Source organism: Zeugodacus cucurbitae, chromosome 5, assembly GCF_028554725.1.
Source record: "Zeugodacus cucurbitae isolate PBARC_wt_2022May chromosome 5, idZeuCucr1.2, whole genome shotgun sequence".
In the NCBI taxonomy this organism is placed as follows: Eukaryota; Metazoa; Arthropoda; class Insecta; order Diptera; family Tephritidae; genus Zeugodacus; species Zeugodacus cucurbitae.
The window spans coordinates 49,319,209-49,391,297 of NC_071670.1; the positions used below are offsets into that span (position 1 = coordinate 49,319,209).

Here is a 72,089-nt window from a genome sequence, read left to right on the forward strand (position 1 = left end):
TCAGAGTCCTTCAGAAAATTCGCATACAGAACGTTTTTTGGCAAATACGCATTTCGTGATCTTTCACTTGACTGAACTCGGCTGGGCTTCTTTACGAATAAGTATTTTTCGAAAATCGTTTGATCTTCGTCGACTTGCATTCATAAGTTGTAAAAATATTCGCGTTTTACTGGTATAAGTTCAGATCTATTAGATAAATTACGTTGTTAAAAGTTTTATTGATTTGGTTACCCAAAGACTTTAAATTATAGAAAATATCACGTAACAATGAAACATATTATTCTTAAGGGGTTAGGTAGGATTCAGAGGCTAAAAACTAGGGTATTTTTAAATAATTTTTCTAAATATATATATAATCATATATTTAATTTAAAAATTTCAGCATATCAAATATACATATCTCAGGAAAATTGATATTTGTGTACTGATATTTTTCTCAATTTTTATTCAACCATTGCATCTTTTACAGTACTAAAACGTTTATCTTCGCGCATTCCTCCTCAATAGCTTGTTTTAGCTGTCATACTGCTTTGTTCAGCTAAAAAATGTTCCGGAAAGTATGTCTCATAAATCCTCTATTGAATACAAATCTAGACTTAATTACGGACACCAAAGCTAGGGAATATTACGCGACTCAAAAAAGGCTTTAGTATACCCTGCGACGTAGATAAGCGCGTTATCTTGATGGAACACCCAGTTGTCGCCATGATATGCCTCAGCAAATATTCAGTGTCCAGCAATTCCATATATATTTTGCTTTCATACGACTCGAAACAAGGCAAATGTGAGACTTCTCTTTGGCGCTAAGAGCAGCCCACATCATTAGAGATCCACCGCCATATTTGCGCTTATTGTAAGTATGGCGAGGGTGTCGTAGATCCCTCCAATACTTATTATCCATCTAAATTTAATGTTTTCTCATCACAAAATATCAAATTTTGAAACTTTACTTCTTAGAATTTGTATTTTTCGAAAAAGCATGCATGCGTTTTTGTGGAGATTATAAACGTGGGTTTAGACACTTTGCATTCATGTTTAAAACTTAAGTCTCCTTTCAAAATTTGTTGTAGACGTTCTCTTGGCACTTATAGACCAAATCGCTTTAATTTGGAGCAACTCATCATGTCCTGCGTAGCCAACTTGCGAATATGCCATTTGGAACGTTCATTTATCGAAGATTTTGGTTCAGGTCGCTTATGTTTCTCGGGGTTTCTAAAAAGTTTCGTATGGTTTTTCGATGCCACATTACTTCAGCAGTAATTACATAATTTTTTTAAACATCTTTGTTCATAATCTGAATCTTGATCTGTTCCTCAGACGATATTCCGTTTCAAGTGGCTCAAATGAAAGTTAGTTGTTGTTTTTATACTCTCGCAACATGTTGCACAGAGTACAATAGTTTTGTTCACATAATGGTTGTTTGTGTCACCAAGAAATTAAAGAGCTAGATATGGGGTTATATATATATAAATGATCAGGATGACGAGTAGATTTGAAATCCGGATGTCTGTCCGTCCGTCTGTCCGTCTGTCCAGCGATAACTTAAGTAAAAATTAAGATATCTTAATGAAACTTGGAACACATATTCCTTGGCACCCTGAAATGGGCAAATCGGTCCACTGACACGCCCACAAAATGGCGGAAACCAAAAACACTAAAGTGCCATAACTAAGCCATAAATAAAGTTATGAAAATAAAATTCGGAACATAGGATCACATTAGAAAGGGGCACATTTGGGTGTAATTGTTTTTGAAATGTGGGCGTGACCCCGCCCCCAAATAGATTTTTTGTATATAACTCGCAAACCAATAAAGCTATATAAACCAAACCTGCAGTCGTTTCTTTTAGCCATTTCCTTATACAGTCCAAAAACGAAACAAATCGGATAATAACCACGCCCACCTCCCATTCGAAAGTTAGGTTGAAAATTTCTAAAAGTGGGTTAACTCACTAGCGAAAAACGTCAGATACACTAAATTTTACAGAAGAAATAGCAGAAGGAAGCTTGACTCAATTTTTTTTACAAAATGAAAAATGGTCGTGGCATCGCCCACTTATGGGTCAAAAACCATATCTCAAGAACTACTCCACCGATTCGAATGAAATTCGGTATATAATATTTTCTTGACACCCTGACAACACGGTTGAAAAATGAGCGAAATCGGTTTACAACCACGACCACTTTCCTTATAACTCAATTTTGAATTCCATCTGATTCGTTCACTTTATAATACATACATTAGGAACCTATGATGAAATGCGAAATAAAACTTTACACAAATACTGATATGATACTTGTGAAAAAATTGTCGAAAACGGACTATAACTTTTCAAGGCCCCAGATATCGAACATGTTGAACTCAGCGCCTAAGGTTAAATTTTAACCGAAAATATGGGTAAATCTCTCAGATAATTTAATGCAATTCAGAGGAAATTGTTTTCTTCCAATAGTGTGTCTCTATTCCAAAGATTATTAAAATCGGGTCACAACATCTCCTAGCTCCCATATACATCATTATAGGTTTTTCAAAAATATCATCCCCTAGCTCCCATATACCTAATTATAGGGTTTTCAAAAATTCGGTGGGCTTTATTCCACATATATGTATTGGTTAATATGTGATATATCTTAGCAAAATAAAGTGAGCGTATAGTATTGGATATAGTGTACCTTGCTGGTAAAATTGAATGAAATCGGTTAAGGAATTACCTCAGCCCTCATATACTATATATGACGATTTTCATACGGTATTCTATTCAACTTTATGCCGAATTTATGGGTAAATTTGTGCGTTATCTTAATAAAATTTCTTCAATAAATTGCGAGAGTATAAAATGTTCGGTTACACCCGAACTTAGCCTTTCCTTACTTGTTATATACATGGAATTATTTTTCAATTATTCCTCGTTAGTTGTTTTTATAATTCCAATAGTCGATATTTTGACACCGCAACAGCCAAAACACAATTAAATCATTTTGCATATATACCTATTTGCTATGAAGCGACCCGATTTGCATAGTGGACTTATACTAACGGTAATATGAGCAAAGTGTTGTCGTCGATTTTTTGTGCGGCAAACAAAAATAAACCATTAATAAGCATAACTGCATACTCAGACTACTATGTTTTTTCTTTTGAGAATTTTAAAAAAATATTTGCACAAATATCATTTTTACTGAGGTAGTAAAGGTCAAGCCTTAAATGATCTATTAGTCATTATTATTAGTCAATTATTAAACACTTTTTAAACAGTATTAGAGTGTTGAGCAGAAGTCTTGTCTTCCCCCGCGTATAAATCCAGAACCATTGTGGTTCCCGACTTCGATGGAACGTGGTTCCATTATTTTGACGGTTTTCACTTTAGGTTTTCGTTAGAAAAGCCCACATAGTACAATCTTATATGACCGCGCATTTTAAAACCGATAAACTATTAGTTTCCGAGCACGTGTTGTATTACCTCTTTAGGACCCTGTATTATTGTAATTCAATCATTTACGTTTTAAAGATCCTTATGAGTAAAACCTTTATAATATCTTCCCGAATAATAATTCACTTATATATATGTACTTCAAAAGATTTCTTATACAATCCAACTAATATTGATCCATGAGAACATTCATGGTATATGCCACCATCTTACTGATTTCTGGAAAAATTAATCTACATTTAGTTTTATTTTACCCACTTATCTTTTATAAGTATAGTAAAGTCCTCTCTCGACGAACCAAAATCAAACTCTATAAGTCGCTCATTATTCCCGTCCTGATGTATGGCGCTGAAGCGTGGACGATGACAACATCCGATGAGACGACTCTTGGGGTTTTCGAGAGAAAGGTTTTGCGCAAGATTTATGGTCCTCTAAACATTGGCAACGGCGAATACCGCAGACGATGGAACGATGAGCTGTATGATTTATACGACGACATTGACATAGTTCAGCGAATAAAAAGACAGCGGCTACGCTGGCTAGGTCATGTTGTACGGATGGAAGAAAACACTCCAGCTCTGAAAGTATTCTATGCAGTACCCGCTGGAGGAAGCCGCGGAAGAGGACGACCTCCACTCCGGTGGAAAGACCAAGTGCAAAGTGACCTGGCTTCACTTGGTGTTTCCAGTTGGCGCCAAAAAGCAAAAAGAAGGAATGAGTGGCGCGCTCTGGTGGATTCGGCTATAATCGCTTAAAGCGGTTCCTACGCCAAATATATATATATATATATATATACTTATCTTTTATTATCGTCTGACCATATGGGAGCAGCCCATAGCAAAAAAAACTGCACAAACAAAACCTTCCTGGCCGTCAATCCCAGCTTGGCCACTGTTTGGGACGATTCACCGGCCTTCGACCACGACTGTTTTCGCTTGATATTGTCGTATGTGATCCATTTTTCGTCGCCAGTCAGCATTCGCTTCAAAAATGGGCCGAGTTCGTTCCGTTTCAGCAGCATATCGCAGGCGTTGATTCGGTCCAGAAGGATTTTTTTGCGTCAAACATCAAGCCTTTTTGTGTATCCAGCCTTCTGCAGATGGTTAAAAATGGTTTGGTGACTAACTCCCATCTCCTGGGCGATGTCACGAGATGCCACATGCCGGTCCATGATTTGATCGGTCTTTTGGTGATATCATTTAGTAAAAGATTAATTGAATGAAAGATGAATGTAGTTGAAATGATTAACAGAACTCACAAAGAATGTCATGACCGATATTAGGGAAGTCTCAATTGTCCTCGCTAATGAGGAGAGGATATCGGGCATTTTAGTTTTCCTCAGGGACCAACTCATTACTTGTTATATTAAAGCTTCGCAGTAATATTTCTGACCAATTATCTTATATTTATTTACATAACCTTTAGCTTTTATTGTAAAAACATGTTTATATATTGTGGCTGAAGCCGCTTACTGTATGCAAATCGTAGCGCATGCGTGCAGACATAAATCTAAACAAATAACAAAATTAATGATCGAGTTAATTACATTTAATCTGTGACAAGATTGAAAAAAGCCAGCTAAATTATCCTGTTTCACTGACTGATACCGCAAGTTATCCTTTCGGTATACAAACAGACAAACAGATATGTGGCAGATTGTGTGTGTGTGTTATATGGTGAGAACCAAACCCACCGGCAGTCATTAAGCGCACAGGACATAAAGTAGCTACTAACAGTAATGTCCCAAATACGAAAATTTATGTAGGAAAATATTTACATGGAAGCCTATATATGTGTGTTTATATGTCTACCGCCAACGGTTTTCAAATAATTCCTTTTTTCCACTCACTCGCTACTTCCCTTGCTGTCTTCTGATCATTATAATCTTCGTATGCGTCCAAGCATGTAAAGCATATGGCGATGGCCAAAGCACTAGAGGAGGGGACACACATAGTACACCATACATAGCATAGCTTAGCACAACACAACACAGTGTGCCATATGACGGTGTTGTCTTTGCGCCGTGTCTTCGCGCAATAACTGCTAAGTAATGTCGTGGAGATTGCTTCGTTTTCCCTGCGACAAAAATGTGTAGTGAAATATTCAAATGAGACGCTCCGCGCCGGCGCAATGACAGAGACCCATCAGAGTGATGAGTAAAATGCTCTGCGCTGTCTTTCTTTCATAAAGGCGAAAGGTATTTCTCACAGCGGTAATTAAACACACGGACACACACACACACATATATATGTATGTATCTAAATATTATTACCTCGAGCGCATAAAAATATGGAATTTATGGGAAATCTTGCGTAATCATCGAAAATTTTTCGTATATCCTGCCATGTCCTGTAGCATCATGATGATGATTCTGTTATATTTACGCTTGAAGAGGCCATTACTGTATAGTTTATTACAACAACAACAGCATGGGTAAATAAGCCGACGTAGAGGTAGTTAAAAACAGTTATGCGTAAACATATTTACATTAACGGTATGCGAGTCTATTTGATCCTCAACGATGCTTGAAGCCGACGAGCTCGCTTTAGTTTGGCAAATGCAAAAAGAATCGCTTTATTAAGCCCCAGAAGTGCCTCGAGTGCATGACTGCCACAAATGTTTAGCGCAAGGACTGTTTCAGTGATAGACTGATGGACTGAAAGACTCACTGACTGACAGACTGATTCAGTTTCACTGACTATTTGTTCGATCAGCCAATGTGCGGTCTTTCCGTAACATTGCACATCGCTTTTTTTGGGTATTGTCAAGGATCAGCGCGCATACAACAACAACTATCTGCCATAGTGTCCTCCAACAACAACAAGGCAACACGTCCAACAATCTCGCTACATCGATCGCGCTTATTTTCGTACAGGGAGCGCGCCGAACGTGGGAATTTGGCGGGCTGTGCGTTCAGTGTTTACCTTTAATGTATGCGTTCGTGTGTGTGACTGTAGTCGCCAAGTGTCCTTTTCCCAGGAGTTGGGTGTTCTAACTTCACATAACCTTTTTTCAATTATTTTTGTTGTTTTTACTTTTTTTTGCTTTTTGTAGATTTTCAGTGTTTTCATCGCGCTGTGGTTATTTGTTGTGCTTATGGTTTTTGATCGGCTTTTAAAGCGTCCTTCCGCGCTGACAGGCTTATTTATTTAGGCGCTGCATCAAACATCTCTCTCATTTCGAAAGTAAATTTGTTTAAAAATCTGTATTATAAAATTTTTGCGGCAAATTTCTCAGCGTAATGCGATAGTTGGAAGGTCTTGAAAGACTACAAAATGCAAAAAAAAGTAAAAAACAAGTAAGGAAAGGCTAAATTCGGGTGCAACCGAACATTTTATGCTCTCGCATTTTCACATATTAACCGATTTATAATCTATTAAGCTCATCGTATTTTTGAAAATCCTATAATTAGGTATTCTCATATATTCATATATAAGGGAAGTTATGACCCGATTTTAACCTTTTCTGGTACAGAGACACACTATTAGAAGAAAAATATTTCCTCTGAATTAAATTAAGATACCTGAGAGATTTACCGAAATTTTCGGTGAAAAGTTACCATGGGGCACTGAGTTTTTCATATTCGATATCCGGGGATTGAAAAGTTATAGTCCGATTTCGACAAATTTTTCACAAGTGATACCACAGATCATATACCGTATTTGTAAAGTTTTATTATGCTATCTTCATTGGTTCCTTATGTATATATTATAAAGTGAAGGAATAAGATGGAATTCGAAAATGAGTTGTATGGGAAGTTGTCGTGGTTGTGAACCGACTTCGTCCATTTTTCACACGTGTCATCAGGGTGTCAAGAAAATATTATATACCGATTTTCATTGAAATCTGTCGAGTAGTTCCTGAGATATGGTTTTTGACCCATAAGTGGGAGATGCCACGTCCATTTTGTAAAAAAAATCTCAGTGCAGCTTGCTTCTGCTATTATTTATGTGAAATTTAGTGTTTCTGACGTTTTTCGTTAGTGAGTCAACCCACTTTTAGTAGTTTTCAACCTAACCTTTGTATGGGAGGTGGGCGTGGTTATTATCCGATTTCAACTATTTTCATGGTGTGTGGTGGGGTACTTAAGAAACCCGACTGCAGAAAGTTTGGTTTATATAGCTTTATTGGTGTTTAGTCCAAACAAATACTCCTCTGCATTACTCTCCAAAAAGTAATAGATAGGTAATGCTGAGGAGGTAAACCGCCCCAACTTCGCTTATCACACATTACGAGTACAACAACATAGAAAGAAAGAAGAAAGTGAACAACACAACCCGCGCTTAAACAAAGTGAATAACAGGAACACAGAAACCCGCGCAATTTAAAGTGTGATAAAACCCCAAACACAATCCCAAATTCATATAAAACACATAACTTACAGTGAGAACTAATAACACAAATCCGAACACAACATTCAATTTAAAGTGAGGAACAGAAATACACCAAACCCAATTCAACACAAGAAGAAGGAATCTACACAGAACACAGATGAAGTAACAGAGAGGAGTAAAACACTATTCAACACACAAAAGGGAATAACTCAAACATAATACAGGTCAATATTTTAAATATTCACTAACACTAAATCATAACTAATTATACATAAAACAATTAACCCAAATTGTTAACACACACCCATATCTACATACATAATATTGTACAAATCAACTCAATATACAAATTTCTAATACACATTAAATATTATAACGTGAAAACTCAACCAACAATCTTTTCTTCAAACGGATCGGCCTCATCGTCGATCTAACTCGACATTTTTTGGTCCTATCGAGCCGCGATAGTTTGAAGGAAACCAACAACAACATCGTTGGAATCTAGCCTCACCCCGCAACAATAACAACATCGTTGGAATACACCGACGCCCATCAACAACAATATCATCGTTTACCTCAGTGCACCCAACTATTATTTATATTAATTATCAACAGTGCATAGCAAAATTGTTAAGAGTAAAATATCAAATTGTGTACTTAAGCGCACTTAAGTTCAATTTATTTGTTGTTAGTAAGTTTGACAAATTTTGCTTGCACTATTCAATTATATATTTACATATTATACTCAAGAGAAGAAGTGCAATAATAAAACGTATAATTGCATGCTGCGGCTAGTGCACTCTTCTTGCTCAAAAGTAATTAATATAAATATATACAAACACCCGTACTCATTTACATACATACGAACTAGCGATCTAGTTCGTATAAGAATTGTTGCTGGCAAACGCCAATAGCGGACAGAACATAAGAAAGCAAAGACCCAATAGGAAATTCGAAAAGAGACCCAATAGGAAAAATTGCAAAAATCCTGCAAAATTTTATTTTCCGAATTTATTCCCAAAATTCGCCCGTACGTTACAAAAATAAATAGTTTTTCTCACAAATAATAACCCGTACCCTATAAAAAGTCAAAAACGAAATTTTTTAAAATAAAGAAAGTTTTTGATAAAAACAATTTTCTACCCGAATTATCACAGTTTTACTCACTCAAATAATATTATTTATTAAAAACACTCACCCAATTGCGAAATGGAGGATTTCAAATTCACAACCAGCGATTTAATAGAATTCGTGGAAGATCATTTCCATACCCAAGCTGAAGAAGAAACAGTTTACACCCTAGAAATTAAAAGAGTTACACTAAATTCGCTTTACGAGAAAGCAGAAAGGGCATATGATGCTATTCGGAGAATTTCTAGTGATACCCGCGAAACCATCGACTTTAATAAAGTCAAGGATAGATACAAGAAATCCTATAATATGTACCTATCCTGCTTAGCCTCAATTAATAAAAATATAGACACACGCAAAACCCAGATGTCATGCCAACCCATTAAGGAAAGAGCCTCAGAAGACTCTACAATAGATTTCGGTCCCAAGATTGAGCTACCACCATGTGACACCGACATCTTTTACGGAGATTACACGGCTTGGCCCACATTTCGAGATATGTTTACGGCCTTGTATATCCGTAACTCCAGAATAAGTAATGTTGAAAAACTCTTTCACCTTACCCAGAAGACCCGAGGCGAAGCAAGAGAAGCTATTAAAAACACACCCCTTACGAATGATGGTTTCATACTGGCTTGGAAAAATCTGGTTGAGCAGTATGAAAACAAAAGAATTCAGGTCAACACCCAATTAAAAACCCTTCTCAACTTACCCGATGTCACTCAAGAAACAGGCTGCGCCATAAAAGGCCTGCAACGAGCGGTTAATAACGTCTTAACCAATTTAACCCATCTTGAGATTGACACAAAAAGTTGGGACCCGATACTGATATATCTTTGTAGTTCGAAACTACCGAAACAAACACTAGAAGCATTCGAATCTACCCTAGAAGATATTACTTCTATACCCACATGGTCAAATTTCGACTCTTTCTTGACCCATAAATATAAAACCCTCGAATCCGTATCAAATTTCAAGGATTCAGTAACAAAACCCCACTCACCCCACCTTGGCTCAGTAAAAAAGACAGACGGAAAGAAATATAACACATTTCATGCCAATGTCTCAGAAAACCCAATAGCTGGACCCTCAAATTATCAACACAGATACACTTCTTCTCAACCCCACCCGGAAGCAGAAAGTTGCAAACTTTGCAATAAGCATCACCCGATTCGTGAATGCCCCAAATTCTTAAAAATGAACGTTGAGACCCGTATTGCCACAATCAAAAAATATAGCTATTGCGACAACTGCCTAGCTATATCACACAGCTCCAAGAACTGCATGAGTAAATATTCTTGTCGAAAATGTCATAAAAGACACAATACCCTGATCCATAGAGAATATAGCCCCAGATCTGAATCCACCACAACTCCAGAAGCGGCCAGTTCGACTTCTGATACCGCTACAAGTACCGCAATACCCACCCACAACACAATTCAGCAAGCCTACACCACCACACTACAGTCCACTCAAATATCAACTCAAGACCCACTCAACCCCAGTAGGAAGCAAACATTATTGGGTACTGCAATGGTTCAGATAGAACATAATGGCCAACTATATTTTGCAAGAGCACTCATAGATTCAGGATCGGAAGCCACATTTATATCTGAAAGACTTCAAGGAAGTCTGGATATACCAACTCACTCTGTATCAGCCCAAGTGACAGGAATAACCAACACGGTTTTAGCAACCCCCACCACAATGTGTAGTATTACCCTTAACTCTCCCGTAAATACAAATTTTAAATTATCGACTAGAGCTTTCATTATGAACAACCTTGCCGATAATATACCCACATACCCAATAAACCCAAATCTGGTTCTTAAGAATCTTGGCTTTACACTAGCGGATACCCAATTCTACAAACCGAGACCCGTGGATATATTAATTGGTAGTGATATCTATCCAAATATCCTACTAGGCGGAGTAAAACGAAACATTCTAGACTCACTCCTAGCCCAAGAGACAGTATTCGGATGGATTCTGTCCGGACCCATTACACAACCCTCCAAAAACTCATCAATAGCATCGTTTCATAACACTATTAACCCGAAGTATCAACTCACTCGCTTTGGGGAGGTGGAAGAAATCCCTAAGGATCCCGTAAGTCCCAAATCACATGGAATATGTGAAGGAAAATTTCAAAAAACTACCCGAAGTAAATCATATGGGCACTATATAAGAACCCTACCCACTACCCAAAAGAAGAAAAATCAAAGCGATGATCATCACAACTCGACCCGAAAAACTCACCGACGAACTCATCGTCATGTTGCATGCGGATTATGCAAAGATGACCACCGGTTAGCCACATGTACCAAATACTTGTCGGCTAACTTACACAAAAAATTTGAAGCAGTCATCAAACACCGCTATTGCGTTAACTGTTTAGCCAGGTCACACAAAACAGAAGGATGCACAAGTAGAAATCGATGTTCTACATGCAATGGGAAGCACCATTCCTCTCTACATGGTCACCCAAGACTACACCCAGCCAACAAGAAAGAAGTTTTTGAGAAACCCAGATCTCAAACCCTATCAACAGAAACCCGGCTATCATTCTTACTGGCTAAATAGACCCTTATACACTCTCATAAACCCGACCCTTAAGACACTCAGTGACGTTGTTCAAAAACTCTTTGACAACATTGTCCTATCCGACCCTCATACTCACACCAAAGCAGAGCTAAAGCTGGAGAATGGAGCGGATATATACCCACACATTACCCGTATTGTTCAACCCAGACAATGGCACTGCGGTAACCCAGAGCACAGCATTCAACTGGACCCTAACTTGCACCCTAAAAATAGATAAGTATACTCCAGAAATTTACTCATACCCCACTAATACTTATTTATTTCGCAGATATTGCAAGGCGGCCGGGATGTTTAGTCCAAACAAATACTCCTCTGCATTACTCTCCAAAAAGTAATAGATAGGTAATGCTGAGGAGGTAAACCGCCCCAACTTCGCTTATCACACATTACGAGTACAACAACATAGAAAGAAAGAAGAAAGTGAACAACACAACCCGCGCTTAAACAAAGTGAATAACAGGAACACAGAAACCCGCGCAATTTAAAGTGTGATAAAACCCCAAACACAATCCCAAATTCATATAAAACACATAACTTACAGTGAGAACTAATAACACAAATCCGAACACAACATTCAATTTAAAGTGAGGAACAGAAATACACCAAACCCAATTCAACACAAGAAGAAGGAATCTACACAGAACACAGATGAAGTAACAGAGAGGAGTAAAACACTATTCAACACACAAAAGGGAATAACTCAAACATAATACAGGTCAATATTTTAAATATTCACTAACACTAAATCATAACTAATTATACATAAAACAATTAACCCAAATTGTTAACACACACCCATATCTACATACATAATATTGTACAAATCAACTCAATATACAAATTTCTAATACACATTAAATATTATAACGTGAAAACTCAACCAACAATCTTTTCTTCAAACGGATCGGCCTCATCGTCGATCTAACTCGACAATTGGTTTGCGAGATACATACAAATAACCGATTTTTGGGGCGGGGCCACGCCCACTTCCCTAAAAAAATTACATCCAAATATGCCCCTTCCTCGTGCGATTCTTTATTCCAAATTTTATTTTTATAACTTTATTTATGGCTTAGTTATAACACTTTATAGGTTTTTGGTTTTCGCCATTTTGTGGGCGTGGCAATGGTCCGATTTTTCTTTCGAAAGCAACCTCCTCAGAGTGCCAAGGAATACGTGTTCCAAGTTTCATTAAGATATTTCAATTTTTACTCAAGTTATCCGTTGCACGGACAGACGGACGGACGGACGGACAGACAGACATTCGGATTTTGACTCGTCTCGTCAGCCTGATCATTTTGATATATATAACCCTATATCTAACTCGTTTAGTTTTATGACTTACAAACAACCGTTATGTGAACAAAACTATAATACTCTCTTAGCAACTTTTTTGCGAGAGTATAATTATTAGAAAAATATTTTTATATATTTTCTTAAGCTCTTACATTTTCTTCCACCATCCAACCTACGAAAGTACAAAATTGTAAACAACAACAACAACAAAAATTATTCATAAACCTTATCCCATAAGTCGTTTATGCTGCGGCGCCTTTGCAACCATTCTTCAACAGCGTTGCCCCGCAAGTAATACCCTTTAATATATCACCGTGTAATTTACATATTCATGCACTTAATATTAATTTCTCGTGCAGTAAATTTATGCTAATTTATAAGTAACCTTAATCACATTTTTTTCCACGACACGTCCTTGCTTGCTCTACTTCTTTTTTTATTTTTCTTTGATGGGAGAATGCACACTAGCCCTGTTTATGGGTGCGATTTTCCAAACTTCTGGGTGACATTCAGCGCCTTTCAAGTTTCACATAGCTCGGTTGTTTTTTTTCTTCTTTTTCTTCTCACAACACTTTCACTAATTTCACGCCTCACTTTGTATGCGCCTTAAAACTGCATACGATTACCATATACCATATAGACGCTTACTTGTGTAATGCTAATTTTCTTGAATGACTGATGTAAGGTGTTATGCCATGTCAAATGAACTTGAAATTAATTCCTTTCAAGATTTAGAACAAAATATTTGTGTGATAAATTAGGTGCATAGCGAATGTGTGTAAATTTGCATGTGACAAAGGGGTTGGTTGCTTCATGCATTCCGATTTCGGTTCATACATTTGTACATATTATATAAAATTGCATTTTTTCTTTCCGCTTTCGAGATGACAGATATGTAGCATTAAGAATTAATCGTAAACGTTACAAATGATCGCCGAACAATGCGCATAAAATGTGCGCTTACTTAATCATACTGTCAGAAAATCGGTCGTTTCTCGGCCATTGTTGTAAATATTCGTAAGACAGACAGTTAGATAAATGTCGAAGGATTTGATTTTTATTGTTTGTTTAGTTTCGTAGTATTTTTGTCGTATCGCTTTTTCTAAATGGGATCGTATTATGTTTCTAATTCTCGACATTAATTTTAGTGTTCCTGACGCCATTTCATTTACTTACCTCAGTTTAATTTTTAGAAAAAATCTTAAACGCCGTTACCTGATGATCGATTGCTGCCAAAGTTGGGGTAGATTGGACTAACTTAAAGTTAGAAACGGTTGAAGCTCAATTTAAGCCGACATCTTAAGTTAGAACAGCAGTCATCCATAATGTTTAATATATGTTATGACACGAGTCTTATATGATATTAGCCCTATCAACCCTATTGGGTTTTAGCTTGACGTAATAACGCCTTCCAGGCGCCACTGCTTCAAAGCGCGCCTTTTCCGGCCTCGCACACCAAGTTTCGTCAATGTTTCGTCCATTTCGTTTTTCCACCGGAGACGAGGTCTACCTCTACGCCTTTAACACTGACTTGCGCATCGAATACTTTTTTCGCTGGAGCGTCATCAACCATTCTCACAACATGACCAAGCCAACCCTGCCGCTGGAGGTGTATTCTCTGGATAATGTCAATGTGGCTGCAAAACTTATACAGCTCCTCTTTTTTCGGATGCGTTAGTCGTCGCCAGTACGTAAAGAACCAAAAATCTTGCGAAAAACTTTTCTTAAGAACCCTCTACAAGCCAGCTCTTTACTTTTTGACAACGTCTATACTTCTGCGCCATAAAGAAGCACAGGTACTATTAGCGACATGTAGAGTGTTAGTTTAGTGTGTCGAGAGAGGCTCCAGCCTACTGATTTAGCGATTTGCCATTGAAATTTTTCGAAGCGTTTTTCTTATCTTTCATTGGTTTATTTTGTTTTTACATGGTGGTTACCAAGCCCTACCACCACCCAAATTTAATGTCCAAGTATATCTACAAACCTTAGATCTTCAATGATGTGATTAGTAATTAAAGATTTGATTGTCTCATATTAAACTTTGAACTTTTTTAGTATATTATCTAAATTTTAGTGTTTAAATGTTTTCTATGATGAAGTGTATGGATTACAAAGGAAATCCATACTCTCTTTGTCTCAATTTTAGTTGATTCGTTTCATAAATTTTAATCAAAAAAAGGTTTCATTCTCTTTCATTTTACTATAGTTCATATAAGAAATCGCAGTACAGTTCGAGTTCTAAAGGCCGCATATTGGCCCTTCTCTCGTCATCTTGATCACGTCTGATGTTTATTTTTAAATCTTGAATAAACTCCTGAGTATCCTATAAATATAAAGTTTATTTGAAACGCTCAACACTCTAAAGACTTGCATATGAATCCTTACATCCTCTTCATTCTCGAAGATCTACGTCGTCTTCCGATCCGAGTTCTTTCAATCTAGAAGTACGATTGCCGGATTAATTGGTAGCATCTATCTATCTTCTAGCTTCTTCGGATATCAGTCTCTTCAGGACGATCTAATGGCACTACCGACATGAATAGCCATCCTAGAGTCACAAGGTGCGCGATAATCCCATGCGTTCCAAATATCGATGGAAACTCAATGACGCAACTTTGGTGGTCACTGGCGGACGGATCGGCTGCACTAGGTGAATGCATCCTATTTATATCCATATGTTGGTGCTCGATAGTATCCACCATCACTACACGATTACCGGGAGCGCGACAAACTGCATATACCGATTTTTTTTCATTTTGACGGGATAGAGTGGATCGGATGCGTCCGAGGGATGACATCATCAATAATTTGTTGCGAAGCGAGCCAACAAAGTAAAACGTAGGCCTTCGAAGGATCTGCATTGCATGCCAGTAATGAGATCGTCTTATTTACCATTAGTCTGCTCCAGACTTCAGATTGCTTCACTTATTACTATCCACCTACATTAGAACCTTAAGATACAATTAACGGTAATTTGGTTACGCGCATCCATAGCAAACAGACATACCTATTGCAAGCAATTTTTGTAACCAGAGTACTCGAGACCTTTAACTGTAAATGCACCAGAATGCAACGCCCGCAGCATGTGTTTCGCTCAAAGCTGCACCGCTGTGCACACACGTGGCAATTATAATTTTTGCAGACGCAGAGCACAGCACCTGGCCCAGCAAGCACCGCGCCCACATTACAAACGGAAATTACATATCAAAACGACGATCGCTCTGCTATATACAAACGTTGCCGCCGCGCAATTTATGAATATTCATTTGAAATTTGAAAAATATAAAGCAGAAATTATAATTGCACGTTGCATTGCAGTGCATAGTACCGCTATTAACATGTTGAGCGCAAAAAATCATTAATATACAACAACAAAGTGGATTAGCACCCTTCTGCTCACAAATAACCAGCGAACACGCAGCGTCAAGTTGCCATGAGGGTGCACGAACATTGTTCTGTATGGAAACTGCAGCATAGTTCGCGGCGCAAAAAGGATTGTAATTAAATCCCTCGCAAACATTGGTAGTAGGGCTCACCTTCAGCCGACGCTGGCTGCGTTAATCCAGCAGCGCAAATCAAAATTATGTGCTGAGGCTGAATGATGTTTGCTTTGCTCGGAGTATGAGCGGCGAAAGTAGAGCGATAGTAGAGCAGCAACGGTAAATCCGTAAGGCAAATGGAAAGGAAAAATAAATAAATAATTGAAATAAATGAGTGATCTCTGCTATAAGCCGCAGCACCGTTCGTTCGATTGTTCGTAAAATAAATTGGCATTTGACAATTGCACGTGAAATGAAATATAAAACTCGAACAATATTTTTTTGTTGTGTTTTTGCAATTATTTTTTGTTGTTACTTTTTTCATTAATTTTTTTTCACTTCTATTTCGCCATTTCTTTTTTTTTTGCCATTTCTTTTTTCTTTGTCTCTTTCATTTACTTTGCTTTCGGCTTCGATTTTCAATATTTTTGGGGCGTGTTGAATTACAATTTTCCATAAATAATAAGCATAACGGCATTCCGCAGCATAAAGCTGAGATTTTCACTCGATTTTGCGCCCCTCAAGATATTAGCAAGCAACAAGATCGGCAAACTGGAGCATGTGATAGAAAGCAGAAAGAAAGCAGCGAGTGAGTGCCTTTTGTTAGCTAACGGCATTAAATAAATAACCGTATATTACGAAAGCAGACAGTTAGGCTCAAGCCAAATTGGAAAGGTGCTAGCAGACAGCTAGGCAGAGAGACAGACAGCTAGACAGACCGTCAGACTGTCATGCAGTTATTGGCACATGCGCCGTGGCAGCAAGGAGTGGCGCATGCGTAGCGCCCACAATAATGTAGAAATAAAAATGCAATCAAGGTGGAAAACTCTGATTTTTTCTGCTTTAATTTTTTTCTGCGTGCAGCTGAAAGAAATACTACTGTGTCACACACATCTACAGATTATATCTAGCGCAGAACGAATGCTCCTTCCAGTCAGCATCGGTTTCTTTGTGTGGATACACAAGTCTCTTCTGTCTGTCTGGCTGCCTTGTCGAAACTGAGTTGCGTGCCAAGGGAGGTTCTTCCGTTTTTTGATTTTTGCTTTTTTTTTTGCCAACGATCACACACACATTTGGCGATCAGCTGACATTTGCAATGTCCTGCGCTGCCTTGATGCCACAATTCTTATACTTTCTCTATTTTTCTTTGGTGAAAAATTACCATTTTTGTATTTAGGCTGTGTGGCGCAGAGGATACTTAAGATTTCTTATACTATGTCCTGCGACGGACAACCCCCTGTGGGACTTTTAGAAATTACTTTGCATTCATGCCGTATTTGTGTGTCTTCCACTTTTCTGCAATATTTATTGAGTTTGCTACTGCTTACGCTTCAAGATGTTATACCGTTACTGCCCGTTGTTGATTGGTTTTATTCGTAGCATTCATTGAATATGCGTGTAATGGAAATCTTTTCATTTCGGCAGCTGTATTTTCCCTCGTAGCTGATGCAATCTTATGTCTGTTTGTATTGTGTTCCGCTGGCCATTGTTCGTTGTTTTTAGCACTTTTGGCTTCTGGCGCAAGGCAGTTGGGCCAGCAGCCTGCGCTGCGTACTTGTGTCTTGCAAGACTTTGGGTCGCCGCCGCCAACGCCGCAGCCACCATTTCATTTCTATTGAGTTTGAATTTGATGCCATCGTAAAGGTACTATTGTTCATTGCAGTTGGCGGCTGCGCACGTGGTAATAACGGTGGCGGTAGCAGTTGGTCATAAATTAAATTTTAGATCCGTCTGATTGCCGGATTTTTAAGATTTTTATAGGTGATAAATAAGAGTGTACTGCGTCGACTCTTGCAAATTGTAATCAAAGCATGTGTCTGTTGTGCGTTGGGGTGGCAGTGGCAATGCATTTGGTGTGGGGGGTTGCGAAGACGACACCCGATTTTTGTGTACTTCATTGAAGAAGAGCAGATGTTTGCTTGCAGTTTGTTTTTCCATTTAAAGCTATCAAATGATAATATCCAAAATAAAAGTGTGAACTTAATTCGGTTATAAACATTATCGTTTGTTGAAATCAGAGAATATGAAAATATTTGTAAAATATGAACAATTGCCACCGGAGATTCATTCAAAAATACGTTAATCTATACATTCTATCTGTAAGCAAAACAATCATGGACTTCGACGAATTCCTTGCCTCTTTGCGAAATCATTAACTTTGACTTTCCTGTTTTAGCGCTATATGAAAGAAAATTTCATTCGTTTGGGGACGTAGAGTTGGAGCTCAAACTTTTACACAAGCATAAATACGTTAGGTTAGTTTAGATTAATGGGCCGATCCAATGAATCCCACTTAGATTAGTAGCTAAAATCACCAGTCCTCTGTTATGCTGCGGGCTCCTAAATACGGATACCAACACACTTCAGGCGTCGACAAAACGCTTTGTGTCTGTTACAATTTTTTTAAGATGGGTAATATCTAAACGAGCCAGTACATCTAGTTCGCCGAAACTAGTGCTGCCGAGATGTTTCAGCCTCAGTCTAACAAAAGCTGTACAGTGAAGGAGAAAGTGTCTAAATGTTTCAATTCCTTCCTCCATACAACAAGGGTAACTTGGATCCTGAAGAATGTTTAGCCTCACAGCATGTAAACTTAGTGGACAGTGTTCAGGAAGGACCCATACCATTGCGGTCAGTTGAACTTAGAAAATAAGTTTCCTAAGGCCTTGATGAAACTGATATTTATGTAACATCTCCTCATTGCTTAGAAATTCCAATTCCCCAAGTCAATTGATAACATTTTTGAATGCTAAACGATACAGAAATCAATTCATCGAAAATTGTTTCGGATGATCAGTGCCTCAAAAATGAATTTCTATATATTCTATTCTATTCTATTCTATTTCTATATTCTATGAATTTCTGAAGAAAAAAGACGTCTACCATAAATCTAGTTAAATAAAACAGATGTTGGTTTATTATCAAAATCTCTATTGAAATATTTTATTTAATATTTGTTCCTTGCTTGTTTTTAGACCAGTTGAATTGATTTTAGGTTAGGTTGGGTTAAGGTTAGATCTCCACAACTGCAGAGAGTCTTACTCAGACAGCTCTCTGGCACCCAAATAATCCTAACGGATCGCCAAGACCCTCATGATTCCGTTACAGAATTCTTAAGTCGGCTAATGTCGACTCCAGTCTCTTCGCGGGTTTCGTGTGTGTTTTTCATACGTTGAAACATAGACCACATAATTATAGGACTACATCAATTTTAACCTGAATTTTAGATTCTATTATTTTTGACAAATCAAATGTATGTCTATTATTATTCGACACGTCATACTATAATGGTAGGGAGAGTAAGATCAATACCTATATTAGTATCATATGCATTTTCTAAATACCTTACTCTCTGAAAATACATGAATCAACCATGATTTAGCTAATGCTCGCTGTAAAAAAAGTCAATTTACGAGGGCTGCTATATATATTTCTGGCCTAATAATGAAAATGGGAATATTTATCAACGAAAATGGTTTTATTGTTTTTCAAAATCTTCTCCATCAAGATTTATACACTTTTGCATGCGCTCAAACCAATTCTCGAAGCACTTTTTTTGAGCCTTTTTTTGAGCGATTGTCAAATTGTGCGGGATCCAACGAGAACAAACCTTTTTTACGGCCAGGTGTTCATGCAATATCGAATGTATGCTGGTGGGAGAAATGCATAGGCATGTCTCTATCTGAAGGTATGTTTTCTGGCACAACGGCTGTTTTTGGACGACTTTCACGGAATTCGTCTTTGAGCGAGCGACGGCCACATTCGAATTCGTTGTACCAGTTTTTCACAGTGCTATAGGATGGTGCTTCATAGCCATACAAAGATTTTAGTTCATCGATGCACTCTTGTCGCGATAATCCACGTCGAAAGTTGTGAAAAATGATCGCACGAAAATGTTCACGAGTTAATTCCATTTTTTGGCCGAGATGAATTTTTTAATTCCCTGTAAATAAAACAATTCACGATTAAATGACAAAACGTTCTGAGTGATGTTATGCTAAAAAATGTCAAACTTTCCAATGGAAATGTCAGATTGCACCTGGCAACACTTAGTGTCGCCTAGGCCAGAAATATATATAGCAGCCCTCGTATCAGTTCCAGAGCAAAAAAAAAAAATTAAATTTATCTTATCATCGGTAAAATCGCTGGAAATACTTCTATAAATTAAGTTAGGCGAATATTAATCATTTTAATTACTTTGTCTAATACTGGTATCTCATCCATACTGAGCTGAAACTCATACCAGTGTCATAGTTTATAGTGTAGTAAGTGATTTGGGGCTAAGGAAAATTCTATCTATGAAGAAAGGATCATTTTTAGTAGAATGAAACGATTCGGTGAAATAACAGAAATAAGAGAAATTCCTACAACTCGTTGAAAATTCCCAGTTAAGAAGAATTTTAAAAAGAAAGACATTATTGGAACACCAAAAAGTAAAATGGAAAAGTTGAAAATCCATTTCTCAGCTTGAGCAAATTTTGGATGGAGTCGCTATTATCATGAGAAAATCTGATTGAAATTTCGTTAAAAGTAGAAAAGTACATTGGATTTATCATTAGAAATGAAATTAGAGGATATCACATGCATATCGTTTATATGACTTTACCTAAAACTGGTTGCACTACTACTCTATCCTTGGAATGAATAAATGACACAGTTTCTCCTTAAATCCTATTGGAGCTCAGTTCATGTTAATAATTGTTTCAGTGCTAAGTTGAAACAGCTTAGAACTCTTCACCAAATATTGTAATTTTGAAATTAGAAAAGAAAATTTTCAAAATTCAGCCTTGCGTTGCCAGCAAACCAATATCCGGTTGTAATCAGTTACAAATCCACTTTTCTGGTATTTCTGCAACGCTCAATAAGACTAATCCGCTAATCGTTTAAACCGCAAGCTAAGCGAAAAGCGGATTCTGACAATAATGCCACAGCTAAATATTCTTTAAATCAGAGCAACCACAAAGATTTCAATTCATAAACACTTAAGAAATAGAGCGAAATCTTAAGTAGCTCACGGCTAAGACGAAAATAAGGCAACTACTTGTGGCTCAAGTGCAAAAGAATGCCTGGACACTTTAATGCGACAAAGGAACTGCGCATTGTCGCTTAGTGTAGAGCGAAGTGGACTAGAGTAGGAAATAAAAGTGCATTTAAATTCTTGACAATTTTTAACTAAAATAGTAGAGAATTAACTGTTGCATACCTGCATATTAACTCTTAAACCACTTATGAGTGTCTATATGTAAATTTTGAAGCCTGTAGTATATATGTAATTAGTTTTCGAATTGTCAATCTGTTGCATTGTGTGGCAAATTAGCAAACGAGTTCTGCTTGAATGCTTAAAGTAATTTAGAATTTTTTTCTTTTTCAAATGAAAATTACTAAATTTTGCTTCATATTTTGCCTATCGGCAGCTCAAGCAATAGGTGCTCTATTATTTGCTTACCAGTCATTCAACTCGAAATAATTATCTCCATTTTTTTATGTGCTACAATTTCAATATTACCCATATATTCTGCTTAGTCATGCACGGCCTGTCAGTGTCAGTACCGCTGTCTTATTTGAATATTCTTAAATGACTACTACTCGATGACTGCACTCATATGTGTATATCCTTTACATACATAGATCTATATGTGTGCCTCATATGTGTTTCGTTTACTTGTGGCATGCGTACTGTTGCATATGTTTTTGCTTGTGTAAGCATATGTAGGACATCTTGATCATCGTATTCGTAGAAGCAGAAAGGAGTAGTCCAATTTCATGCTCCAAAGCATTTGGGTATAGACATATGTGTGTGTTTATATGTATCTATGTATATTGCATAAGCTAAAAAACGGCTAAGAATAAATTCAACAACAAGATCTATACGATAAGTATGTGTGTTCGAGAGTAGATCAATAGATTGCCAGCTTAGCCAAGGCACAAATGCAAATTTCTGCTAACTCTTATCGAGTATATAATCAATTCTAAGGTTGCTGATGTAGACTATGTGACATATGGTGAAACCTTCATATATACTTCCTACTATATACTATGTATTTATATTCAATTAGTTTGAATGTTTGTAAGTATCCATTATGATCATATCACCACATGCGCCTTGCATTAGCTCGATCCCGATCGCACTTCTATGCGGCCCCACCGCTACTTATCTACACACACATACTTACATATTGTAGTGTGTAAAGCACTCACGTGTCCTCCATATGTCGTCGATTAGCGTGTTCACTTGCTCTCCTTTCGTTTTGTACTCTTAATGCATGTGACATTAGTTTACTTGTGGGCTGTCAACAAACTGTCCTTCTATTGCATGCAACGAAACTTATTTGAAATGCACATGTTGTCATATAAAACCAATTCGAAAACGTCATGTGCTCTAATTAGATACGTGGTATCTGAAGAATTTAAAACTGTGTATAACTGTCTATAAGTGTAAGATATGTGTTGACGAGTAAAGGGGTTAGGATTCTCGTATGTCGTTAGACATGTCCCATATGAGGATGGAAAGTACATGATATATGTTGAAATTTATTTCATAGAATTCTACAGCCACTTTTTAAGATGTGATCACAGTACATTCTTGTCAATAATGTCCTTGATTGAGACATGTTATATAACTTCCACTAAGAAATAAAATATTCAGGCAACAGTCGAAGGAAGTACCAAATAAAATATAGAGGCGCACTGTATAGTATTTGGTTGGCAAATACCCTCCCGCTTTCAATTAATAATAAAAAGTGTTACAGTGATCGGATTTAGTTTAAATATGTGCCGTTTCGTTCGATAATCTGTTTCCATCTAGATGGAAACTTCATAATACCCTCCTTATTAGCGAAGAACTCGGTCAACCACTTTTCACAAGCCTCTTTTGAGTTCAACTTTACAGCACCAAGGGCGTTCGCCTCGGACAGGAACAGGTGGTAATCACTTGGCCGGGCTATATGGTGGATGTGATAAAACCTGCCATCCGAGTTCCCGTACCTTCTGACGAGTCATCAACGAAGTGTGTGGTCTGGCGTTGGCCTGGTGGAACACTACACCCTTCCTGTTGGTCAATTCTGGACGTTTCTGGTCGATCGCCTGATTCAAGCGATCCAGTTGTTCGCAGTAGATGGTAGAATTAAACGTCTGGCCATATGGGAGCAGCTCATAGTGGATGATTCCCTTTCAATCCCACCAAACACACAGCAAAACCTTCCTGGTCTTCAATCCTGGCTTGGCCACTGTTTGGTCCAGTCACCATCGCTTCAAAAATGGGTTGAGTTCTTTTCGTTTCAGCAGCATATCGCAGGCGTTGATTCGGTCCAGAAGTTTTTTTTGTGTCAAATCATGCGGTACCCAAACATCAGGCTTTTTTGTGTATCCAGCCTTTTGCAGATGGTTTAAAATGGTTTGGTGACTAACTCACAACTCCTGGGCGAGGTCACGAGATGCCACATGCCGGTCTACCTCGAAATTATCCATGATTTGATCAGTATTCGTCGTCATAGGTCTTCCGCCGGCTGGGCTATCCATCATGTCGTTTTCACGCGCTCTGAATCGTCGAAACCATTCCTCCACAGTTCGAGTTGATAGATTACCATCCCCCAAAACACCATTAATCTCACGGAACGTTTCTCTAGCGGATTTGCCTTTAACGAAGGAAAACTTTAAAATAGCACGGATTTCGGGGTTAGTGAACTCCATGTTTACACGTCTATAACTGTTGAACGCAATATCCAGACTACCTATACATGCATAGCATCGTTTTTTTGGTTATGTCAAGACCTTTCAATATATATCCTATTGCCAGATACGCGCTCTGTAGCGCTTTATACTTAGCCGCGAAATTTAAAAGGCAAAAAGGCAGAAGGGAGATATTGCCAACCTCATATTAATTTATTTCAAACTTATGCCAAAGCTTCTTTCATTTCTTACGCCACTTTTTGAAATATTCCTCAATTCTTTCAATCATATTTGGATTTTTTTATTAATAGAGAATAATAATTGTCTATGCTGGAACACTTTCGTCCATTCGAACAACAAGTACTAGCCAGCGTAGCCGCAGTCTTTTTATTTGCTGAACTATATCTATGTCGTCGAATAACACATACAGCTCATCATTCCATCGTCAGGAATGGGTCTATTAATTGATGGAAATAAGATAACAACCATAAGGAAGTAAACTAAAGAGTTGTTTCTTTGCTTAATACCAGCTCAAAAGAAAATCATCGGAGGTTAAAATACGGTTTCTGAAAGGAATTCATTATCTAAAATTTTCCATTGATAGTTTCACTATGTTTTTTATACGCTATTAACAAGCTTGGTCTACTTGAAAGTACATGTACAGTAGTTTTCCGAAATAACGAACACATTAATCGACAGGCCTCTTCGTTACATCGAATTCGAGTAAAGTTACTTGTTTTAAGTGGTGTCTATACTTGGAAAAAGAGGCATAACTCCAAGCCTCAATGCTACCAGAAGGGCTCTTTCGATACATTGAATCTATGAAAACTTGTCAAGAATGTTGACTTTGATAGTGTTGGAACTATATTTTTTTAATCTGAATGCTTGATTCTGCAATTTTATTGTTAAAAGAGAGAATTAAACTATTAAAATGGACTTAGTGTTTTGCTGCATAATTTATTTATAACCAGTGATTCTATTGATTACTATGGACCCATTTTCTTCACAAACAGGTGTATTCTTGCAAAACTTCATTTGCGAAAACTCTCCAGTTTAGTAGTAAGAATCCCACGCATTTACTGATGGTCCTGTTTTTCTCTCTATATAACTATTTCTGTCCGTAAGAGAGTGATTCTCTTACATGTCGTTTTCTGTTAAAGAATTCTATTGGCCTAAGGGTCAAGGGAGTCGAAATGGTCGACAGCTTTTAATCCTAAACATATACTATTTTCTACAGCTAGTAAAATATATCTTACATATGTATGCCTTCACGCGACCCCAATTCCAATTCTTTTTTATGAAACTAGGGAGATGCGCACAACTTCATTAAATGCTTGATTGAATAACTTTAACATGGGAAGGCATCTCTTATATAACAGTTAATCCTCAGTATATACCAAAGATAATAACTTGAGTACAAACATTTGCTTAAGACTCTTTGAAGAAACAGCTACTGTTTGTTTGTGAAATGTTATGCCGCGTGGACCTACCGCACGAGTCCTCTGGCAAAACAACTCAGTTAATTCTAAGCATTTTCAAGCATTTCTCTGTAAATAAATCGATATTTTCTTTCCATTTCGCACTTGAATGATTTTGCGAAAATAAAATGGACTTTGTTAAAAATAAAGAAAAACATTGAAGTGCAGCCAACCGACGCAGTCTATCAAACTGTAATAATCATAAAGAGAATAACAGGTTCCGACACTTCACAGAATGCGACTGCATTAACTATACATATGAATATGGATATACCGAAGAAGCTCAGTTGCAAATCTTTGACGCATTTACAAATCGCCGAACAAAAGTCTAAGCGGGATAATCGGTGTGAAAAAGAAGTGCTGAATGTCACACGCTATGACTGTCATATGTGCACACATACATATGTATATCTGGTACCATATTCACACTTCACATTGCAACAACACTAACAACAATGTCACCTTAAGTGAATGGCCAAAACAGCAAGACTTCGGCTGCGCTGGTTGCACAAAGCCAAATGTTGTTGCAACTTACGGTTAAGATGCTGTGAGAGCTCACACTTTTACAACGAAATAAATTACTATACTGTTATTATTCCGCTCTGCCTTTATTATATTGAAACCGTTTATTTTTCCCCAGTCATCCGCAATTGGCAAATCAATGCGAAATCATGCAACAGTAATGCGTTTTTGTGTGTTGCATGTGGCATGAATTTCATTTTATTGAATTCATATTGAATCTTGAATCTAGCGTCATATTGAATCTTGAATCTAGCGCTCTAAGAGAACACCCAGTGCGCTTAGTTGTGACAGTTTCTGAAAGAGCACCAGCTATGTCTTTATTAACACACTGAGTCATTCACAGCACAGTCACAACAACAAATTTGCACTACATCTTTCGTTGGAACACACTACTCGCATCGCATCGATATTTGGTGCATAAGACATCATAATCAGCAGTCAGTCGGACGGCGCGTTGCGTGAGTCCTTTGCAATGCTTAAACGTCTACCGCTGTGGCTTTCTTTGCGAAATTTTTGCATTCATTATTTGAAGATTTCCCTTTTCTGCAATCTAATGTTGGCAATGTACTCAAAAATCATTTGTTTATCAGCATAAAAAAGTATTTAAAATAGAAAAAGCGTTATTGTTGTCATTGTATTGGGTTTTCTTTTTTGTTTTTTTTTTGAAAAATTTCTTACAAAGCGTTTTGACGACTCAATCGCAAGACCACCGGCATATTTTTGAGAAATTGACAGACACTCATGGGAAAAGTAGAGTAGCTGGGTATTTTTCTACGGGTAAGATATTGGAACTGCACCAGATTATAAATGTAGTCAACATTGCCTTCAAGAGAAGTATTTCAAAATTATCAGCTTCAGAAGTCATTAAAATGTTTATTAAAGGTTTCAAACGAAATTTGTCTAGAGGAGTCTTTCCATATTTCGTACTCGAATAAATGAAACCAAAAGAAGCTAACTTGAAGCTTTGGGCTTATGCAGGAATTAATCCGCAGCTGTGGCCTTTTCCATCTTATCTTTCACTAATTTCATTCCAAGTTATAATTATGATCACGTAGCGGGAACATCTTGTTGATCATTTTATATATTATTTCGAATAAAGGTCTAAGCATCATGGGCTTTGTAGAATACTTCTATAAAATAGTTATTAATCCAGTTAATTCATAGAATAAGCCATATTCTTCTGAGAACTAAGATATTCTATAGTGTTTGATCTTACTAGAAATCTTACTGATATTATTAATATACCGAAGATCCGATGTGGCACCCCATCTCACTTCAAGCACCTAGAGTTATTTTTTAGCTTTTTAATCTAACATTAATGACTGGACCGACAAAGATCTTTCATTTAGTAATCACTGGACTCCAAACGACATCACAAGGTCGCGTGCCCGTCTATAAAGCTGGTAAAATAGTTTCGTGGATCTTTTTAGTGAAATCCCACCATTATAAAGTTTTCTGAGGCTAATGAATTTAATCATCGAGAAAAGAGGAGCACTACGACAAAGTGTCTGTGGGCCGCAACCAGGTAACAGACACCTTAATCGTAGTCGTTTATGAACACATCTCTTATTTACAATTGACTCGAAGGTAGGCCTCGATATAGACCCATTTTTTTCCTATCTAAGGTATTTTAGGACTAGTGGCATATGTTATTAAAGAAAAGTATGCTCCAGAACATGTTAGTACCCTAATTAATTAAGATAACTTCACAATTCGACATATTTCATCCATTTTTGCCACCAAACGTTTATCCAAGATAATATGTACGATTGGCTTAGGTTAGGTCAAGAGTTAAATCTCCCCAACTGTAGAGAGTCTCTGACGAATACGAGACATTAGAAGAGGAAGTGCTTGGATGGTTTCTCTTCGCCTTCCTCCAAGTAACTTTGGCAGCTAGCGTCTGGCTTGATCCCCAATCTCACCGCATGAGTGCCTATGGAGCAGTGGTCAGTAAGCACACCAATGATTACGGCGAAAGGAACCTTCCTAAGCGACAGCAGTTGAAAGCGGACCAGAAGTACCTCACTACTGGTGCTGGTTATTGTCCAGGGTTTGGCGAGCTCACTCGAAGTCAGTGTGTCCAGCGCTTTAATCCAAGTTTACCACGGGCTACTCGCTTCCACTTCGACGTCAATCTTGCGGGGGTAACCTCTCTTGCAAGCTGGTTCACTTTGTAGTTGCCAGCGATTACGCCGTGACCGGGTACCTACACAAATTTCATTGGAAAGTAGCTCGAAGCTACTGATAAAGATGTTAGACACTCCCTAACTAACTTAGAGCGTACTGTCATCGAATCAAAAGTCCAGTATTGCCGCTCTGCTGTCGGACATTATTATCTCTATAAGTTATCCACAGATTTTCATTGAGTTATCTTACAAATTTACTTTCCATTTGCCTTTTTTACACTTTCCGGTAGTCATTCACTGGGTTATGACACCAAGGCTCTGCTGCAGAACCTTGATTTTGTAAAATATAATAATAAACTAGCATTCCATATACGAGTATATTGTACATATGTATATATTTATGGATTTATGGAGTATATGTATGTATATCTTTATGTACACAAATCGATTAACTGAATTTCGAATATCTAAAAACTCAACAACAACAAAACAACACATAAAGAGTAGAAGCACTTCATTAAAATATTGTAAATTCATAAATTGATTTGCACAGTTTGACATTATTCCTGCATAAATATGCCGCAGCGACAATCATAAATTACTGTCAACAACTTGTTGTTGTCAACACATAAAAAAAAAACTTTAAATAAAAAAATTCGCATGCGCAACGAATTTTCCGAAATGCAAGTAACGACACAACCCTCTCTCTAACTGCAACAGTGACGAAATCGTCATCGTACCCCCTGCGCATGCGACAGCGATGCGCCCAAAGCGGCTGACACCTTTTTCTTTTCTGCGCGCATGCGTCACATTACATTTGATAAACTGTCACTGCGCTGGGGTGACAAGGTAGTAGCGATTGGGTTAAAAAAGAATTTATGCAATTCTAAGTGTCATGTCACACTTGAAACTTTTCACAAATTGCAAATTTAATGTGAATTGTAAAGAGAAAAATTAATCAAGTAGAAATGTGAGGAACAATGAATGAAGAAAGATTGTTGCAGGGGAAAGGATTGATTTGATTTTTTTATTTTTCTATTGGAAATCGCTTGACGAAAGGCATCATTAGGCAGATTAATGATGTGAGTGTATTTGAAAAAAAAAAGAAATTTTAATGTATTTTTTATGAGTGAGATTGAAAAAGAATGCAAAAATATGAATACTTTTATTTTTTTGTTTTGCAAAAGCACATCACAGCTCAAAGCATTTTGAAACCAATTTCCTTGCCAAAAGTATGCATATAAGCACTTAAGTTGCTGGAGATTTTTATTTTATTTCAATTTTTTCTGCAAAGCCACCGCCATTTCCACACAATAGCATTAGCATTTTTCAGTTGCTTAAGTACACAGCACTTAATAGTGTTGTTGCAGCACTTCTGCACTTACACCCGCCGATCGGGCGATAAATGAAGTGTCAACTTAAGTTAGTGAAAGGCAGCCAGCCACACATGCCAACTTAATGCCGACGAATTAATGCGCTGATATTGATCAGTGATTGTTTTGTTGTTATTGTGCATTCCATAATGCAAACTTATCGATTCGATGGTAGCAAGTTGCAAGTGGCACTTGTGTAATGAGCAGCGATTGAGCCGCAGTTTGTGGCATGTAAATATTTTGACAACAGCACGGCTTTATTGTTGGGTCAATTGGGCATTTCAGTTGGTTAAGATATTGATTTTTTACTTTTTATCCTTGAAGGAATTTCTACTGCTCAAATGAGGTGGCGAATCAGCACTCTCTGATAATATCTTACCAACGGAAACAGTGTAAGATCTGCAATGTTCATGCTAATTTTGGTGATTTCATTGATAAATTTAAGATACCTCTTTATTATCGACAGCAGTGATCTTTAGTTATTAGTTGAAGTGAAATTTTAGGTTATTTCTTACACAGTAGAGTATGTTTTTCTCAGTTTTCCATAACCAATATAACTTCACTAGCTCAACCGTATTTTTTATTTATTTTTTATTTTTTATCCACCAAATACTGTAGGTCAAGAGGTCTACAACATATAGAGGTACCACATTTAAATTTCTTACATTTGGCATAAGCTTCTTTTACTAGAAGTAATATATTTGATTATATTTTCCTATAGTTTTGGAGTGGTTTCTTCGAATAAGTAGAATCCACAGATCTTTGGAGAAATGTATGCTTTTTGAACAGTCTCCTCCACAGTAACTACTCACTCAGGACAGTCCCTATTTCACATTATCTCATAGAGCATTATCCTTGGTAATCTCAATTTTTATGACGTTCCTATGCCGAGAGAATACGTTTTATCTTAGTTAAGTGAAAAGTCGATATTTTCCATCGGTCATTTCAAGGATATTATCTACTATAGATAAGATAAAATATCCACCGATTCAAGATATTACTTTGATTATATGTTATCCCCCTAGTCTATCAGTGTCTCAAGCTCTAGGCTCTATCTCAAATTTCATCCGGTTGTTCGTTCGTCCGTTCTATGTTGTGCATAAGATCCTACTATTCATCAATTCTGATTCTGCTTCTTATACAGATTGTATTGACATACCAATCGATATTTTTTTATCAAAAATTTAGATAAATTATTATTTTTCAAATGGTTCCATATTCATTTTATATTTTCTCGACTCTTAAAGCACTAATCTAAAAAAATTTAGCGTATTCAAATATTATATTAGGTTGTCAAATATCTCCCATCCGAGCTCCCGTAGCTTCTGACAAGTCATCAACGAAGTGTGTGGTCTGGCGTTGTCCTGGTGGAACACTTCACCCTGCTTGTTGGTCAATTCTGGACGCTTCTGGTCGAACGCCTTCTTCAAGCGACCCAGTTGTTCGCAGTAGATGGTAGAATTAAACGTCTGGTCATATGGGAGCAGCTCATAGTGGATGATTCCCTTCCAATCCTACCAAACACACAGCAAAACCTTCCTGGCCGTCAATCTCGGCTAGGCCACTGTTTGGGACGATTCACCGGCCTTCGACCACGACCGCTTTCGCTTGATATTGTCATATGTGTTCCGTTTTTCGTCGCCAGTCACCATTCGCTTCATAAATTGGTCGCGTTCGTTTCATTTCAGCAGCATATCGCAGGCGTTTTTTTGCGTAAAATCATGCCCCGAACATCAAGCTTTTTTGTGTATCCAGCCTTCTGCTGACGGTTTAAATTGGTTTTGGTGACTAACTCCCATCTCCTGGGCAATGTCACGAGATGCCACATGCCGGTCTAACTCGATGTTTTCCATGACACAGGTCACAGGTCTTCCGCCGGCTAGCTTGTCCATGGTGTCACCCGCTCTGAATCGTCGAAACCATTCCTCTGCAGTTCGAAGTGATAGAGTACCATCCTCCAAAACACCATTAATCTCACGGAACGTGTTACTAGCGGATTTGCCTTTAACGAAGGAAAACTTTAAAATAGCAAAATAAACTCCTTGTTTACACGTCTATAACTGTTGAACGCAATATCCAAACTAATCATGCATAGCGTCGTTTTGTGGGTTATGCCAAGACCTTTCAAAGATGTATATTATTGCCAGATACGAGCTCTGTAGCGCTTTTTACATACCCGCGAAACCGCAAAAGACAAAAAAGCGGAAGGGAGATATTTGCCAACCTCATATATTCTGACATCTCTTAAAAGACTAATCTAAATGTTTCGAGAGTATTAAAAAAGTTTTAAATTTTTTATTTCCTTTTAAATTTTAGCTAAAATAAACATAGCTTGGCTCTTATAATCACAAACACTTAAAAAAATACTCAATCTATGCGGTGTTATTTATTTGACCGATTTTCATTTCATTGATAGTATTCATTCTGTAATCCTTTAGCGCCTTGCTGACAGCTTCAAGTGGTGGCGCAAAACGTTTGAAAATGCTGTTGATTGATTGATTCAAGTGCTGTTATTGATGGATTTCCATCAACTACTTGTAACGTTTTATTTTTGAAGTGCTTCATAGCCTTTCAACACACTCTTTTGGCAGTATGCATAAATGTATCCTTTTTACTGTGTCAATTGAGTAACAAATATGGAACTAAAATTAGTATTTCGAAGATTAGAAAACACGAAGAGATAACAAAAATTGTCGGATCAACACATTAGATCTTCAAACCTGAAATATATACATATTACTGTTGACATTAAAGCTTGGTTGAGTAAATGATGAATTTAGCATCGTTACTTTAGAATTAAGGAAGAGGTTTTTGCAATCGAATTTTTTAAGTTCAAAGTTGACATATTTGAAATTAAAGTTCAAGACTGACTGAGTATTTTTCTATATGTATAGTCGTTCTGAAAATATTCTCTGCATAATTGGTAATACACCGTCGTCTTTAATATTTAATATTAAGAAAATTGGTGAAGAAGTATCGATAAACTGAAGTTGATGAAATGTTGAAAACGATCCCTCAGCCCTCAGACATGGTTTGATTTTCAATCTCGAAACATATCTTATGAATAACATAAAAGGTCGTCAGGTGATAGTAAAGTCCTCCAGAAGCTGTAAATTTGACATAAATAGTAGTAATAATACAGCGCTTACTCCTGAGAATAACTGGGACAGAATTACCTCAACAATTGGTCTTTTTCCATCCATTAGCTTGTAAGATGGAAGTAATGCAAAGCTTTTCTTTTCGGGTTTGATTTAAAAGCCTTCTTGATTTCACATCGAAAGACAACTGTACTCAACAACTGTACTCCAATAGTCATATGATAACTTAATTTCTTTACATTGATTCGAGGTTAGAATTTACAAAAGATCTATTACACAGCCACAAAAAAAACAAATGTGTCATTATCTGAGGGTCTTACTATGTGCACTATATGTTTTTGGGGTCGCTGAATGCGAATCCGAGATCCATCATCAGATCACGGTTTTGAGATAACCCCAGAAAAACAATATGGCGGACAGCGATTTTTAAAATTCAACACTATTTCTTCGGGGGTTTTCGGGGTCGCTGATTACGAATCCGGTGTCTTTTTTTTTAAAGTTCGAAATAGCAAATCCAATATGGCGAACGCTTTTTTGAAAAATACATCGGAATCCATTCAAACTCATTACTTGGGGGTACTCGGGGTCGCCAACAACGGATTCGTAATCAGCGACCCCGAAAACATATAGTACACATGGTAAATTCCATTGGTCATGATATTTTTTTTTTGTGCGGCTGTATTAATATCCGTCAACTTCTCATGGATCTAAAGAATACATAATATTAAGGTTAGAATTTATGAAATATCCCTTCGCTTCGCATTTAAGAAAGCCAATTGTTGTATTTTTTCGTATTTCTAAATCTCTTTTTTCTTTCTTTTCTATTTTTTAAAAGAGTAGACGTGGTGCTTTCGAATTTTCTGTTTAGATGGAATTTCGAAAGTCTCCTTTAGTACTGAAAATATTTCGATATTACTATAAAATTAGGTTCTCCCTATTTTCACAGTTCATATGTAGCTAACTCTAACATCTCTCTTGTCCCTTAACAAGTGGCAATACGATACAGGCTCTTCTACATTTTATAATCGATTTCTGCAATGTTCAGCAATGCCTCCTAAAATATTGCAACTGTTGCAAAGAATAGTTTGCCTCCTATAATATTGCAACTGTTCCAATGTATCCATTTCTATTATATTTTCCAAGTTCAAAAAAGAAAGTAATTGAATAAGAAAAGAAATCTATTCAATAAACAGCATGTTCGTTGCACCATATTTTAACCATCCGATGCTGCACATCTCCTCATCTGACAGCGCATCAAGTAAGGCTTACCCTTCTTGCGAATCTAATTCCTGCTGCAAATCTGAAAGGTAAATACGCAATTGCATTACACGGAAATACTATTCTTCACAAATAACGGAATACACAAATCAAAGGATTGAGTGCAGCAAACGAGTAAGGATTTGCGTTGACATATTCTGCCGAATAGAAGCACGCGATAAAAAAGTGGAAGTAAAAAAAGCAAAAACAATACGCAATCAAAGGTTTTCCCTTTCTATGAACGAGAGTACTTTCTTTCAGCGAAAATACTTTCACAAATGTTCAGATAACATATATATATGTATGAATATAAACATATGTGCATACATATGACAAAAGTGGAAACGATCGGAAATGTAAAAGTGCTGAAGAGTGCAATTATAGAAGGATTGCATTGCGGAAATCCTTTCAGTTTTTCACAATTTCATTTTTAATCTAATCAACTGTGTACATATGCTTTTATATAAGTACATACATATGTACATTTGCGTTTATTTACTTTGTACAAAATAAATATCTGCCTACTTCCGTTTCGTTGTGTGAAACAAGATTAATGAAAGGCTTGCGAAATTGAAAATTCGATTTCCAACGCTTAACGAATTGCCGATAATCTCTCTAATACACAGCAACGCGATTCGCAACGCTGATTTACACATTTGTGTTGCTGGTGTAAACAAGCGCATACATACATACACACATGAAGACACCTTTGGCACCCCCAAATCTATGCTGCTCTATAGCTGCAAGTGCGCATTCAGCTCGTTATCCTTCGCTGCTGATAATTCTAATGCCATTAGCGTTGGTTTCCAGCTACAGATTTCGCAAAAGAATTGATTTTCCCAACTACCTGTTCAACGCTTCAAAATTTTCTCACCTGAGTCGGTGAGTCTGTGCGGGATGTGAGCGTGTAATGCGAGTCCGATTCAGCCAGCGTTGTAATTTAATATTGTTGATCATTAAAACGATATGTTTTGCCGGAAATCGGCCGCTCTTACGCCGCAGTTCATATGCGTGCTCAGGTTCACATGATTTCCTTTCATTTTCATTTTTATTTCTCAGGCAGGCGTACTTACTTACATTACTCGTACAAATCCACTCATTTTCATGCAAATATTTGCGGTATAAATATTTATGAGAAACACGTATAAATACGCATTCAATATATACAACAAAAACAACAATCGAGTATAAACTACTTTAATATGCAAACCATATACATATTCAAATACAAAATGCGACAATCAAGGTCTTATGATTATTGATTACATTTGAAATGCGAAAAAATTCATATTTATTTACACACACTTCTCAGTGCTGACGTGTGGTCAGCACAACCTTGAAGCCATTAGCTAATTTCAATATGATGTCACCTTGTAATTGAAATTGCGTCTCATCCACATTCGAGTGTATTGCGAATTTACGCACCAACGTCGAGAGCAGTACTTTCAGCATCAACATGGCATACTTGCGTCCAACACAACTGCGTGGACCCGCGCTGAAGGGCACATAGCTGTAGTAGTGTCGCTTTGACACCTTCTCCGGCAAGAAATTGTCCGGATCGAATTTATCCGGATTCTCATAGCAATCGGCACGTCGATGCACCGCATAAGTTCCCAGCACAACAGTCGTTCCCTTCGGTATTGTGTATGGTCCGGAGGCCAATCGTACATCCTCGTTAACTTTGCGGCCTGTCACCGGTACTGGTGGATAGAGTCGCAGCGTCTCTTTGATTACACGCTCCAAGTACTGCATTTCTAGCGTGTCGGCAAAGGTGCAATCGCGCTCAGTGTCGTCGGCGAATATTTGTTTTTGCTCCTCGTATACTCGTGTCTGCACGTCTTTATGGATGCCAAGTAGAGAGAGTACAAAACTGGAACAGGCGGCGGTGGTGTCGTGACCCTGTTGGACAGGAGGTGTTGGGCGCATGGAAATGAAAGAAATAATATATAGACTACCAAAATGTATATGGATCATGGACATATAAAATTATATACAGATTTATTTCGCTTAGGAATGGATCTTGACCCCCTTTCTTTTTTCTTCTTTAACCTACTTGGGTCACTCAATGGTTGTAGATTGTTTTATAGACTTCGATATGAGTGGTGTACTAATTCTCTAAGGTAGCTGTTTTTGCCTGGGATTCTTCGAAATTTTTTCTAGCTTTCAATTCTTTTTAAGTTGGGAAGTTGGGACAACCAGGTTTCAGGTTTTTTTGATTCCTTTGGGCCACTTTGAGGTTTGCCTCGGCGTCTTCGAAATTTCTTCTATCCTTAGTCATTTGTCGCTATTTGAAATTGGGAAGTCACTTTGAGGTTTACCTAGGATTCTTCGAAATCTCTTCTGGCATTAGTTAATTCTTGCTATATTTTTGAAGTTGGGAAGTCAGAACAAAAAGGTTTCAGAATTTTCTGATTCCTTTACGCCGCTGTGAGGTTTGTCTCGGTTTCTTCGAAATTTCTTCTATCCTTAGTCGCTATTTTTATGAAGTTGAGATGTCGGAACAAAAAGATTTCAGGATTTTCTGATTTTGTTAGGCCACTTTGAGATTTCCCAGAAGATCCTTCTTGTTGACAGGGATTGATATACAAAAATATATATAAAAAAACTAACTAGATTGGCTATAATGGCATAGTCTAGGTTCTTCGCGTTCTCTAAACACCCAATACTAAGTAAGTCGATCTGACAAATCTCTATATCAATAAGAGAAATGTAGAAGAAGACTTTGGACGATTTCATTTCAATCTAGTACCATTAGGCGTTCCTTGGCAAGAGAGACAAACAGGCAGAGTTCATGAAGTAAGTTCGACTTTTAATTCTAGTGATTTTCCTTGTAAATCTTTATATATATATTCCACCACCTATTCTTCCAACGAACCCACAAATCATACCTCAAACATAATCGTATTCACTTCATCCATCACATCCTTCTCTGTCCACTCAATATCCGGATTCTTTGTCATCTCCACCATCGCGTCCAAGAAAGCCAAACGACGTTTAGCACCTGTACAAGGAAATCGATAAATTTCTCCAATTTAATAAATTAGTTACACTTTTCACACTCAATTGTCTTCATCAGCAACATTATTTAACATTTTCATTTCACCAAAAAACGAATGCACACTACTCAATTTTAATCAATCTTACCCACATCATTCGCTTCATCGATTTCATCCAAATCGTCACGCAGTCCTTCCTTCTTCCGATCGCACGCCCGCGCATTTAGCACATCCTGTTGATCTAACACGCCATCTGTTTCGAAATTGAAATGTTCACGCCGCTCGGCGATGACACGCTTCGTTAATGCCAAGATAATGTCCATCATTTTATCGCAACGCTGACGCAATTTCGTCCAACGATAAAGGAAATCGAAATGATAGTGCGCCTTAATCTGACGCTTCTGCAGTATATCACACATTTCCAACACGGCTTCGGCATATCGTGCACATTCTCTGCCTGGGGGTAACTGTTTCATGCCCATAGCGGTGTTAAGTAGTATCTCCACCGTCGTCTGACTCATATGATGATGTACGTCGAACTCACGGCCCAGATATTTGGCTTCCAAGCGTTTCGCGATATTCTTGGAGTGCTGCACAAAAGTTGGCACGAAACTCTTAAGTATACTCTGATGGAAGGTGGGTGCGATCATTTTGCGATGATGACGCCAATGTGCGCCCTTGCTAATGAGTAGACCATCACCGAACCAGGGCTGAAAGTATTTATACTCATCGGACTTCTCCATGTGTACGGTGCTGTTGAGTATGATTTCAATGTCGGCCGGATTGGTGAGGAAGACTACCATAAAGTTGAAGAAACAACCGCTGATTGTCTCACCGTAGTAATGCAAGTATCTGAGTGCCTCCTGCACCATCTCTGCGAATGAAAAAAAATGGATTTTTTTTTTATTTTATGTTACCAAAAATCGATCATATTAACACTCACCGGTGGGAGTAAGACCCAACAGCAAATGCGCATTGCCAATAAGCGGCAGCACCGGCGGTCCAGGTATACTTTTCAGCTTCTTGTAAGCATCGGTATTGCGAAACCAAATATCATATAATACTAAAGCCAGCAATGCACCGATCAAACTGACATATAAAGGACTCGACAGGATGTGCTGCTTTGATACTGTAATATATTGTTGTTCAGGTCTGGTTGTGTTTATTAAATCCATTGTGTTTATGACAACTGCACTTCTGGCGCTACTGCAAAGCACTGTTTGTCTAATCTAAATGTCCGAGCATTTTTAATGCAAGTAGTAGCTTTCCACTTGCCTCGAAAGCGTGCCGAGCCATGCGTCATGCCTACATAAATGCATATTGAATTGCTTTAGTGAACCTTCTTCACCTATTTTTAGCCTATGTTATAATAAAAGTTTTGCAAAAAACAATATATATATGTATATAGTACATTGTAGTTTAATTTTGTAACCAACGATTTTTGCATAGGCACTCCGAATGACGTATTCATTCCATTTCAAAATTTTGCATTGCTTAATAATTATATTATAAGGTCAGTGACTTTTGGGCTAGCTCACGTCCAGTCGTCGTGGCATAGTGGTGGCCAGAGGCGCGGATTTCCACAGTTACTAGGTTCGTATCCGGTTTTATAACTTGGAAGCACCTCAATTTGTCGAACAACAGATTTCTTTTATATGTTTAGAAAGATATTTCTTTCCCGACTCTTCATTGTGAATTTTTTCCTACTATAATTCTTTTAATTGATATATGGAGGAGCCTTGCTTTGTTTTCTTAAACTTCTGCCATGGTAGCGGGAGTGATTAAATATTACTCTTTAGTTTCAATACGGAGTCCAATGTTAGGTTAGGTAAGTTGAACGAGTGTCCACCAGAGGGGAAACACATGTAGGCTATTTAGGACAGTCCTTTGTAAAGTCAGGATCCCCTCTTGATTAGGTATTAGGATTCGACAAAGTGCCCCTCGCAAAGGCGGGACATTCCAGAAGAATATTCCACCTCATCGTCCTCCAGGCAGCTTCTACAGCTTGATATCCGATAAGATTTTTTACCTTGCAGCGTGGATTCAGATGGGACAGTGACCAGTGGTCTCATGTACTTTACAGTCATCCAAAGTAGACGTATGTACTCATCCTGCAAGGTTCTCTCTCCGATTACCCTTTTAACTTCGAAGTCGATAGGTACTGACTACGTAGAAACCTCTCGTATATAGTATTAATGAAATCATTTCAGTCTTCTTCAAGATCGTGACACTAAATTCGATATTATATAAATGAACGATGAACAAAGTCTGAGAATAAATACCCTTAGAATCTAAAATATCTTGATACTATAATAGTTATACATTTTTGAAAGTGAAAGTAAATTCTCACTTGAATATAATAGTTTTAGTATATCCTCTAACATACGAGTTAATGTTTAATGAATATTACTTATGCTAAAAAAGAAAAGTACTTTATATTTTATAACGCCTTGAACTGCGCTACATATGTTTGTCTGGGACGCCCTCTATTAAATTTAACATTTAATTTAGATTTCGCCTCAGTCGGGATCAAAACCCATGATCATTTGTCGGGCAGTCAATATTCAACTAGATCAGTTACATCGATCGATGAGCCTAAAATTCATATTTTTATTTTTCAGAAGCCTCTAAAAGGTCAGTCCAGTCAGGTTCTTATTCTGCTTCCTTATTAAATATTTTAATAAATTAAGGTCATTATAGAGTTGAAGATTACGTTGACTGCGAGTGGTTGATGAATTTAATCGCCAAAATGATAACTAATAACTAATAATTGTAAAAAAGGTGACAAATTTTTTCCTCATAAAATTGTACACTTTTGCGCCATCTACTTGTGATATCTGATAATTGTTTAATTGAGTTTACATTAATAGGGTAGTTCAGATACAAGATCGATTGGTGTTTGACACTAAAATAAATAATAAAATTCGTGTGACTAGTGTTGGCCATTATTATTACCGTAAAAAAGAAATTGTGATAATAATCCAAAAGAAATACGTAAAAGCCTACCAAATTAAAAAATAGCAGAACAATAAAAGTTATAAAAGGCTTTATATGTACATATATAATATATTTTGGCTCCGCGGGGGAGCAAAGGGCCACAATGAGATTTCTCCATTTATTGGGTTCTTGTGCTAGCCTTTTGATTTGACTCCATCTTTTTTGGACCTTAGTTATTTCGATGTCCAAATTTCTTCTCCAGGTTAGAACGGGTCGTCCTTTTCTTTGGCTACCTTGTGGTTTCCAGTTGATAGGAAACCAACCAAGAAATTGTATTTGGATCTCTTCTCAGAACATATCAGAGACAGCCCCATTTTCTTTTGACATAGAATATATAATACTCTATATAAAGTGTCTCACCGATTTCCAATTTTTGGCCGATGCCGATTAACAGCAAGTTGGCAAAGAATCGCCCGATGCCGATGCTGAATTTTATGTCCGATACTGGCCGATGTCGAGGCCGATAATATAGACTAGCTAATAATGAAGAGTACTGAAGAGAAGATTAAATAAATTTTGGTATTTATTTTTAGAGACTTGAAGCATATCTGAGAGTTCGAATCCATTTTTTTCCGAAAGTAACTGAATTTTTACCCCCTTTAGGTCAAGAATCTTCTTGAGTTAAGGCTTAGTGAAGGGACATAAGCCAGTCAGTCAATATGACAATTTTATATTGTGATTATAGTCAAGAAACCTATAAATTATTGAAGAAAGCGAAAGTAATAGGAATGATTTATTTTCCTTATTACCTTCGGTTTCTTCAAGCCAAATAAAGCGTCTGATCAGACACAATTTTCTTGCTAACGCCAGTTCTCTTCCCTATCAAAAAGTACTTCATTTTGAATTTTTATTAAACACATTCGAGTAATGAGAGTCATTAAATTGTGTAATCAATATATTAGAGGCGACCTATGAAACTTATGGGTTCTCGGTGCCACACAAGGAAAATGAATATGCGGTTGCTTTATATTTTATTCATTGTGTGGTTTGATTCCAATCACTAATTCATGCGAAACTTTGTCCACGTTGCAAATTTAATTGAAACTCGGCATAAATTTCCATTTTTTCAGCTTTCTACTGCGCTTGCTCTTTATTATACTAATTGTTTTTTTGGTTAGTTTTGACACTCCACACTTAACACTAGGGTTAGTTGATTTGTTAATTGATTCTTGGATTAAAAATAGTATTTGCAAATTAGATAAGCCATCTACCGTCCACAAAAAAATCGTTGAATTTCGCTGATCACAATTGGCTTCGTTTCCTAACATTTCCTAACACGGCCCCGTCTCTATGTACGTCCTCAAAAAGTGTGGCTTATCTGACAATATGTTTTACGCGGAAGGTGTGCTACTTAAAATAATAAGAGTACATTCTTATAAAGCTAATTATAATTTAATTCGTCATAGGTATTAGATCAAAAATTAAGAAGAAAGAGGAAAGTAGATTATAATTCTTCAACACCCATTTACGCCACAACCGGTTGTCGCTTCTGTAGCACCACATTGAAACCGTTCTCCAATTTCAAAATAATATCAGCCTGTAGCTTCCAATCCGCCTCGGTCTCATTGCAGTGAATCGTGTAATTACGAATGATGGTGGAGAGCAGCACCTTTAGCTTCAACATGGCGTACTTACGACCAACGCAACTACGTGGACCAGCGCTGAATGGTATGAAACTGTAGTAATGGCGATTGGCCATGCGCTCGGGCAAGAAGTTGTCGGGATCGAACTTATCAGGGTTGGCATAAATGTCGGGGCGTCGGTGTACGCGATACTGTAGTACCACCACAGTGGTGCCCTTCGGCACAACATAAGGGCCTGAAGCCAATTTCACATCGCTATCGACGCGACGTGCAATCAACGGTACTGGTGGGTACATACGCAGTGTCTCCATAATGACACGTTCCAAATATTTCATTTCCATGGTATCGTTGAAGGTGCAGTCACGCATCAAATTATCACCAAAGATAGCCTTCTGTTCTGCAAAGACCTTCTCTTGCACATCCTTATGCATGCCCATCATGCACAGTGCAAAGCTGGAACCAGCCGATGTAGTGTCATGACCCTAAAGCGGTAAAGGCAAAACTTTAATTCAATCGTCTTTTAAGTAGCTTAAGACTTAATTTACCTCAAACATAATGGTGTTAACCTCATCCATAATATCCTTCTCGCTCCACTCGATCTCGGGGTTCTTAGCCATATCCACCATAGCGTCCAACAACGCCAGACGACGTTTAGCACCTACATCATTCTCATCGATATCATCCAAATCGTCACGCAGACCACCGACCTTCTTGGCAGCCGCTTTCTTTGCCGTCTCATCGACCTCCTCAACAATACCATTACCTTCCGCGCTGTAGTTCGCCTTGCGTTCCATAACCACACGCTTGGTCATGCCCAAGATGATGTCCATCATTTTATCACCCTTTTGACGCATTTTAGTCATATTGTAAATGGCATCCAAACGGTACATGACTTTCACTTGACGCTTGTGTATGATGTCACACATATCCACGACAGCCTTGGCATATTCGAAACTCTTGTTACCCTCCGGTATCTTCTTCACACCCATAGCGGTGCTGAGCAAGATCTCCACAGTGGTTTGTGACATGTAATCGTGAATATCGAACTCCTTACCCAATTCCTTAGCCATACGTTCCACAACATTTTTGGAATGTTGCACAAAAGTCGGTACGAAACTCTTCAAAATGCTCTGATGGAAGGTGGGTGCAATCATTTTGCGATGATGACGCCAGTGATTACCGCTGCTAATGAGCAGACCATCACCGAACCATGGTTTGAAGTAACGGTACTCTTCGGATTTATTCAAGTGATTGTTGCTGCTCAAGATAATCTCAATATCGTTGGGATTAGTGAGGAATACGATGAGTACATGACCCAGTGTAGCACGCAATGTTTCACCATACTTTTCCAGATAGGTATTACCCTTGGCGACAACCTCTGCAAATACGTAAGATAAAAGAAAATAATTGTTGAATGTGCTTAAACTTGTCTATAGCCACTTACCCGCATTCGAACAGCCGAGCACTAAATGCGCATTACCCAAAACGGGCACCTCCGGTGGACTGGGTATATTCTTGGTCATACGATATTCACGTGAGCTACGTCGCCAGTACTCGTACAAGGCCGCAATCACCACCACACCGATCAAAGCTGTCCACAAGGCGCCCAGACCACCGCTGGCCGAGGCCTGTGTAATCGCCTCTTGCACTGTCTCCGTTGCAGCTGACATTTTGTTATTTTCAGCTTTGCACAATTATCCTTTTGCGCTGTTAATCCCAATTCGTTATATGGAATTCCTTATTCCGATATAACTGTGTGTAACCACCTGTTGTTCTGTCTGGTTTCTTAAAACAAAATTCGCCGTTCCGTAGCACGGCTAACACTGAACTGATTGGAACAATGGTCGTGTATGCAATTTTATGGTTTCGAAATTAAATAATGATTTTCCAATTTACAAAAATGTTAATCAATTCATTGAGTCGCTTTTAATTAGGAAGACAGTTTTTCGAAATCGTTTTGCATTTATAATGCGTAGACAGGCAAATGGGGAATAGTATTTCTAAGCGTTTAAACTTCAACTTTTGTTCTTATGCAGACCATTTAATTTTATACGATTTCTTATATACTAAGGTTCTTTTATACTAATCATATGTTATATGTATGATTCAAAATGCGAAATGCAAACTAGTGCAAGTTCTTTGTGGTATAATCCGTACACTGACCGTTTTAAAACTCTATATTAGGGGTGACGGGCGTTTAAATTTATATGTTTCTAGTATAGGTAAACCGTAAATACATACACTACAAATACCACATCAATCTTTACTTTCTTTAGAAAAATGTTTCAACTTCTAGACTTATTATTATGTACGCCATATCGCAACCTATAATATTTTCTTTAATGCCTGGACTACACCTGAAAGCTCCTGAAAGCTGATAATATTGAAATCAAATTCAGTTCTGCAGTCCAAATTCCGTCTACGAAGAAATACAATATAGGTGAATGAGAGACGTGGAAGAGAATTCTTCTTTGCAAAAATCTATTTTGAAAAATTCATCGGAAACGCTCGAAACTCGTTACTCGGGGGTTTTCGGAGTCACTGATTACAAATCCGATGTCGGTTGTTCGAAATTACATTTTGAATTTTTTAAAAGTAACGTTAAATTCGTATTTCGCGACCCCAAGAACCCTCGCGTAGCGAAGTTTCAAGCAAATCCGAAGAGGTTTTAAAAACGCTGTCTGCCATGTTGGTTTTCTGGGTCATGACCAACTTTTTTTTGTGTGGCTGTGTAATTATTCTCGAACATTTTACTTTGGAAACAAAAATTCATGCACCAAAACGTATTATTTTGTTGTTATTGTAACAATGTAAACATTTCCTAAAAAAAATTGAGTTTAAATTCCTCAGTCGGATAAAAAACGAGATCCATTCCAGTTAACTAGACCCAACTGTCGAGGAAGCAGGCTAATTGTTTTCTTATTCCTCTTAGATTACTTCTTCGGAATTATTGAACGTTATTTCGGATCCCTTTATATCGACATCAGATTGAAGGTCTTTTCATAAAGAACCTGTAGGTCTAACCTTGAATCCATTAGATGTCAAAAATTGATCGTGACTTTTTGCTGTTTTGCTCTATTCTGTACACAGATAGGATATCTGCGGCTTTTAAGTATCATACCATGTAGTTCTTGTTCCAACATCTATAAAAGAACACCAAAATTGGAATCATGGATATGATATGATATATGATTCCAATATTACACAGTTTTTCAGTGTAAAAAAATAGTAGGACTTCTTCTCCGACCCGGTGAATTAAAAAGATTATTTCCCGTAATTGTGTAATTGTTTATTTTGTTGCTTTTATTATTGTATTATTTTACATTACTAATAAATTCAGCGATGACAAGCGATTTTCAGAAACCCACTATTGAAAACAAATATTATTTTTTGCACATTGGAACCGACCTTGCATTTTAGTGCAATAATTTATTTTGCATTACACATAAATGTACATTGTCTATATTTACTATATGAATACGTTCGAACTAGAATTTCATAAAAAAAAATCATACGTGATACATGCCACACATAGACTTGAAGTTGACTTTAACTGATCGAATAAAGTATATAAATATATGATATAAGTATAGTATATATTGGACTAATATATTCTAATAATGAAAACTTGTATAATTCCTGACCAGTTTGATACTCTTCACTGCAGGGTATTTCCTTTTCTAAATTGATTTATGTAAAGATCAAATACAGTAAAGCTACATATATTAATACTAAAATGTCTTCATTAAAGGGGTTATCTCATGTGATGGCTTGTTTTTTAAGGTTTTTTTTTAGATTTTTTTACGACCAGTAAATAGATAAAGCTTTAAGTTTATTATCATTTATTAACAGATATTTCGACTGTATAACTATAAATTTTAAACTAAAAATTTTGTGTAGAACATCAGTTACACCGTTCTGAACACCTCCGTCTCGAAAAAATGGGCTCGCACTTCTTCCACGATTTGACTTATCGGAAACAAAAAAAAAAAACAAGTAAGGAAAGGCTAAGTTCGGGTGCAACCGAACATTTTATACTCTCGCAATTCATTGATATATTTTTATCAAGATAACACACAATTTGACCCAATTTGTAATTAGGTATATGAGACCTAGGGGAAGTTACACTATTTGAAGAATAAAATAAGATGGAGTTCAAAATTGAGTTACATGGGAAGTTGTCGTGGTTGTGAACCGATTTAATCCATTTTTCACACGTGTCATCAGGGTGTCAAGAAAATATTATATACCAAATTTCATTCGAATCGGTCGAGTAGTTCCTGAGATAAGGTTTTTGACCCAAGAGTGGGCGATAACACGCCCATTTTCCATTTTGAAAAAAAAATCTGAGTTCAGCTTCCTTCTGCAATTTTTTCTGTAAATTTTAGTATTTCTAACATTTTTCGTTAGTAAGACAACCCACTTTTAGTAATTTTCAACCTAACCTTTGTATGGGAGGTGGGCGTGGTTATTATCCAATTTCAACTAATTTCATGGTGTGTGGTGGGGTACGAGAGAGAACCGAGCCACGCCCACATCCAAATATGCCCCTTCCTAGTGCGATCCTTTGTTCCAAATTTTACTTTTAAAACAACCCTCTCACGATCCCAAGGAACATGTGTTCCAAGTTTCATCAAGATATCTCAATTTTTACTCAAGTTATCCGTTGCACGGACGGACGGATGGACTGACAGAGAGACATTCGGATTTTGACTCATCACCCTGATCATTTTGATATATAACCCTATATCTAACTCGTTTAGTTTTATTACTTACAAACAACCGTTATGTGAACAAAACTATAATACTCTCTTAGCAACTTTTGTTGCGAGAGTATAAAAGTTGCGGCGTATTGATCTGGAAGCTAAAATGTATAGAATGGACTATTACATATTAAATATGAATATACCACAATTTGGACTTTTGGTAGACATTTGAAAATTTTGGGAATGTTAAGTGTACCCTACACATTTCAAGTCATTCGATCAGACCGTTTTTGAGATACGATGGAAGAAAGTTTGAAAAACACAGTTCTGAGAAAAACGCGTTCAATGCTTTCAACTGTCAACTTAATGCTTCCTTCTTCTTTTAACTGCTGTGTCTTTAAAACGACTACGAATTTTCAAAAATCATTTTACAGCCGTATTCTAGACAGGTTAAGAAAGTAATTTTTGGAAAAAAATCGTTTTTTTTAGAACTCTCTCACTTTTGGTAAAAGACATAATTGGATTGGAATCGCATGATTATTAAAGGAATTCAAATTTCAGTCTGAAAATATCTGAAAATTAATAATACTTTTCGACAGTTAGTCGAACATGGCTGGATCAGTCCAATAAATATTGAATTCTCTTCTCTTACAGCTACTTACAAAGATACATCATTCTGTTTCAGAAAGAAACTACATATTATCCATGACTCTCCTTAGGCTTTGATCTCACTGATAACGCTCAATAAGACTCTAAACAAAAGGTTCAAATCAGGAGTTTTCTTACATGTCAACTAGTATCAATCGGTTTTAGTTGTTCTCTGTGAGAATTTTAGATCTTAAACTTAACTTAGATAAGTTATGGAAATGTTAGGATTAGCTCGAAACAGAGATGAGGGATTCGTTCTATAGAACTACACTACCGGATTGGATCCGAACTCTATTATATTTATGAATATTTTTATAATTTTTTTTATAAATTTTAATACCATACATTATTGTTGTTGTAGATACTATTTCTGACTATTCAAAAAGTCAAATTTAAGGGTGTTCTACTGTATATGCTAACGAAAGCAACGTAATATATTCGAAAAATATGTGCGAATACACATTGCCCTCTAATTTGTTAGTAGAGGTCATTGGCGGAACGGACGTTCCTATCTAGAATCTATGTTAATGTATGCAAAACGATCGAGTATAATTTCGTGAAATTACTTAAAATGTAGAAAAAACGAAATTTCGGAAGCGCTTTTACTTCAAAAAGAAATTTTCGGGCAAATTTCCGAATTCGGCAATGTCACAAACTGCTTTGATTGGAAAGGTTTAAGTGGCGCGCAGAATACAAAAGAGGCTTCAAGTGTTTGTTTAGCGCTACGAACATGTTGTTTTTGTTATTTTTATTTTATTTTTATATTTGAAGTACTTAACTAATGTGTCATGCAAGAAAGTGACATCTTAAACAAACTAAATTCACGCATTATTGCATGGGACGCCTGAGTGCGGAATTGTCTTGCTGATTTAGTCTACAAGTGCCCACACACATGTGCATACTCGTCTAATACTGTACTAAGATTAGAACACGTGGAATGCGAAAGCAGGATATGTGCGGCTAAATGAAGCATTGCGGCTTGAGGATACTTCCTGTGTAGCACGCGCAAGTGAAGCATATCCTTAGAGAGGAATGAACGCGCGCGCCATTTCAACTTCAAGCCCCGACTTGAAGGCTTGTATAAACTAGAGGACGGCATTCACTTGTGATCTTTGCGGAGAAGGGCCGCACGGGCGCTTCTAAATCAAAACAACGAAGATCACATGCAAAAAAATAAAAAAAACAAATTATAATAATAAATTGCAGCACTTAACGCAATGAAATTGAAAACTAAACGACTTGGACTTGAGCTCACAAAAACAAAAACAATAAAAATACAAGTGCTCGCAAAGGTCGCCTGACAGAAAAGTGAAAACAATGGAAATTTGAAAGACAAGAAATCACACAGAAAACATACATACATACAGACACAACTATAAATAATATATGCGAGCCACAATACTATACACCATAATGAAATTGAGAGCAATATCCTTCCGGCTCCGTGAAGGTACGTCTACCTTTGACAGTGAACGGTGCGCAACAGGATATGCGCGATCACGCATAAAAAGCGTCAAGAACAAGTGTTATCCGGACTCGCTGGCTCACAATCGAATTGTTAAATGCTGAAATGCATTCATACGCAAAATTTAACAAAGCCCCCCCTCTTTTGTGTAGTACAATGACGAGTGCGGGAAAGAATTTTGAAAACAACAAAAAAACGCAGAACACAAAACTGACATGAAAAGCGAAATCCAAGCGCGCTCTCCAAGGGGAAGTCCAGTCACTGTCAGCGGCGAAGAAAAGCCAAAAAATTCATAACAATAGGCTAGACGGTGCATAAATTTATTTTTTTGTTTTAAATTTTTACTTTTTAATTTAAAATTTTGTTTGTTTTTGTTTGCTCCACTTTGCATTCGTTCATTCATTCATTTGCGAGCACTTGCAGTCACACCGGAAGTGGGAGATTTTTTCTTCCTTGCCATTCATAATATACTTTTACTTGTTCTTCTCATTCTTCGCGATTGCCTTTGTTGTGCGCTGATTTCTTGCGCTTCCTTGCTTTTGCTTTTCATTTATTCCACTTATTCTTATTATAATTTGTTTTGTGGTTAAATGTATGGTTCAGTTTGGCAGAGAGATTGCTTTTTGATGTGATTTTATGTTTCAAGAGTGCGATGTGTTCCATTTATATCAACTGAGGGATTACAAAAATATATATTTGCATATGTCATGTGTACATATAAAAACAGGACAGCTTTACAGGGTTTTCAGAGATATACGACCGTACCTATAATTAAAGGTAATAAAAAGGGCAACTATTGTGTTTACAGCCATAGACTTCAAGACTATCTTTATAGTATCAATTTTTATCCTGTCGTTTTTTAGATATTATATATTGGTGTTCAATTTTAAACCATTCTTTAAACTCTACTGATGTTTAGATATGGAAAACTTACTTAAATTTTACGAATTATTTATTGAAAGATATACTTGTTAAACGAACGCTAAATTGTGAAAAAAGAACAACAAGGAGTGTCTCTTATTCCAACTAACGAAATTCAAGTTTCGTCAAGGACTACGAATTCGGCATTTAATGAATATCCTTGCGGCTGATATTCTAAATTAACTTTGAGCTGATATTCTTGGTGATGTCCTTTTCTTAAAAACAGAAAAGCAAATTGTTTGCTTACTTTCTGTTCGGAACTTGAGGACTCTGCTTCTGTGTTCAAGCTTATTGCTCAATGCCTTTTTAACTCTGCTCAGCTAAGTTACACCAAAGTTTCTAGAAAGGTTAGTTTCTAGAAAGGTTAAATGTTTTACGCCATCATACTCGACATCCATTGCTCAGATTATAAAGAGAGAATTTGAGATGATCAGATTGTATTTATTATGATTGCTATTAATTTCGGCACAGAGTAGTCTTATATTTTGAAAGCGCTTCGGAGATATTGCATACTTCTTTTATGATCTATACGTGGGAGTCTTTTGGCGTCACAATGGGGAACCTTCACGACACTTGTTGCGAGTGTAACCCTCAGAATCCGGGCAAACATAATATTTCCCGATATTTTGTTATAATAAATTCTCAAATAAGCTGACACGACGATGTAAAGGGATAGAACAACATGGACGAGGAGCTGTAAGATGAAAGGAAAACCTATCAATAGCGATGGACAGTCGAAACTCTACTAGGATATTTAGTTTGCTTTTAGTTGGGTCAGTGTGAGATTATTGCAATTAAAGGGTGATTTTTTAAGAGCTTGATAACTTTTTTTAAAAAAAAAAACGCATAAAATTTGCAAAATCTCATCGGTTCTTTATTTGAAACGTTAGATTGGTTCATGACATTTACTTTTTGAAGATAATTTCATTTAAATGTTGACCGCGGCTGCGTCTTAGGTGGTCCATTCGGAAAGTCCAATTTTGGGCAACTTTTTCGAGCATTTCGGCCGGAATAGCCCGAATTTCTTCGGAAATGTTGTCTTCCAAAGCTGGAATAGTTGCTGGCTTATTTCTGTAGACTTTAGACTTGACGTAGCCCCACAAAAAATAGTCTAAAGGCGTTAAATCGCATGATCTTGGTGGCCAACTTACGGGTCCATTTCTTGAGATGAATTGTTCTCCGAAGTTTTCCCTCAAAATGGCCATAGAATCGCGAGCTGTGTGGCATGTAGCGCCATCTTGTTGAAACCACATGTCAACCAAGTTCAGTTCTTCCATTTTTGGCAACAAAAAGTTTGTTAGCATCGAACGATAGCGATCGCCATTCACCGTAACGTTGCGTCCAACAGCATCTTTGAAAAAATACGGTCCAATGATTCCACCAGCGTACAAACCACACCAAACAGTGCATTTTTCGGGATGCATGGGCAGTTCTTGAACGGCTTCTGGTTGCTCTTCACCCCAAATGCGGCAATTTTGCTTATTTACGTAGCCATTCAACCAGAAATGAGCCTCATCGCTGAACAAAATTTGTCGATAAAAAATTTCGAACCGAACACTGATTTTGGTAATAAAATTCAATGATTTGCAAGCGTTGCTCGTTAGTAAGTCTATTCATGATGAAATGTCAAAGCATACTGAGCATCTTTCTCTTTGACACCATGTCTGAAATCCCACGTGATCTGTCAAATACTAATGCATGAAAATCCTAACCTCAAAAAAATCACCCGTTATTAGTTTTGCCCGAATTAAAGACAAGTATTTTTCTCTTGACTCTTAAGATTCTAAAATTAATGAAGTCACATCCAAAAGGTTGAAGATGTTTTTGAGATACTTGACTGCAGGTGAATTCAATTTCTACATGTATTCAATTCTTCATGTATGGTTCCATAATCGCCAATGGTTTCGACTATTCCCTATTTTTCCCTGATAGTGTATACTTTAATGTCCATTGCGTGATGACCACAGAATGCTTACAACCTGTCCTTGAGCTAAACGAAAGAGAGAAACTGTATATTCCTCTTTGGTATGATCCGAACGAACAACAACAGAAACAACCTTCGTGGAGGCTATTAAGGGGTTAAATGGGTTTCAAAATTTGAAAAAAGCCTTCGTGGAGGCTATTAAGGGGTTAAATGGGTTTCAAAATTTGAAAAAAAAATATATTGTCTTGTTAAATAGAGCAATATGTTTAAAATATTATCCAAAAATATCCAATCAATCTTTTTACTCAGATAAGAGTTATACTCTTTGGAATTTACGCTCACCAGGCCATGTCAGTACGATTGTAAAACTTTAAACGCATTTATCTCAAAACTGAACGGTGAACACGATATCTCAAAAAGTTATGAAAAGTTATGAAGTGATCTTGTTCAAAGTTTGCACAAATCTTTGGAATAACATTATCTAGCTAATGAATGAATGAATTTTTTATATATTTATTATAACAATTTTTTTTTCGAGCCAATATGCCGAAAATTTGGCCATAAAAATTTATTTATGTTAAAAATCAAATTTCAATATTTTCGTTTTTCCTTCGTTCTCTAACTAGATTTATCCCTATACTAGAAATATTTTTGGTTTATTGTTTTTAGATGAACTAAAAATTAGTTATGATGCCCGCCGCAAGACCTTTTTTTGTTGGATACGCCATGGGAGATGAGGTGCCTACGGCTGAGTTTTCGGAATTATTCAATAAAAATTTACAAAATACTGTCAAAACATGTATCTTTGATACGCTGAATTGTTAAAATGAAATATATATTTGCATATGTCCTGTGTAAACAAAAAAACCGAACAGAATTTCGATTTTTGAAAGCGCTTCGGTGATATGACGGAATCTGTTGGCATCGCAGCTGTCAAAGCGGGAGTCTTCACGGCACTTGTGATGAGGATCCGTCTATGAAATTTATTTAACCTAACTTAAAGATATATTCTGTTATAATTAATTATAGTTACTCAAATGTCCAGACACGTTACTAAATTTCCCCAGACTTAGGGAAAGTATTGTGATTTATATGTAGCACACAAATTACAGGCCACCTACTCAAAAAACTAGCAATCTATCTTATATGTGATTTGAATGGAAAATCGATCAGTAGCTAGAATGTCTCGCTTGCTTTTATTTGAGTCTGTCTGAGATTATGTTAGTTATTGAATTGGTTCGAATTAGAGACATACATAGATTATTCTCTGATACATCACGATCCAATAAATTATGAAGTCACACCTGAAAGGTTGATATACGCAACTGTAGGTGCATTCAATTTCTACGTACATATATTGAATTCTTCATGTCGGTTGGTTTTTGGTTATAATTTTGGTTACAAATAGGTGGTGGGAAGCAAGTGCAGTATGCTATGTGTAATTAACTACAACAACTGCTGTTAACTTCAACAGCGATTTCCAAATGGAGTTATTGTTGGCATCAATAAATATACGTATAAAATATCAAGTTAATTGAACATACATACATATTTGGTTCTCATTTGATGTATTGTTGTCCTCTTATTAGCTTTCGGGTTTTTAGGATGTCATGTCTATGCATAATTAATTGTGGTAGTCATATTATATTTGAGAATTAACATATGTCATTAAATGTTCCCACATATATATACATATGTGTGAATATACATAATATTAACACATTTGTTAACTAATTCACACCAATGAATTAAACAATTTCATTCCCCTTAGAATATTTAGCCTTGAGCCAAATCGATACAAAATGACTCATCCAAAGGTGTAAAATTTTCCAATTACAATCGATTTTGGTATATTACATATTAATAGATGTTTTACTAAATGTATTGTCAGTAAAAAGTTGTGCAAATTAGGCGTTGCTGATCAAACGATGATCCATAAATTTTCAATTCAGCTCCAAAAATACCTCAAAAATAAGTCATCGCCAAATTTCACTGTGTTACACATAAAAATTTATTATGAGCCTTTTAACTGTAATGTTTAAACAGTCTTCAAGGTGATGTAGAGCAAAAATACATTTATAAATAGTTATTGAAATACAGTTAAATATAAATACAAATATATATTTTGTAATTAACTATCTTTTCGTTTACTGATACATGCATTATTGATGATGCAGCAATGATGATTACTATGCACATATAAATATTTAACTAACTGTCTTTTACTAAACGCAGTGGTATTGCTCCATTAAATGGTGCCATCATTTTAGTAAGCGCTAATTTCGTATTATAAACTGTGACTCTCAACGTAATTAATTGCATTCTTTTAGCTTTTACGCTAATGAACTACGTTTGATACGTCTTTTTTGTTACAAAATATCTTATTTTGCTTTTGCTTTTGCGCTTAGAACATTTTTTTCTTAACTGCCGTATAGCGTTCCATGTAAACTTCATAACCTTCTAAATCGGTAAACTGTTTGGAATTGAAGAGATTGCCATCAACAGATAGATTGCAGATTTTTGATTCCTTCAATATGCGTGGTGTAAACGCGTTAGCCTGTAGACAATTCTCTTCTAGACGCAAAACTTTTAGTTTAGGACACGCTGCAATCTCTTCGGAAAGTGTTGAAATTTGATTTTGATTTAAATTCAGCTCAGTCGTATAAAGTGTGCCAACTTCAGCAGGTACAGATGTGATTCTATTGCGTGACAAATCCAATACATCAAGATGTTTGAGGCCACACAACATGATGGGGAATTCTTTAATTTGATTATTGGACAGATTTACAGTTTTCAAATTATTGCAGTTCGATAGTGTTTTGGGTATTTTCGTAAGATAATTGTTCATCACCAGCAGCACCTCCAGTTTCGTTAATTCCCCTAACACGTCGGGTAGTTCGATAAGTTTATTTCCACTCAGGTTCAGATGTTTGACGAGCGTGAAATGACCCAGCTCATCGGGTAAACGCTCAAAGCGATTTTCGGAAAGATCTGTAGGTTATGTGAAATGTGTTAAACTCAAACAAATCAGAAAAGGTTAATTTATTTTGTACTTACCAAGTGTTTTCAGCACATTTGGATAGTTTTTCAATTGCGGTGGAAATTCTTGTAAGCGCTGCAGCGAAATCTTTAGTATACCAGTTTTCTGCGCAGTTTCCAGGTGTTGGCGCACTTGTTTATTACCCATTATGTCTAATAGTTGAAAATATTCGTCACAAAAACAATTAACTCTTTAAATAATTAATTAATTTAAGTAATTTACACTCCGATGTTGTATTTGCTTGCAATTGTTGAGTGAAATTTTTTGTTTTGTTCTCTGCAAACAGCTGTTGCTGACATTTCTGCGCAGCGGCTGCGATGGCAGCAGTGTAGCCATGCCAAAAGTAATTAAGTGAGTTCTTTGAACATTTACTTGCATTTCGCTGCATAAGAAAAATATAATCTAATTAATTTATGTTTGTAAAATCATATATTATTATTAAAACTTAATATTTGAAACACTTGCATTATTTGTTTTATTGTAATGCATTTCGGCAATTGCTCGTTCAAACTGATAGATGGCGCTGTAATCGATGCGTATGGCAACGCAATTTCTGCACAGCTGTTTACAGGTGCAAGCTCTTGTTCTTCCTTTTGTGTTTTTAGCACAGTGTTGGCATTTTATTATTACTTGTAAAATTTTTGCATAAAAACAAATTTTGAAAATAATATTTTGTGTGTGTATAAAGTGAAATGATACACAGCCTATTTATAGTAAACAACAGCGGGTGAGTTATATCGCAATCAAGTTACTTTTCTTTTCCAAAAATTTATTGTAACATATTTGCTGTTGCCGAAACAAACTTTCACTCCATACCGAAATCTACCATCCTTTTATACGTTTTTTATCATATCTCCCATCTGTTAATACGCTTTTTGTGATTTCATTAAAAAAATACACCGGCAATAAAGCGTTAATCGCTTTGCGTTAAATATTATATTCTTATTTTCTATAGCGATGTTTTTCTTGAAAAACATTGGCGTTCGGTTGTTTCCCGTTCAGTGTGCGATTACTTCCTTGATGCCCAGCGCAATGCACCATTGGTAAGTACAAACAACAATTACATATTAAAGTATCAATTAATGTCTTCACTACTCTATTAGGACGTTCCGCCTGTGATTGCCACACCTCACTACTACCTCATCACAGTGCAACGCAATGGCATATCGCTTGTGGCCGCTTGCAAGCAGGAAGTGCCACCATTATTCGTTATTGAATTCCTACACCGTGTGATGGACACATTTCAGGATTACTTTAGTGATTGCTCTGAGTCAATTATTAAAGAAAATTATGTAGTCGTTTATGAACTGCTCGATGAAATGTTGGATAATGGTTTTCCACTGTCCACGGAGAGTAATATACTTAAAGAGCTTATTAAGCCACCAAATATCTTGCGCACCATTGCAAATACAGTCACAGGCAAAAGCAAGTAAGTCACAAATAAATATGTTTCATTGTTCTCGTTGCTCACAATTATTTGCAGCGTCAGCACTACTCTCCCCTCCGGTCAATTATCGGCTATACCATGGCGTCGTAGTGGTGTGCGTTATAATAACAATGAAGCTTATTTCGATGTTATTGAGGAGGTCGATGCAATTATTGATAAGTCTGGCTCCACAGTTTTCGCCGAGATACAGGGTCATGTGTGTATCGAATATTTTTGATTTTTTTTTTGTTGTAATAACTTCAACTTCAAACTTTTTACAGATTGACTGCTGCTGCAAGCTCTCAGGCATGCCTGATCTAACGCTCTCCTTCATGAATCCACGTCTCTTCGATGACGTCTCATTCCATCCATGCGTGCGCTTCAAGCGTTGGGAGTCCGAACGTTTACTCTCGTTTATACCGCCAGATGGCAATTTCCGTTTAATGTCCTATCATATTAGTTCACAATCCGTTGTGGCAATACCTGTTTATATAAGACATAATTTCTCTATAAAAACCGGTGAACAGGGTCGTTTAGATTTGACTGTCGGTCCACGTACCACACTCGGTCGCACGGTGGATAAAGTGAAATTAGAGATTACAATGCCGAAGTGTGTTTTAAATTGCATTTTAACACCAAATCAAGGCAAATATACATTCGACTCAGTTACTAAGACCTTATCGTGGGAGGTGGGTCGCATTGATGTGTCCAAATTACCAAATATACGAGGAACTGTGAGTATAAACTTCTTATAATAATCAAAGCCTTGGTATTTTATTACATTCTCGTTCATTTAGGTCTCAATTACACCGGGCAGCACAAATATCGATGCCAATCCCTCCATTAATGTGCAATTTACAATCTCACAGTTGGCTGTTTCCGGTCTGAAGGTCAATCGTCTCGATATGTATGGCGAAAAATATAAGCCATTCAAGGGTGTCAAGTATATTACTAAGGCGGGCAAATTTCAAGTGCGCATGTAAGGCGCTTTCTTGCATAATCCAATTTAAATAGTACATTTAACGCAAATGATTTTATAGTATATAATTGTATTAGCTTTTGAAAGTGTAACCGCTAATTATACAGATTTGATTCCAACTCATGTAAGTGCTCTGACTCTCTCGCTCAGAGTTGCTTGTATGCATGAAATATAAGACTTTAAAGAATAAACATTTACAGTTATAATTATATAATGCATATGTAGTTTTAAAAATATTTGTTTATACCAATACGTATGCTTGATTGCTTAGATATGATATGCGTTAAGATTCGACATTTCAACTATGTAAAAATTATTTAAACTAAATTGAAAAAAAAAAATAACAAGTAAGGAAGGGCTAAGTTCGGGTCTAACCGAACATTTTATACTCTCGCAATTTATTTATTAAATTTTATTAATATAACACACATATTCGTCCTATATGTAGTATAAGGGCCATTCAAAGTTGGAAACCCTAATATTAGGTATATGGGAGCTAGGTGAAGTTATGACCCGATTTCACCCATTTTTGGCACGGTGACATATTATTAGAAGAAACATATTCCCTCTGAATTTCTTCAAAATAACTGAGAGTCTTACATATGTTTTCGGTAACAAAAAATTAGAAGCACTGAGATCTTCTGTTCGATATATGGGGCCTTAAAAACCTATAGTCCGATTTCGTCGATATCTTCACTAGTGCTTACTTTATATATTGTAAAGTAAACGATTCAGATCGACTTTAAAGTTCTGGTATATAAGAAGTAGGCGTGGTTGTGAACGGATTTGGCCTATTTTCACAGCATATCATTGTAATGCAAAAAAAAATGTTATGAACAGAATTTCATTGAAATTGGTCGAGTTGTTTCGGATATATGGTTTTTGACCCTTAAGTGGGCGGGCCACACCCATTTCAAATTTTATATACCAATTTGAGTGCAGCCCTTCCGCACCTTCTCTGTAATAGAATTTAAGATTTCTGGTCCTTTTCCTTACTGAATTAAAGCATTTTTAGAAGTTTTCAAAATAACCTTTGTATAGGAGGTGAGCGTGGCTATAATCCGATTTTATCCATTTTTGGACTCTATAAGGCAGTACCTAAAAGAAACGATTCTAGAGAGTTTGGTTGATATAGCTTAAGTACAAAAAACTTAATAGAGGGCGGGGCCACGCCCACTTCTTCAGAGAAATTTCATCCAAATATGCTCCTTCGTAGTGCGATCCTTTGTACCAAATTGTATTTCCATAGCTTTATTTATGGTACTTTATGTGTTTTCGGTTTTTGCCATTTTGTGGGCGTGGCAGTGGTCCGATTTCGCCCATCTTCGAAGGCAAGACGTGTACCAAATTTCATCAAGATATTATAATTTTTACTCAATTTACCGCTTGCACAGACGGACGGACAGACAGACATCCGGATTTGAACTCCACTCGTCACACTGATAATTTTGGTATGTGTGACCTGGTCTACGGAAAGGGGGCTTAGGTGTCAAAAAATCAATTTTCACTTTTTAGTTGATTCGGATGGAAGATTTTTATTTTTTATTTTTAACAGCTGTTTCCCAGAAAACTAGTTTTCTCACGCTCCCTTTTCGTAGACCAGGTCACATATATGTATAACTCTATATCTAAGACAACATTCTTCAAATTATTTTGAGGAATGATTCCGAGTATGTATAGAAATCTTGATCCCTCCTATTTACGTAGATCCGACTGTAGTGGGAAGGAACTCCTCCTCCAAATCATCATTGGTCATACTCAACATTGTGAAGATCAACGAAAAGGAAATTGATTCTCTCACTGAACAGACTCAGATTTTTATATGGAAAAGAATAGAAATCTCCGCTAAAACAACAACAAAAATTCACAACGGTCCTGAATAATTTATTTTCACGCTCTTACATTTTTATGCAAACTCATTCTGATAAGACACACATGAAGCGGCATAATGCATCATTTCATAAGACGCACTGCACTCAGCAGTGTGAGATATTCGGTGTTGTTGCTATGCCGTAGCTACTCACTGTTGCAACCCACTGTTTGTTGAACCAAAGCAAATCAATAGGAATTTGTGAGTTGTTCAAAATGCAAAACTTGATTTTACGCGTAGACAAATGTACATACTAACACATACATATGTACATCTATATATGCATATACATATATGTATGTATGAATATGCACAACGTGCAAGAGCCACACATTAAAGTATAAAGTCAGCGGGTTATTGCAACTGCATTTCAGTTGGCAACAAGTTGCAGTGTCGGTGGCGGCGACGACTCTTGTTGTGTCTTCTATAGTTAGTTGGTTGCACTGGTGCTGGCAGCATTTTTGCATTTTAAAACTCTTCGACGTTCAAGCTTTGTCGCGATAGACATCGTTGCAGCGCGCTTGGATGCTGCGCGAAACCTGTTTCAAGCCATAAGTGGCAAAAGCTATTTTTCAGTTTATTTTATTTTATTTTATTTAAATAATAAAAATAAATTTTAATACCCTTTTTCGTCTAATGCAATAGTGAGTGACAATGGCAAAGATATATACATTTTTATGACTTTCATATTTTATAATAAAATATTGTAATGAGTCGCTAATGTCTACAGTAAAAACCTTCAATGTCCAACTGCAATCTAAAATCGATTGTACTTTAGTTTCTAAACTTTAATCATTTGCTTTCCAAGATAGTCTTGTCAAATGACTGGTATAATCGAATTTTACTCCTGTCATGAATAGTCAGTCTCCTTAGAAAATTTAAACTAATGGATTTCTTGCCATTAAAATTTCTTTTTGGAAGTTAAAGTGGTCGAGGGATAGGGCTCTGAAATGTTTTTTTTTTACTACAAGAGTAATTTATTAGAGAATTTTTGAGAGCAAAGGGAACCAAATCAACAATTTATGGAATTTTCGGCTATCAAATAATGGTGCTTCGAAGTTAAACTCTTCCAAAGTTAGGCAATGAGCTAGACCTTAAAGGCAAACATGCCTTCCTCTTGGTTTGGAACTAATGTATCTGCCCCAAAGGTTTTCATATATCTCATATTTTTAATTTCATGCGATTTTCGATTTAAAATTATATGGTTGCAATTTCCCGTGAGTCCATGTATATTTCGATATGGTCATCAAAAAATTACAGTGTTAAACGCTTTGAGAATCCGTTGTCGGTCTAAAGAAGAACCGCTGTTCCTCCTTCGCTGTTAACCGTAGATAAATATAATGACTTACATCTCCAATCAGGTTCAGATCCGCCATTGATCGGATAAAATCCGAGTCAATTACGGTACCGCAGAACCGATTGTTGTGGGAATTGTAGAACTGCCATTCACAGCGGAGCAGTTAACACCTTCCTTGACTTCCTACACGTAAATGGCGTAATTAAAGTCAAATCAGGAGTCAAGTCAGACACTGAGCTCGAGTACCTGCACGAATCTTCATTATGGATACTGTAGTAGATGAAACTCCTACCCATCCAAACTGAACCCTAGACTGGAGCTCGGTCTCTGCTATGACTCAAATTACGCCATTATATGTTATGCATGCAAAGAGTACGCACATGACACAAACTACCTCTTTGCATGCCCAATTAACCATATCTATATAACATCTCTTTCCCGAGATGAAACAGCTCGTTCCCTGGGCTTCGCGTTAGTTGGCTTCGAAGACAATCGACTTGGTTTAGTTAACCGTTACAACAGCAACAGCACCCTGCTGTTGCTTTCATCGTCCCCATGATGGTCGAGTCTACGAATGTGGAATGGACCTGGATTTTTATCCGGCGATAGATTGCCATCATTTTTTTTTATTTTGCTACAATAAAATCATAATCATAAGCTTTCAAATCTGTTGCCAAACGATTCTTTTTATACTCTCGCAACCTGTTGCACAGAGTATTATAGTTTTGTTCACATAACGGTTGTTTGTGTCACCAAGAAATATAAGAGAAGAAATGATCAGGATGACGAGAGGATTTGAAATCCGGATGTCTGTCCGCCCGTCTGTCCGTCTGTCCGTGCAAGCGATAACTTGAGTAAAAATTAAGATATCTTAATGAAACTTGGACCACATGTTCTTTGGCACCCTGAGGAGCAAAATCGGTCCACTGCCACGCCCACAAAATGGCGGAAACCGAAAAACTATATAGTGTCATAACTAAGCCATAAATAAAGTTATGAAAATAAAATTTGGAACATAGGATCGCATTAGGGAGGGGCACATTTGAATGTAATTTTTTTTGAAAAGTAGGCTTGACCCCGCCCCCAAATAGGTTTTTTGTATATAACTTACAAACCAATAAAGCTATATAAACCAAACATTCTGCAGTCGTTTATTTTAGCCATTTCCTTATACAGTCCAAAAATGAAAGAAATCGGATAATAACCACGCCCACCTCCCATACAAAGGTGAGGTTGAAAATTACTAAAAGTGCGTTAACTCACTAACGAAAAACGTCAGAAACACCAAATTATACATAAGAAATGGCAGAAGGAAGCTGCACTGAGATTTTTTTACAAAATGGAAAATGGGCGTGGCATCGCCCACTTATGGGTCAAAAACCATATCTCAGGAATTATTCGACCGATTTCAATGAAATTCGGTATATAACACTTTCTTGACACCCTGATGACACGGGTGGAATATGGGCGAAATCGGTTCACAACTACGTCTATATATATATATATATATTTGGCGTAGGAACCGCTTTAAGCGATTATAGCCGAATCCACCAGAGCGCGCCACTCATTCCTCCTTTTTGCTTTTTGGCGCCAACTGGAAACACCAAGTGAAGCCAGGTCACTTTGCACTTGGTCTTTCCACCGGAGTGGAGGTCGTCCTCTTCCGCGGCTTCCTCCAGCGGGTACTGCATCGAATACTTTCAGAGCTGGAGTGTTTTCTTCCATCCGTACAACATGACCTAGCCAGGGATGGGGTCATATGTAGAAGTTCACGCAAGTGAGGAAAGTTTCTGATTGCCATTCACTTGGGAGTGGCCAGGAACGATTCTTTTGCATATGACTCAAGCAGCTCACGACTTCCGGTTTTAGACCAAGTATCCCCTGGGTAGCTAACAGACATCCGTTTGGAGGCGAGCTAAAGTGAGAAGGCGAAGCCCGCTTGTGCGGTTGTGCGTAGGGCTTGGGACCCACCACATAAAAACGAATAACCAGTGAATAAGAAACACAACTACGTCTACTTCCCATATAACTCAATTTTGAATTCTTTGGATTCGTTCACTTTATAATACATATATATCGTACATTAGGAACAAATGAAGATAGCGGAATAAAACTTTACACAAATACTGTATTTGAGCTGTGACATCACTTGTGGAAAAATTGTCAAAATCGGGCCATGACTTTTCAAGACCCCTGATATCGAACATGAAAAACTCAGTGCCTACGGGTAATTTTTCACCGAAAATATAGGTAAATCCCTCAGATATTTTTATGTAATTCATTCCCTCTGAATTTTTTTCATATAACAGTTTCTCTCTGTACCTGAAATGGTAAAAATCGGGTCATAACTTCCCCCAAGTCCCATATACCTAATTATAAGTAATATTAAATTAAGTGAGCGTATAGTCTTCGATACATTGTATCTTGGTGGTGAAAATGAGTGAAATCGGTTTAGGAATTACCTCAGTCCCCATATACTATTAATGATGATTTTCGTTATTCGATTGAACTTTATACCGAATATATGGGTCGAATTGTGTTATCTTTATAAAATTACATCAATAAATTGCGAGAATATAAAATGTTCGGTTACACCCGAACTTAGCCCTTCCTTACTTGTTTCCTTTGGATATTAAGTAGAGCTCGAAAAGGTCATCCAACAAAATCCGTACCAACGATAGAGTTCGGTTACTGTATACGTTTTATAGCGTTTTTAGACAGCAGCTAATTGATAAATTAACTGGCCTCTGCTCGGTTAAAATGCTTATTAAGATCGATTTACCATACAAAATAAAATCCATATTTATTTTTAAATGAATTTTAATCGACTTGAAAATCAAATGCAACTCTGCGACGTTCTTTGTCTGTGATTAGCTGAATTTTTTGAAAAAAAGCTACGGTAGATGTCGCTGCTAAAACAGCAATCAGCTGATGAAACTTAGCAACTTCTTAGGAAAAGCAAAAACAAATATGTATAACAGTTGATCAGTTATCGAGTAGCCGGCAAAATAAAAGGCAAAAAAGGGGGTTCTCAATAAAAATTTAAATTGATCAATTAATTTGGCTGTCTAAAAACGCTATTAGCTTTCTGTTTCTTTTCTATTCAACTTCAAATATTCGCCTCTTGAAAAGCGAAATCCACCATTGGAATTTTTAAAGAGTTTTCTCACACATTCAACCTGTTCAGTTCAGTCCCATTAGTCCGATTCCTTCGAATGACGAACCTGGAGATTTTCCCTATATAAGATATAATATGAAGATATAATAGACATAAATATTTGCAATATTCTTAATTAATATTTAATTACAGCAGTTAATTTAAAAGTTAAATAATAATATGTTTGTGTTTACGTTATCAAAATCGTTTTTTATTGCTAAATTACAGTGCAAGCGTGCCCACTTTTCTACAATATTTACTTCACCCAGCGCCATTATTTAGCGTGAATTGCATATTTTACTTGCTTAGAGATTACTTAACTCTTAATCCATTTGAATTCTACTTCATGAATGTTCTTAACGTCATGACTTGGACTTTGCTTTGTTGAATTGCCTACGGGAGGAAAACAACAAAACAAAACCAAACAAAACAAATGAAAGCAAAACAAAAGACTTAAGTAACGAACTCATATATCATAAAAACTCACTTGAGTAATATATGTACGAGTATATATATATAATTTTAAATAATAATGCGTGTGTACTTTTTGATTTAATTATTACTGAGCGGACACAACGTTTTGTAAGCTTACACAGCAATTTGTGACGTGTTTGCCCAACAACATTTTGCTTCAATGAATCAGTTCACAACTATTTCCGGTGCACAAGTGAGTGAGCCACATAAAATGGTTAATAAAAAAGTTCGCAAAATACTTTTTTTATTGCCAAAAAGGCAATATTTTATGCCACACCACGCATCGTTGTGGCTTGTGGCGGAAAATTGGCTTGAAAAAGACATTCGATGTGTAAGATTAATTAAAGCGTTTTTTGTACGATATATGCGCGCACTGACTAATTCATATTTTTCGGAAATTTTGTTTTTTTTTTGGATACAATGAAGAAAACAAGTTTCACGAAAGAATCCATACATTGATGAATGAGAACGAGATGTAATATTTTATGATTCAATGAATGTATTCAATTTCAGACATAAATCCATTATAACTTTCTTAATTGGTTACAGATAACTTATTCATTCATATACAATTGTCCTTAAATCCTTGGTGTTACCCAAATTTTAAAAAATTAAACTAGTTCCCTAAACGTCTGATCCACTCTGATAGGAAAAGCATTTTAGCATTTGTTTCTTAGTATTCTCGGCTACTTTTGACCATTTATCATTCAGTTTTTAAGTCTTTTTATGGGTCAAAAACTATATATCCGCACCTACTCGACCAATTTTAACAAAATTCGGTTCAAAACATTTTTTTCGCATCCAAATGCTACGGTTTGGGCAAAGTCGGATTCCAGCCAAGACTATTTTCTATATAACTTTCTGATTCGTTCACTTTACAATTGAATACATCAAGGGCGAAAAAGATATCGGAACAAAACTTTACAAAAACACTTCATTTGAGGTGTGACATTTCAAAGACCCAGATATCGAAAATAAGGATTTCAGTTATTGTGAATGAGTTTTATCCATATACCTGATATAAGGGTTATCAAACTGTTATATATAATGATTCGAAAACTTGTTGTCATGGTGAAAGACATTTCGTAATTGCAACTTTATAGAAAACCTCGTCCATATTGGAAGAATACGAGCTTATCTTAAGGCAAATTTTCACCAGTAAAATCATTCACATTAGACAGGAAGAATTAATAATCAATTGGTGCCAGGTTCGGACCATAGAAAGCATAAGAACATCCCAGCCAAACTGTCCTGACGTTGTTCTTATGGAGCACAATTCCAGTCCCACTCAGTACAAAGCAACACCTTCCTGACCGTCAACCCAGGTTGTTAGCTATTTTTTGTGGCTGACCTTATTCGCTTGACGTTTTTAACGAACGAACTTTAAGTAGCGAATCGAACTTTAGTCTTTAGAAACGAATTGATTTTGACCTATTCAGATTTGAAATAAAGTTCGGTCCATGAAGTATTTTTTGCGTCACCTCTTGTAGTGTCCACACAACATATTAAAATGGTTCAACACGTTTTTTTGTGCATGTCTGTCGGACGCTGTCCATTATTTTATCGATATTTTCGTTTATTGCCCTCTCTTGAACATTATCAGGATCATAAAGTCAAAGAAGTTTTGTAGTACGAAGTCTTACCTTTCTAACGCGGGATACTAAAACGCCATTTATTGGAAGATTTTTTTTACTCCCTAATCTCTAGCGTTTTATTAAATATTAGCAGACGGCTTCGGTTTCGCTCGGGCTTAAACTTAAACCTTAAACTTATTTAAAAAAAAATAAAATGAGAAAAATTCGAACATGAAATTATATTTTAATTGCAATGAGCTAAAGCTTGATTACAACCTCTAGTTTTTGGTGTCCACTATCTTTCTCTCTCATTATAAAGGCGTTGGTCATGCTCAGAGTTGGATTCCCTAGCTAGCGAGCTTGTATATTTCTACTAATTTGTTCTTCAAGCCACTGCACACGCTCCGTACTCGACTCTCAAGCCCGTACTTGGGAGGTTTTGAAATTTTGTTCAGCAAGCAGCTGCGAGCGCTCGTTACTCGACTCTCTGGCATGCGATTGCGATGCGAAGAGAATGACTTGCAAAACGATTTTCAGATTAAGATTCTCCATCACGGAGTCTTTTGTACCCTCACCTGGGAACTATTTCCAAAAAGTTGAGAATCTACCAATAAATCTAGCCTATGTTACTCGGGGTGAATGTAGCTTTCCAATGGTGAAATTTCGAAATCGGCACAGTAGTTTTTGAGTTTATTCATTACAAATCTTTCCTCTTCATCATAGTAGTATAGATTATATGTAGTCAACCTTGATTTTACTATCTTATTATTCTAAAATATGTACTTTATTTATCTCACTAATTATTATTTTATAATTTATTTTACAGCTATTTCACCGCTCCACATTCAATCTACGCAACTTAAAATCGTTCAACAAAATAACATAACAGTTTAATTAGCAAAAATCATCAGCTCAAGTGAGTACTCGTTTAACCATATTAAATGTTACAAATTAATAACTATAATGCTAAAGGCCAGTAAGTAGTACTAGCAAATATACTGTCTGTATGCACATTAACTTAAGCAAGTGGCAAGCGACAAAAGTTCTACGGCACGCGCTCACGCGATGCACGCAACGCTTGTCAGCTTAGCCCCCACGTAAATGTGTGTAAACGCAACGCTGCGCAGTCAACTGACGTGAAAAGTCAGCATCTTTACTGTTAAGTTGGCAGGCAAATGTGTGGCGAATGACAAGTCATTGCTTTTATATTTAAATATTGATAAACAAAAACAAAATTAGACTGACATTGATGAATGTCTCAATTTGCTTGTTCTCCCTCTTTAGCGCAATCACTCGATTAGCTAGATCATCAACAGCTTGCTCAATTTGTCAGTGGTCGAACTTCTTCCATTACCCGCAATTAGTTGTAAATCATTGCGCTAATATTAATAATTTTTAATTGCGTTTACCTACCGGCGTAAACTGCGGCGCACATGTAAACATAAACCGCGTTCAACCGTTTTTTACAATGTGTTAATGGTGATTAGAAAAATATGTGTTTTAAAAATGCCGCATTGCATTTATCAGCTGCAGCGATTTCAACTTTGACATTGACCGCAATCACGACATCGCCTGGCCGGGCCGTTCATTGCAATGCCAAATCGAAATGCATTTCAGCACAGCTTGTGCATTCTCAATGCCAGCAGCTGCGCAAAGTGACAGTGATGCTCAACGGCAGCCAAAAGTCGCCGCCGACAGGGTAACACTGATCGGTCAGCAATGGCTGAGCTTAGGGGGAATTTGGTGTTTTGAGTGCCCCTGTAGGAAATATTTATCTTATTTTTTTCATATTTGCTCATTTAATGTTAGGATAGTAAAATCTTTAAGCTAGACTTAAAATATTTAAAATTAGAAAAGCTCAAGGGTGTGATTGAGTTGTTATAGTAAAACGTTGCTCTTTAGTAGGCAGACAAAGCTCTTATTTTTAAGCGCATTAGATTACTGGGATATACTAATATATTAGCCAATGGGTTTGAATTGCCACGGAGTTTAGATATACATATTTCTTTCTGGCGTCCTCCATTTCCTTTTTACCTTTAGGATATCAAAATCTTCTTTGATATTTTCGGAACCCCTGTATTAAATCGATGTTGGTTGCACGGGTCGTAGCCTAGAGTTGAATACCATATATTCTAAATTTTGAATCTTTATGTAAATTTAAATTTGCTGATCTTATTATTTTTTATGATTCAAGTTATTTTACACGCTAAATGTTCCGTCTATCCAGGTGAAAGCCACGATAAGTTACTTTATTGGCTTGGGGTACTAAAATATTCTTCATTTTAACTGCCCAATACATTTTCATTATGGAACAAAGTGGAATAAGTGTTTTCATCTGTTCTGTGCTATCTTATAGTTACTTTAGGATTTGTACTCTATAGAATAGAATGTCAATTCTCTATTTCGTTTTTAATTTTAAATCCCTCTTTGCTTCACAAGTCCATAGAGATACAATTAAATTTAAATTCTCTGTCAATACCGACATTATAAAGTTGTGGTACATAGTCTATTCCGTTCTTTCTTATTATCCGATCAACTATCTATTTAATTATCTTGTCTTCTTTATTGCTCTTTAAGACTCTCCGCAGTATTGTTTTTTACGCTAAAATCAAAAGAATCATCTTGTATTTATTATAATTCCCATTGATTACTACTCGTAGTCAGTAATCTATCGTATGTGGCTATATTAATATCAGTGTTAATGAATTTCTAACTTTAAATATTTAGAGAGTTTTATTTTTGGTATACTTCATTTAGCATTGGTGTTTTTTCACATTCATTCTATTTTTCTGAAATATCATTGTTTTACTATCTCAAGGAGTTTAAGCATTTCATCAGAAAGAGCTTGCTCAAGGCATAAGTCATCTACATACATACATATATATATATATTTTTTTTCAATATTTCCTTATTTATTGAATCTGCTTGTTTTTAAGCCTAACAACAAGTTATAAAATCTTAAATCTATTTAAAAGCTAGACAAGCTCAACCAAGTGATTGAGCTGTATTGGTGAAACGTTGCTCTTTAGAGAAATTAAGCACAGAATACGTTTTGTTCTCAATTTTCTTATACCAATGTTTCTTTTTCCTTTCCCTCTGGTATAACGCGAGTATTCTTCTTTTTTGAATCATCCGGTGTCCATGGTCTATTGCGCCCTCCCACTTATCATATCACTATATCTAACTCTATCGCGTTAAGGAATCTTAACAGCTCGTGTGGGATGATAGGCTGATAGATGTGATATGCTATCTCGTAAGAGCAGCTGAGCCGAGAGTTTGCCTCCCTCTTCTGGTGACTGCTGGGCAATCTAGGAGTAGATGCTTTCCGCTTCGACCTCACAGAAGCTACAGAGTTCTGTCACACACCCGGTGGTTCGGAAGATAGAGTGTCTACTTATAAGAGAGCTTAGTTCAGTTAGTGCTTAGTTTAGAAATTTTAGAGTTTAGAGATGATCACAATTTTTGAATACACCGCAGTTATCCTTTAGTTTAAAGATGACTATCCTGAACATACTGCACCGATTAGTAACTAATTGATGTTTAAGCTCGTCTAGTCTTTTCGGGAGTCAATCCACATAAACATGCTTAGTTCTCTTAATTAATTAAATATCGCTTTCTTATCGATTAATGAATTTTGGTTCTTAAAAACAGAACGAATCAGAATGTGTAACGGGTCAAGTCTTATTTCTCAATATCAGTTCGGAAAACTATTTATATACATATATATATTCCATGCTGCAACAAAAACAAAAAAACTTAAATATCGTGTTTCGAAATGAAACGAATAACGAGTCAGGGTTTAGTGGATTTATCATAGATGGCAGAAGGACATGGAACTATTTTTGAAGTTGATTTGAAGAATGCTTCTCAGTAGGAGTCATATACTAAACAGTTACCACTATACTGATCTGGTCTAAAATAGGAGAATCTCTGACAAATGAAGAAAAACTGCTCGAAAAATATTGAATACGAGTTGTTTACGGGTTTTCAATTTTATTTTTTAAATGTATTTTTAATGTACAAGATTTCATAATTTATCGTTTAAAATTACATCGGTACTTCCATTACATATACTATTTCCTATCGGGTCGTTATATGCTACAGCAATTCAATTCTTCGGTGTTACAGCGCTTACAAGCCAGCTCTGTATGGCAGTATGCAAGTGTGCGCATGCGCTGAAGCACAGTAAGCCCAGTGGCTACGCGCGCAGCTACTAGTTTTAGCCATGTCAGACCAAATAGAACAATAAATGAATATCTATATGTATGTACCCGTATAAGCGAGTAATACAGCAGAAGCTGAAGAAAAAACGAACGATGGAAGAAAGCCTCAAATGAAACATTGAATTGGAATTTTTCACTAAAGCGCTGCGCAGCTTGGCGCTCAGCAGGCAAAAACGCTTAAGATTAATGCGAATATAATCGTTGTAGTAGAGTTGTTGGCCAACTAAAAGTGTGTGGCAAGGTAAAATTAATGTGGTAGATCTGAAGATTCTGAAGATTTGTATGGTTATGTGGTTTATATGTAGATCTGTAGGTTTCTTTGTATATATGTATCGAGATATTTTTGTATTTATATATGTAAGCTTTTATGCTGTAGCAGCGTCGCAATAAAGCTATTTATACCATGCTGCGCCTTTTGTTGGCGCCCCACAATGAAAACGCGCTCAGCACTCAACTCCCCTTTTTTTCAATAGGCCGCATTTTTTTCTAGCCAGTTTTCTTTGCACAGCCTTTGTAGAATACGATTTTCATGCTTATTAGATGACCGAACATGCCGCAACGAATCGTGAGAAAACTATATTTTCCTTGTAGCAAGCAAATTGTTGGCTTCTTAAGGCTCCACTACAGGTATACATACATACATACAAATATATTTATTTACTCATATATGTATATGGCTTCGCAGATATGTAGGTGCTCTAGCGCACTTGAATATTTGGGTTGGGCTTAGAAAAAAACTCCAAAACTCCACTTGTATGTAGAATCGCCTTCACTTCACTTTGTATGTGTTTCGCTGCCCGTAATGAAAGGGGTTTTAAGTGGCCTCTTCAAGTTTTTACGTATGTGTTGGAGTCTTTCTGTAAGTTCAGCCGCATGTGGGTGTTCGTGCTGCTGCGCAGGCGCAACTAACATTACTATGTAAGAAAAAAGTAGTAACGACAGCGCGTTGGCGTTGGGTAATAAAGGTGAACCGCCGCCACTCAACTCAACTCAACATGTGATCAATGATCATTACAATGCGGTGAACAGACATAAAATAGGCTATGAAAAATCGAAGAATCACATTAAAGTGGAGAATAGAAGAAAAAGTGGGTGCGTTCACATTTCAAAAAAAAAACATATAACGAGCGCGACCATACATATATACATACATATTTAAACATACAGATATACCTGTGTGAAAGCATGCTTCTTTTTATATGAATTTATATCTAAAAACAAGTAAGGAAAGGCTAAGTTCGGGTGCAACCGAACATTTTATACTCTCGCACTTTATTTAGAGATTTACCTATATTTTCGGTGAAAAATTGGCCTTAGGCACTGAGTTCTTCATGTTTGATATCAGGGACCTTGAAAAGTCATGGTTCGATTTTGTCAATTTTTCCACAAGTGATGTCACAGCTCAAATACAGTATTTGTGTAAAGTTTTATTTCGCTATCTTTATCGGTTTCTTATGTATATATTATAAAGTGAACGAATCAGAAGGTTTCCAAATTGAGTTGTATGGGATGTAGGCGTAGTTGTGAACCGATTTCGCCCATATTCCACCAGTGTCATCAGGGTGTCAAGAAAATATAATATACCGAATTTCATTGAAATCTGTCGAGTAGTTCCTGAGATATGGTTTTTGACCCATAAGTGGGCGACGCCACGCCCATTTTCCATTTTGTAAAAAAATCTCAGTGCAGCTTCCTTCTGTTATTCCTTATGTAAAATTTGGTGTTTCTGACGTTTCTCGTTAGTGAGTTAACGCACTTTTAGTCGTTTTCAACCTAACCTTTGTATGGGAGGTGGGCGTGGTTATTATCCGATTTCTTTAATTTTGGACTGTATAAGGAAACGGCTAAAAGAAACGACTGCTGATACAGCACAGTTTGGTTTATATAGCTATATTGGTTTGCAAGATATATACAAAAAACCTATTTGGGGCGGGAGCACGCCCACTTTTCCAAAAAAATTACATTCAAATGTGCCTCTCCTTAATGCGATCCTATGTTCCAAATTTCATTTTCATAACTTTATTTATGGCTTAGTTATAGCTCTGTATGTGTTTTTGGTTATCGCCATTTTGTGAGCGTGGCAGTGGTCCGATTCTGCCCATCTTCAAACTTAACCTTCTTATGGTGCCAAGGAATACGTGTTCCAAGTTTTATTAAGATATCTCAATTTTTACTCAAGTTACAGATTGCACGGACGGACAGACGGACAGACGGACGGACGAACAGACAGACATCCGGATTTGAACTTTACTCGTCACCCTGATCACTTTGGTATATATAACCTTATATCTAACTCGTTTAGTTTTAGGACTTACAAACAACCGTTATGTGGACAAAACTATAATACTCTCTTAGCAACTTTTGTTGCGAGAGTATAAAAAAGAAGCTAGAGAAACTCCACTACTTGAGTTCATTTCTTGTCTTCACTACTTTACTGTCTTTTCTTGTTCTTCTCCATCATCTTCTCATTCTTCTTCTTGTGTTGCATGTTCGCTGTGTGGCACATCAAAGTTCGATTTTTATAGCTTCAAGTTGAATGCACTACCAACGCACACACCGGACTGGTTGTGTTCTCAGCTTGGCTTATGGCTGCAGCCATAGCCAAAGCATTATCTATTTTATAGCCGCGTCCACGTTTGGCTTTGTTGGCTTTGTTTGGGGCTCTAAGTGTTGTAGCTTAGCTGTGGCACAAAAGATGCACAGCGACATGATCTTGCTGCTGCTGCAGGCATGCTGCTGTTGAGTTGAGTTGTTGCAGTTGCAGTGTTTCAGTATTTGGTGTTGGTGCTGCTGGCCAGCGCAGAAAACCAGTTAAGCGACTTTTTTTTTTACTTATGACAACGATAGTGAACACACAGACACACGTCTGACAAGGCACACCCATACAAGTAAATGCTTAACATTCTAGTGTTGTAGCTTTTGTTGTTGTTTTTTATTATTTTTTTTTGTTTTT

At 36.8% G+C, this 72,089-nt stretch overlaps 3 protein-coding genes across 4 annotated transcripts; 1 reads left to right on the forward strand and 2 right to left on the reverse strand.

The window, feature by feature from the left end:
* Positions 1-35,037: 35,037 nt before the first annotated feature.
* Positions 35,038-43,445, reverse strand: Cyp4g1_1 (uncharacterized). The gene is made up of 7 exons (XM_011184101.3): positions 42,877-43,445; positions 41,978-42,810; positions 41,318-41,914; positions 37,796-38,081; positions 37,001-37,726; positions 36,745-36,857; positions 35,038-35,755 (listed from the first exon to the last, which is right to left on the reverse strand). Exons 1-7 carry the CDS (start codon positions 43,100-43,102, stop codon positions 35,165-35,167), a joined length of 3,372 nt encoding a protein of 1,123 aa, XP_011182403.2. The 5' UTR covers positions 43,103-43,445; the 3' UTR covers positions 35,038-35,164.
* Positions 43,446-53,083: 9,638 nt separating this feature from the next.
* On the reverse strand, positions 53,084-54,530 carry LOC105212232 (leucine-rich repeat-containing protein 57). 2 transcript variants are annotated; one of them, XM_011184097.3, is made up of 3 exons: positions 54,359-54,530; positions 54,154-54,288; positions 53,084-54,087 (listed from the first exon to the last, which is right to left on the reverse strand). In XM_011184097.3, exons 1-3 carry the CDS (start codon positions 54,522-54,524, stop codon positions 53,501-53,503), a joined length of 888 nt encoding a protein of 295 aa, XP_011182399.2. In that variant the 5' UTR covers positions 54,525-54,530; the 3' UTR covers positions 53,084-53,500. The 2 variants fall into 2 exon arrangements, with proteins under 2 accessions (XP_011182399.2, XP_054088337.1); XM_054232362.1 differs by having other exon boundaries at positions 54,154-54,429.
* An 89-nt stretch (positions 54,531-54,619) lies between these two features.
* On the forward strand, positions 54,620-56,759 carry LOC105212231 (AP-3 complex subunit mu-2). Its single transcript, XM_011184096.3, has 6 exons — positions 54,620-54,863; positions 55,092-55,179; positions 55,240-55,565; positions 55,620-55,779; positions 55,844-56,296; positions 56,360-56,759. Exons 1-6 carry the CDS (start codon positions 54,829-54,831, stop codon positions 56,543-56,545), a joined length of 1,248 nt encoding a protein of 415 aa, XP_011182398.1. The 5' UTR covers positions 54,620-54,828; the 3' UTR covers positions 56,546-56,759.
* The last annotated feature ends 15,330 nt before the right edge of the window (positions 56,760-72,089 follow it).

Coding starts and splice junctions, on each gene's coding strand:
- LOC105212231 (XM_011184096.3), top strand. CDS start 54,829: ATGATACACAGCCTATTTATAGTAAACAACAGCGG. Junction 55,566..55,619: donor ACAGTCACAGGCAAAAGCAA/GTAAGTCACAAA, acceptor AATTATTTGCAG/CGTCAGCACTACTCTCCCCT. Junction 56,297..56,359: donor TACCAAATATACGAGGAACT/GTGAGTATAAAC, acceptor TCGTTCATTTAG/GTCTCAATTACACCGGGCAG.
- LOC105212232 (XM_011184097.3), bottom strand. CDS start 54,524: ATGCAGCGAAATGCAAGTAAATGTTCAAAGAACTCACTTAATTACTTT. Junction 54,289..54,358: donor AGCAAATACAACATCGGAGT/GTAAATTACTTA, acceptor TTCAACTATTAG/ACATAATGGGTAATAAACAA. Junction 54,088..54,153: donor AAATGTGCTGAAAACACTTG/GTAAGTACAAAA, acceptor CATAACCTACAG/ATCTTTCCGAAAATCGCTTT.
- Cyp4g1_1 (XM_011184101.3), bottom strand. CDS start 43,102: ATGTCAGCTGCAACGGAGACAGTGCAAGAGGCGATTACACAGGCCTCG. Junction 42,811..42,876: donor GCTCGGCTGTTCGAATGCGG/GTAAGTGGCTAT, acceptor ACGTATTTGCAG/AGGTTGTCGCCAAGGGTAAT. Junction 38,082..41,317: donor AGCGACAACCGGTTGTGGCG/TAAATGGGTGTT, acceptor TCGGACATTTAG/ATTAGACAAACAGTGCTTTG.